The 72,089-nt window shown below is 42.5% G+C and overlaps 1 protein-coding gene and 1 long non-coding RNA gene across 2 annotated transcripts; one reads left to right on the plus strand and one right to left on the minus strand.

The window, feature by feature from the left end:
• Positions 1-21,873: 21,873 nt before the first annotated feature.
• On the minus strand, positions 21,874-44,772 carry LOC139170821 (uncharacterized). The gene is made up of 3 exons (XR_011559670.1): positions 44,638-44,772; positions 36,253-36,353; positions 21,874-21,971 (listed from the first exon to the last, which is right to left on the minus strand). It is a non-coding gene; the product is annotated as an uncharacterized lncRNA (long non-coding RNA).
• Positions 44,773-48,465: 3,693 nt separating this feature from the next.
• On the plus strand, positions 48,466-50,577 carry SOX3 (SRY-box transcription factor 3). Its single transcript, XM_070758339.1, has one exon. It carries the CDS (start codon positions 48,755-48,757, stop codon positions 49,778-49,780), a length of 1,026 nt encoding a protein of 341 aa, XP_070614440.1. The 5' UTR covers positions 48,466-48,754; the 3' UTR covers positions 49,781-50,577.
• The last annotated feature ends 21,512 nt before the right edge of the window (positions 50,578-72,089 follow it).

Below are 72,089 nucleotides of genomic sequence, written 5' to 3' on the forward strand. Positions count from 1 at the left end.
GGACATCAGGAGCCATTGCTTGCTCTATGGACAAGGTTGATGGGCACCTGGAAACATCTAGTTGAAGTTTAGGGAATGGGGGGATAATACTTTTGTTTTTAGCAGAATTTTCTATGAACCAAATTGATTCTGGGAGAACATTCTCTCTTTCTTTCTTTCTTTCTCTCTCTCTGTCTCTCTCTCTCTCCTTCCCTCTCTCCCTGTGTGTTTGTGAGTGTGTGTATGTATGTATGTCTCTGTATCTGTCTGTCTTTCTATCTCTCTGTCTCTCTCCCTCCCTCTCTCTGTCTCTAAGTATGTATATGTATGTGTGTATGTGTGTTTGTGTGTGTATGTATCTATCTCTCTTTGTCTGCCTTTCTATTTCTCCCTCCCTTCCACCCTCCGTCTATATATCTCTCTATTTGTGTGTGTATCTTTCTCTCTATGTGGGTATCTCTAAGTCCCCAGAATTATTAACTTGACTTGAGCGGTGTATATGGTAATAATTTTTATTATCAACCTTGATTTTGATCATGCCAGCCCTGTGCCACTAGGGGGAGCTAGTAACACATCCAAATTTTGCGCCAAACCTTTTCAAGTTCTCGTGGTCCCTCTTACTTTTAAAATACAGAACCCAACTTTTGTTGCTTCTACTGTTGCTCTTTGAAAAAGCTTGTTTCAACGTGTTTGGAGGTTTAAAAAAAAAAAAAACTTAGCAGAGGTCCAAAACTGTTCTAAGGATCCCTCCAAAATAAAATCGAACAGAACCTTGTAATGTTCTAATGGTCGGATGGGTTCCAAAGTTCCTTTGTTTTGGTGAAATGCAGTAAGCAACAGGAAAACTGGATTTGGGGTGGCCTTGGGAACCTCAAATCATCTAAATGTTGGTGGTCTGCTCGCAATTCTCATTATCTTTGACCATTAGTGGCAACTGCTGGCTACCAACATTTAACAAATGAGGTGATAAGCTCTCTGCTTTGTCGCTCTTTCACAAAACCCTGAAGATTTGATTTTTACCTATAGACATGGAAACTCCAGTGGGACATATCCCATCAAATGATCTGTTTCATTCTTGTTATCAGGGTTTTGTTGTTGTTGGGTTTTTTGGGGGGGGGGGTATTGCTTTTTTGCCATTTTTAAAATTAAATTTTATTCATTTTACAATCTTTTCTCTAAAAACAACAATACAAGGATACTTTGAGCAATTCTGCATTCCATTTCCTCTATACCGAATCACATCTTTCTTTATACAAAATCTCGTACAGTATTTCCGTTCTCTCTATATAAAATCGCACTGCATATATTTATTATCTCCATAATCACATTTACTTAAACTTTTCTATTTAGATATTTACAAGTTATATTCCATTATTAACTATCACCTTTCTTTTTCCTATTCTCAGTCCACTGGTACTAGGAGGAGCTCTGGTGTGAATTCTATTGATGTTTGGGTTATTTCCTGTAGCCATTTGTGTATTCTATTCCAAAATCTTTTTGTTTCAAGGCACAAAGTCATTTTTCATTTTTATATTGCGTTTTCATCTACGTAAGCCCTCAGGAGTCAATGAGAGTTGGGAAGATCATGTACATTTCCACGGAGGGAGGGAAAGTGAAGAAATTATGAAAAATGGGTGACTCCAGCACACCTCTGCCAGGACTTTGATATTAAGCATCCAATGTCAAAAATGCAAGTTACTATTATTATTATTATTATTTATTGGATTTATATGCCGCCCCTCTCCGAAAACTCGGGGCGGCTAACAACAATCATAAACAGTGCACAATAATAATCCAATACTAAAAGCGAATTAAAACCCCTTAATATAAAAAACCAAACATACATACAAACATACCATGCATACAATTGTGAAGGCCTAGGGGGAAAAGGAATCTCAATTCCCCCCATGCCTGGCGGCAGAGGTGGGTTTTAAGTAGCTTTCGAAAGGCAAGGAGGGTGGGGGCAATTCTAATCTCTGCGGGGAGTTGGTTCCAGAGGGTCGGGGCTGCCACAGAGAAGGCTCTTCCCCTGGGTCCCGCCAAGCGGCAAGTACACAATGATGGCTGCATTGGTGTCCTTAAATCTAGTCACTGGACAAATTCAAGTTGAATCAGTAGCCATGATTAAACTGTTATTCTGATTAGTTTATTATGCACCACTGGACTGAGTCAATCTAGTGATGAGCAATGAACAAAATTGAACGGGTCCAAAGACGGGCTACAAGAATGGTGGAAGGTCTTAAGCATAAAACATATCAGTAAAGACTTAATGAACTCAATCTGTATAGTCTGGAGGACAGAAGGAAAAGGGGGGACATGATTGAAACATTTAAATATGTCAAAGGGTTAAATAAGGTTCAGGAGGGAAGTGTTTTTAATAGGAAAGTGAACACAAGAACAAGGGGACCCAATCTGAAGTTAGTTGGGGGAAAGATCAAAAGCAACGTGAGGAAATATTATTTCACTGAAAGAGTAGTAGATCCTTGGAACAAACTTCTAGCAGACGTGGTTGGTAAATCCACAGTAACTGAATTTAAACATGCCTGGGATAAACATTGATCCATCCTAAGATAAAATACAGGAAATAGTATAAGGGCAGACTAGATGGACCATGAGGTCTTTTTCTGCCATCAGTCTTCTATGTTTCTATGAACCAAACAGAATAATATTTTAATTGTGGCTACTGATCCCACTTTTTCTGCAATCCAAGACACAAATTTCTTTCTCTTATCAGGTAGCCAAACCTGATATAGTCCTACCTGATCATTTTAAAAAGAATTCAAAGCATCATAAGCCAGGATAGCATAGCTTTTAATGCTCATCTGGCAAATTGTTTATTCTTTGATTATGTTTAAGAATCCACTAAAAGGGGTTTGAGTGAATGGACTGTGCCCTCATTTTAATGATGTAATTCAAACAGTAAGCCGTAATGGGATGGTTTTGACTTTGATCGTCCATTGGGTGGATCTATACCCTTGATGGAACAGAGTCTTCCATGGTTGTCCATGGGTTTTGGGGGGGGGGGGGAAGTCCACCTAGCAGCCATCACAATGGTCAATTGGTCAACAGAAGCTTAAGATGGCAAGGATGAAGGAGGAGAAGGAAGAGAAGGAGAAGCAAAAGGAGGAATAGGAGCAGGAGGAGATGAATAGAGAAAGAAGAAAAATTGGTGGAGAAGGAGAAGGTGAATGAAGGAGGAGGAGAAGGAAGAGAAGGAGATGAATAGAGAACGAAGAAAAATGGGTGGAGAAGAAGATGAGTGGGGGAGCAGAAGGAGAAGGAAGAGAAGGAGAGGAAGGGGAAGGTGTAGGAGAAGGAGAAGGATGGAGAAGGACAAGGATAGAGAAGGAGAAGGAGAAAGATGGAGAAGAGGAAATGAGGAGGGGAAGGAAGAGGAGATTAGAAGGAAAGAAAAATGGGTGGAGAAGAAGATGAGTGGAGGAGCAGGAGGAGAAGGAGAAGGAAGAGAAGGAGATGAATAGAAAAAGAAGAAAAATGGGTGGAAAAGGAGAAGATGAGTGAAGGAGCAAAGGAGAAGAGAAGGAGGGGAAGGTGAAGGAGGAGAGAAGAGAAGAGGAAATGGGTGGAGAAGGAGACAATGAGTGGAGGAGGAGGAGGAGGAGGAGGAGAAGAAGATCAGGACATCCAACTGACAACGTTCAAGAACTTGTGTCCTTTGAGAAGAGACAGATGGGTCCATCGCCATGCAGATGCCTCCAAGATACGGCCAGCATAGCAATCCGAAGGACCACACCGAGACGCTTCTCCTTGACTGGATTTTTATTTTCCGCTCGCAACTGTTGTTGTTCTTCCCACAATAGGGGTCGGCAGGTCAGCGTTGCGTTTCCTCCTTAATATATTAGTCAATAAATCTGAACGGATTTTTAATTTTGCGAACGGGAAAAAGGCAGCGCGGGTTGCAGAGACGCCGCGAAGCGACTTTGTCTGCCCGATTAGCATGCACGCCGGCGGCACCCGCCCATTCATAGAAAATGTTACATTTCCATAAAGTGGAGTGTGTAATTTGTCAGTGGGCTGCAAGGGGAGCGATGCGCCAAAAAAAAAGAAAAAGGAAGATGATATTCTCAGAAAATGAGGCGCCATTCAAGACCCGTGTCTCTCGCGCCGCCATCGTTCTTAGAGGATCTTCCAGGCCATTGAAAAGGGAACACCTGTCTTAGGAGGGTTGCCAAGTAATCTTGTTTTCATTTTGTCTTTCATAGAGGCTTCGTATTCCACCTGGAATTGGTGGGAGGGGGGAGAGAAATTGGCATCAGCTTGGCCCCCCTCAAAGGGAAAACAACTCAGAGAAGCAGAGGACATCCCGTTCCTCTGTCAGGTGCCCATTGAAGGTTTGTTTTGGATGGGCCAGGCACGTTGACCCTGGATGGAGGGATCTGAAACAGAATAGAATAGAAACATAGAAGACTGACGGCAGAAAAAGACCTCATGGTCCACCTAGTCTGCCCTTATACTATTTCCTGGATTTTATCTTACAATGGATATATGTTTATCCCAGGCATGTTTAAATTCAGTGACTGTGGATTTACCAACCACGTCTGCTGGAAGTTTGTTCCAAGGATCTACTACTCTTTCAGTAAAATAATATTTTCTCATGTTGCCTTTGATCTTTCCCCCAACTAACTTCAGATTGTGTCCCCTTGTTCTTGTGTTCACTTTCCTATTAAAAACACTTCCCTCCTGAACGTTATTTAACCCTTTAACACATTTAAATGTTTCGATCATGTCCCCCCTTTTCCTTCTGTCCTCCAGACTATACAGATTGAGTTCATGAAGTGTTTCCTGATACGTTTTATGCTTAAGACCTTCCACCATTCTTGTAGCCCGTCTTTGGACCCGTTCAATTTTGTCAATATCTTTTTGTAGGTGAGGTCTCCAGAACTGGACACAGTATTCCAAATGTGGTCTCACCAGCGCTCTATATAAGGGGATCACAATCTCCCCCTTCCCGCTTGTTATACCTCTAGCTATGCAGCCAAGCATCCTACTTGCTTTTCCTACTGCCCGACCACACTGCTCACCCATTTTGAGACTGTCAGAAATCAATAGAATAGAATAGAATATAGAATTCTTTATTGGCCAAGTGTGATTGGACACACAAGGAATTTGTCTTTGGTGCAGATGCTCTCAGTGTACATTTTATTTATTTATTTTATTTATTTATTTATTTTGTCCAATACACAATACATATTGAAGAGGATAGACATGAAGTATTATATATAAAGAAAAGATATAAAAGTAGAGGAGAAGATATATGAAAGGAAGAAAAGATATATGATATATGAGATAAGGAGAGACAATTGGACAGGGGACGAAAGGCAGGCTAGGGCACTTATGTACGTCCCTTACTGACCTCTTAGGAACCTGGAGAGGTCAATCGTGGATAGTCTAAGGGAGAAGTGTTGGGGGTTAGGGGTTGACACTACTGAGTCAGGTAATGAGTTCCACGCTTCGACAACTCGGTTGCTGAAGTCATATTTTTTACAGTCAAGCTTGGAGCGATTAATATTAAGTTTGAATGTGTTGCGTGCTCTTGTGTTGTTGCGGTTGAAGCTGAAGTAGTCGCCGACAGGCAGGATGTTGCAGCATATGATTTTGTGGGCAATACTTAGATCGTGTATTAGGCGTCGTAGTTCTAAGTTTTCTAGACCTAGGATTGATAGTCTGCTTTCGTAGAGCATTCTGTTTCGAGTGGAGGAGTGAAGGGCTCTTCTGGTGAAGTATCTTTGGACGAAAGATACATGAAAGAAAAAGATGCAGACAACCCAATGGATGTTAGTTGTTGGCATGTTGAGGAGGTCTTCTTTAGGAGTGCCCAGGTGACCTTAGGAAAACCACTTCTCCTTCCACTCCTGGACTACTTCTGAGCACTATGGGAGGTCATCCCTTCTTGAAGAAGATACTCAACAGTTGGATTGAGCATTGTAAAGACCAACGGCCTAGAAATTAGCTTTGTATGAACCAAAAGCCTAGAAACATCCCAAAATAGACATACCTAGTACCCTAGAACTGGGTATATCTAGTTTTAATGAAAAGAAGGACCAGGGGGGTCACGATAGCAGTGTTCTAATATCTCAGAGGTTGCCACAAAGAAGAAGGAGTCAAGCTATTCGCCAAAGGGTCTGAAGTCAGGACAGAACAAGAAGCAATGAGTGGAAACTAATCAAGGATAGAAGAACCTAGAACTAAGGAGAAATTTCCTTACACTGAGAAAAATTGATTAGTGGGATGACTTCCCTCCAGAAGTTGTGAATGCTCCAACACTGGAAGTAAAGATGTTGGATGGCTATTCCTCTGAAATGGAACAGAGACTTCTGCAGGGGTCGGACTAGAAGACCTCCAAGGTCCTCATCAACTCTTCTGTTATTCAGTTGTTCCTAATTTTCTCAACCCCTCCCTCCAGAGGCACCTAGATCTGGGATCAGTTGACTGGGATCCATTGATAAGATGTATGGGTCTGCAATTTTCAAGGAGCTAAGGAGTCAGTGAAAGATTTCCATCTAGAAGTTTGATTGGATTAGCAGGAGAGGAGAGGAGTTGAAGGTCAAGGCATTCCAAGGTTGCAGAAACCTAATCAAGAAAAATACTCCTTGTGTAAAGGAAGGGATCTTTGGAGTTCTAAACTTTATTATAAGGAAGCACTGGTAAATATGTTATCTGGTTCGTATTATCTGCTGCCATTTTGCACATCGTTCCAGAGTGAGACCTCAACAGGCTAATGCACAACCCACAAAGCCTTAATTTAAAGAAAATATAATATTTATTGAAGATAAATAGGGGTGGGGATACATAAAGCAAAAGGACTATGCGAATATTGGTACAAATGTATATGAATTTATAATATTTATTTATTATGATTGATTGATTGATTGATTGATTGATTGATTGATTGATTGATTGATTGGATTTATATGCCGCCCCTCTCCAAAGACTCGGGCCGGCTAACAGCAATCATAAAACAGTGTACAATAATAATCCAATACTAAAAACGAATTAAAAACATCTTAATATAAAAACCAAACATACATGCACACATACCATGCATAAAATTGTAAAGGCCTAGGGGGAAAGAGTATCTCAATTCCCCCATGCCTGGCGGCAGAGGTGGGTTTTAAGCAGCTTACGAAAGGCAATGAAGGTGGGGGCAACTCTAATCTCTGGGGGGAGCTGGTTCCAGAGGGCCGGGGCCACCACAGAGAAGGCCCTTCCCCTGGGTCCCGCCAAGCGACATTGTTTAGTTGACGGGACCCGGAGAAGACCCACTGTGTGGGACCTAACTGGTCGCTGGGATTCGTGCAGCAGAAGGCGGTCCCTGAGATAATCTGATGTTGTAAGTAGTGTCAATTTATCTGTTGATCCAATTACTCTACAACTTATGTGATCCTTACTATCGGTATAAACTAAAGTTTTGAGTTTCTAAACTTGAGTTAGAGTTTAAATTTTGTCATTTTGAAATTGTTAATCCTTTTATCAATGATTCATAATGTTATATATATTTATATATATATATATTTATAGGTTCATGGGATAGTTGTTTGACTGAAGGGTAGGAGGATCGTGATGGAGTTTTATGTTGCCTTTTCTCCAGCCAAATTTACCATTTATTCCACGCTCACAAAGCCTTTCTGAAGGTTTTCAAAAATGAAGTTGCACCAAACTTCTTACTGCAGAGAATGCTCTTTGTAGCAAGGGAGACCCATTATATCCCCAAAGGAAGATGCCAAAGAAAGACAGAGAAAAAAGACATTTTTAAAAAAAAAAAATTGAAGGGAGTTAAAAAGAAGAAATGAGCTATAGAAAATGAATGTGTTGCTTCAGACATCTACAATTCCTCTCACTTCATCTTTCCTCCCAAACCTTTGTTAGAAAAAGCAAACCCTTGTCTGGGATATAAATTATAATTTAATAATGAAATACAGCCAGGGGCGATGACTACTGAATCCTTAAGGTTTTTAAAGAGTCTCTCTATATGAAACTACCCATAAAATTATATATTTTCTGACCAATCTGCCTGACACTTTTTTATGTATGGTAGTAGAACCTACCATATATATATATACTGTATCTGCTTGATAAAACCAGGAATGGGTTTTTCTTATTGATATAAATCTATAAATACCTGCTTCACTGGGATGGATTTTTACATTTTCTTTTGGTTTATCGCAGGAGGAAAACTTATGGTGAGATGGGTGGGAAAGAAAGGGAAAGAGGAAAGAAAGGGAGAGAGGGGGGAAGAAAGAAAGACAGACAGGAAAGAAAGGAAAAGAGAGGAAAGGAAAGAGAGGGAGAAAGATAACATTTGTCAAGAATAATGTGGTACAACACTTAATGATTGTCATAGTGGACAAATAAGCAATGAGGAAACAATCCATATTAATTTTAAAAAATCCTAAGGATACAAGCAACAAGTTACAGTCATAGTCATAACTGAGAGGAAATGGACGATAGGAATAATGAGAAAGACAGAAAGAGAGGGGGAGAGGGGGAGGAAGGAAGGGAGAGAGAAAAAGAAAGGGAGGGAGGAAGAAAGAAAGAGAGGGGGAGGAAGGGAGGGAGGAAATAAAGAGAGGAGAGAGGTAAAAAGAGGAAGGGAGGAAGAGAGGGGGAGGGAGGAAAGAAGGAAAGAGGAGAGGTAAAAAGAGAGAAAGGAAAGAAAGAGAAAGAAAGAAAGAGGGGGGAGGGAGGAAATAAGGAAAGAGGACAGAGGTAAAAAGAGAGGAAGGAAGGAAGAGAGGGGGAGGGAAGAGAGAAAGAGAGAGGGGAGAGGGAGGAAAGAAGGAAAGAGGAGAGGTAAAAAGAGAGAGGAAGGAAAGAAAGAAAAAGAAAGAAAGAAAGAAAGAGGGGGAGGGAGGGAGGAAAGAAGGAAAGAGAGGAGAGGTAAAAAGAGAGGAAGGAAGAGAGAGAGGGGGGAGGGAGGAAAGAAGGAAAGAGAAAGAAAGAGGGGGGACGGAGGAGGAAAGAAAAAGAGAGGAAAGGTAAAAAGAGAGAGAGGAAGGAAAGAGAAAGAAGGAAAGAGAGGAGAGGTAAAAAGAGAGGAAGGAAGGAAGGAAGGAAGGCAAACTAAACTCTCCCTCTCTATCAATTATCTTAACAGGTGGCAGGATCCCATCACCCATTGGCCTTAAAAAGATAATTAATATCAGGTATGGCTATCAACATTTCCTAGGATGATTAGGAAATTCCCTGTCTAAATTGGGGAAAGGAGGGGGAAACGCCCAAGAGCAGAGAGACAAGTTTAATTCTGCATGGTGCCAATGGGCAGGGAAGAGAGATTGTTAATAAGATACCCCCCAGACCCCTTTTGGGGCTATCACACCTCTCCTCCCACTCAAATCTATCATCATTATCACCACCAACAGCTCCTGCATTGCAAAAGATATGCAAATGGCCCTAATCAAGGGTGGCTTCCTGATTTAATCAAAATACCACCATCTAATTCTGATTTGGTTTTTGGGGAGCTATCTGGAGAATTCTGGGAGTTCAAGTCCCCACATTCTCTCTGTTGACTCAGTGCTACAATCTCAAATAAGAAGATAGATAGATAGATAGATAGATAGATAGATAGATAGATAGATAGATAGATAGATAGATAAAAAACACAAACACACACACATATGTACACACTGCTCAAAAAAAAATAAAGGGAACACTCTGTACAAAGTTGAATGTGCACAACAACATGTGAAATTGATTGTCCATCAGTGTTGCTTCCTAAGTGGACAGTTTGATTTCATAGAAGTTTGATTTACTTGGTTTATATATATATATATAATAACAACAGAGTTGGAAGGGACCTTGGAGGTCTTCTAGTCCAACCCCTTGCTTAAGCAGGAAACCCTACACTACTTCAGACAGATGGTTATCCAACATCTGCTTAAAAACTTCCAGTGTTGGAGCAGTCACAACTTCTGGGGGCAAGCTGTTCCATTGATTAATTGTTCTAACTGTCAGGAAATATCTCCTTAGTTCTAAGTTGCTTCTCTCCTTGTTTAGTTTCCAACCATAGCTTCTTGTTCTACCCTCAAGAGCTTTGGAGAATAGGTTGACTCCTTCTCCTTTGTGGCAACCCCTGAGATATTGGAAGACTGTTGTCTTGTCTTCCCTGGTCTTTCTCCTCATCAAACAAGCCATGCCCAGTTCCTGCAATCGTTCTTCATATGTTTTAGCCTCCAGTCCCCTAATGATCTTTGTCGCTCTTCTCTGCACTTTTTCTAGAGTCTCAACACCTTTTTTGCATCGTGGTGACCAAAACTGAATGCCATATTCCAAGTGTGGCCTTACCCAGCCCTTCTAAAGTGATATTAACACTTCACGTGATCTTGATTCTATTCCTCTGTTAATGCAGCCAAGAACTGTGTTGGCTTTTTTATATATCATTTTTTCTGCAGAATTTCTCTGCAAAACTCAGGGCTAATTCTAACTCCCCTTGGAGACCCCGAGCCACGATTTTCTATCTGCAAAGGGCTACAACTAAGCAGTTCTTGATGGTTCTTGGCATTAATTTTCCTCTCTGTGTTTTTTTTTAAAAAGTACTTGGATCTTCAAAACCCAGTTAGTAGTTAGAATAGAATAGAACAAAATCTCTTAATCTCTTCTAGATTGACAGTGGAAAAAGACCTCCTGGTCCACCCTTCTACTATTTCCTGTATTTTATCTTAGGATGGATATATTTTTGTTCCAGGCATGTTTACATTCATGGATTTACCAACCACGTCTGCTAGAGGTTAGTTCCAAGCATCTACTACTCTTTCATTCAAATAATATTTTCTCACGTTGCTTCTGATTTCCCCCCCCAACTCATCTCAGATTGTGTCCCCTTGTTCTTGTGTTCACTTTCCTATTAAAAACACACTTCCCTCCTGAACCTTATTTAACCCTTTAACATATTTAAATCTTCAAAACCCAGTTGGTACTTGGAATAGAATAGAATAAAATCTCTTCATCTCTTCTGGGAAGCTTCTGTGGTTAACTGTACGGATCCTGACATCCAAGTTGTGAAACTGGCTGTGATTTATACCATTTAAGGAACATACCAAAACAATTAATAATACCGTGTTTCCCCGAAAGTAAGACAGTGTCTTACTTTCTTTTTACCCCCAAAAGCCCCACTACGTCCTACTTTCGGGGTATGTCTTACATTGGAAAAAAATTGAAAGGGTCGCGTTCCCGAAGGCATCTCCCCAGAGTCCAGAAGGGCAGCCGCGGGACAGGAGCCTCGTGAGCCCTTTTCCAAGTTCAACCTCAGGGCTCCAAGCGGCGTGCACGCGTGGAGCCACAGATGCGTGTCGGGGAAGCGTGTGTCTGGAGGGGAGGAGCCGCTCTGCGCAGTTGGGCAGCCCCACCTGCCTGCCGGAAAGGAGGCGGACGAAGGAGAGCGCAGCTGGTCGGCCTCGCTGGCCGCTTGCAGCCGAGCCTCGGCAGGACTCGGTTGCTGGGATGAGCGCCTTCGCTACAAGCCGCCGCCCGCTTGGCTCGCTTCGGACCAGCGCCGTCCTTCGCTTTGCCAAGCCGGGGAAGAGGCGGTGGCGCCGCGGCGAGGCGAAGGCGAGGGGCGCGCGGGGATCTTGGAAGCGATGTCATCGGGCTCCCCCCGGCAATACCCCCGTGTTTCCCCGAAAGTAAGACATATGTCTTACTTTTGGGGTACGGCTTATATTAGCCAACCCCCCTGAAACCTCCGATACGTCTTACAATCGGGGAAACAGGGTAATACTAACTGGTAGTTCACCTATACACTTTTCTTATTTTCATTGGGAAAAAAATTATACGCACACAGACAAACTGACTTTTAATTTAATTAGGGATTTTAGATTGCTTTGTAATTTAAATTAATTGGATTGATTTTATTGCAATTCACTGGGTTTTTAAAATATGTTATAAGCCGTCCCGAGTCTTCTAGCTAGAGGTATAACAAGCAGGAAGAGGGAGATTATGATCCTGCTATATAGAGCGCTGGTGAGACCCCATTTGGAATAATACTGTGTTCAGTTCTGGAGACCTCACCTACAAAAAGATATTGACAAAATTGAACGGGTCCAAAGACGGGCTACAAGAATGGTGGAAGGTCTTAAGCATAAAACGTATCAGGAAAGACTTCATGAACACAATCTGTACAGTCTGGAGGACAGAAGCGAAAGGGGGGACATGATCGAAACATTTAAATATGTTAAAGGGTTAAATAAGGTCCAGGAGGGAAGTGTTTTTAATAGGAAAGTGAACACAAGAGCAAGGGGACACAATCTGAAGTTAGTTGGGGGAAAGATCAAAAGCAACATGAGAAAATATTATTTTACTGAAAGAGTAGTAGATCCTTGGAACAAACTTCGAGCAGACGTGGTAGATAAATCCACAGTAACTGAATTTAAACATGCCAGGGATAAACATATATCCATCCTAAGATAAAATACAGAAAATAGTATAAGGGCAGACTAGATGGACCAGGAGGTCTTTTTCTGCCGTCAGACATCTATGTTTCTATGTTTCTATGTTTCAGAGAGGGGCGGCATAGAAATCCAATTAATAAATTAATAATCAATAAATAAATGTCCCACGCATAGATCAGAATACAGACCTAAACGCAGAGTTCAAAAATATATTTTCTCTCCCTGGGTCGCCTTGCCAAGTGAAGAACAATTATAAAAGGCCTGCTAATATGGTCTTTTAAGCCTAAACAGCTTTAATACCATTTCCTTATCTTCGATCGATTTTATTATGGACGTCTAATTATATAGAAATGTGAGAATCGCAATGTTAGACACATTTAACCTTCTCTGATCTCCCAGCATCCTCTGCACCGAGAGGCTGAAGGAGAGGCCAGGGCTGACGGACTGATAACCGAATGAGTGATTATCCGCCGTGTTAATGGACAATGATATAGGGAATTCTTCCATATGTACGGAATATTAATGAGGAGCTGCACACGCTAAGATAAGACTTTGAGAAGTTCTTAGGAGCAGTTGCAAGCTCGTTGGGGAGAAAATAATGCAGTTGGGTGAGGTGCCCAGAATTACACAATCTCTATTTGGGAAAGGTTGGAGAGGGTTATTTTTTGTTGCCTGGGGTGGACAATGCAAATCTGAAAGGACCACACAACTCTCTTTTGGCTAGAATAGAGTAGAGTAGAATAGAATAGAATTTATTGGCCAAGTGTGATTGGACACACAAGGAATTTGTCTTGGTGCAGATGCTCTCAGCGTACATAAAATAAAATATACGTTTGTCAAGAATCATGTGGTAGAACACTTAATTATTGTCATAGGGGTCAAATAAGCAATGAAGAAGCAATATTAATAAAAATCGTAGGATATAAGCAACAAGTTACAGTCAACATGGGAGGAAATGGGTGATAGGAATGATGAGAAAAACTAGTAGAATAGAAGTGCAGATTTAGTAGAAAGTCTGACAGTGTTGAGGGAATTATTTGTTTAGCAGAGTGATGGCGTTCAGAAAAAAACTGTTCTTGTGTGTAGTTGTCTTGGTGTGCATTGCTCTGTAGTGACATTTTGAGGGTAGGAGTTGAAACAGTTTATGTCTAGGATGCGAGGGGTCAGTCAATATTTTCCCCGCCCTCTTTTTGACTCGTGCGGTTTACAGGTATAAGAACAGTATAAGAAAAAGTTCCATCTTATCACCTCGAGGTTCGATTACTGCAACGCTCTCTACATGGGGCTAACTTTGAAAAGTGTTCGGAAACTTCAGAACGTGCAGAATGCGGCCGCGAGAGCCATCGTGGGGCTTTCCAGATTCGCCCAAGTTTCCTCAACACTCCGCGGCCTGCACTGGCTGCCGATCAGTTTCTGGTCACAATTCAAAGTGTTGGTTATGACCTTCAAAGCCCTACATGGCATTGGACCAGAATACCTCCGGAACTGCCTTCTACCGCACGAATCCCAGCGGCCGATAAGGTCCCACAGAGTTGGCCTTCTCCGGGTCCCGTCGACCAAACAATGTCGCTTGGCGGGCCCCAGGGGAAGAGCCTTCTCTGTGGCAGCCCCGGCCCTCTGGAATCAACTCCCCCCCCCCGGAGATTAGAACGGCCCCCACCCTCCTTGTCTTTCGCAAATTACTCAAGACCCACCTTTATTGCCAGGCATGGGGGAACTAAGACGTCTCCCCCAGGCTGTTATATTTTATGTTTGGTATGTATGTGCTGTAGGGTTTTATATATCTTTTTTATTATTAGATTTGTTCAATTGTTCTATTGCCTTTTTAATTACTGTTGTGAGCCGCCCCGAGTCGTCGGAGAGGGGCAGCATACAAATCTAATAAATAATAATAATAATAATAATAATTATTATTATTATTATTATTATTATTATTATTATTATTACAAAAAGGCCAAAGAACAGATAGAAGCATAGAGTTGACTTGCTAGAAAGGACCAGATTGTCAGTCACATAACTTTTCTCATCATTTTGACTTGGGCTGCTCAGAAGTGTAAGCTTAGGGGAAAAATAATAACTATGGAAATGTTTGTCATAAACACATCCATGCATGCACACCTCCCCAACCACACACACACAAACACACACACATACACACAAACACAAGGATGGAAAAACAATTGCTGAGATTTGTTAACCAAAAAGGGATGTGATCAACAAATCAAGAAGTAGCTAATTGACTTGAAGGCATACTTAGCTCTAGTATATTTGCAAAGCACCTGTTAATGGGCCAATTGGAATTTCACACACACAGAAACACACACACACACACACACACACACACACACACTCACTCCTTCCAGATTTGCCCATCCAATAACACCTAATTACTAACAATGGGTTTCTTGAGTTTCCAAGCAGAGGCAAAATATCCTCTGTTAAAATACAACAACAACTAATGAGGTGTTAGCTATCATACTGTTATACTTTTATTCCATAGGGAGATCTATTTAGTTCCTAGCCCTCTTTCTGGGTCATTTTTTCAAAGCAGTTTGCAGGAAAAACCCAGTCACCAAAGTACACTGCTCAAAAAAAATCAAGGGCCCCCTTAAAAAACAGAATAGAACTCCAAGTAAATCAAACTTCTGTGAAATCAAACTGTCCACTTAGGAAGCAACACCGATTGACCATCAATTTCACCTGCTGTTCTGCAAATGGAATAGTGGTGCAAATGAAATATTCAATGAGAATGATTCATTCATGCAGATCTAGGGTGTGTTATTTGAGTGTTCTCTTTATTTTTTTGAGCAGTATATATGTTAATGAATAAGTGATATAAAAACAAGAAGGTATATCAATACGATACGGTGTTAAATGAATACCTTACTATTTATGTTTTGTTATGTTATGTAATGATTATGTCATGTGTTTTTTTTATGTCTGATTTGAATATAGGCATATTTTTATTTAAATGTTGTTTCTAGAACTGTTTAGATCAGTATAGAAACTGGTTTTAATGTGAGCTGTTGAAATTAAAACAAAAGACAGCTTACTTTTTAAAAAATGCCTTAGGGTAGATGCACAAGCAAGCAGATGATGGGAATCTCAAATATTTCGATTTCATTGGCTCACTTCACATGTCCTACAAAGTGAAGAATTAAAAAGGGGGGGAGGAGCAATTGGTTGGGGACCCTGCAAGCAGAATTCATTTCAAATCAGAAGAAATATACGTTTTTTTCAGGTATATATTTTTTTTTTTCCCCATAGAAACTTTTCCAATATACAGTATTACAAAATACCTTCTATTTCTGTTACAATAAAAACAGTATCTCATTAGTTAGACATGTAGAATCCCCAAAATAAATTTCTAATTCCAAATTATTTATTTTCGGTACATATCAGACTCTCAAACCTCAACCTCTAGTTTTGTCATCTCTAGATAACCAATTTTCTTCTAATTAAATTCAACATTAACGTCCTTTGACAATGTCAATTCATTATGCTTATCATCTTGCAAATCTATATAAGTCATCTTCTATTTCTTCTACTTTTTTTTATTTAAAAACATATAACCTTCTCCTAATTAATAAAAATAAAAAAATATAAAAAAGACAAATCCACACACCTACTATTAAATAAAAAACAACTACTGTTACCAATCCAAATTTTCAAACCCCACCTTCTTATATATTTATATATTAAAAAATAACTTCTGACATTAAATCCAATTTCTGTTATAAATTCATATTGACTTTTCTATATTCTCTATATTCTATATTCTCTGATAGAAAGACAGAAGTCTGACCGCAGAAAAAGGCCTCATGGTCCATCTAGTCTGCCCTTATACTATTTCCTGTATTTTATCTTAGGATGGATCTATGTTTATCCCAGGCATGTTTAAATTCAGTTACTGTGGATTTATCTACCACGTCTGCTGGAAGTTTGTTCCAAGGATCTACTACTCTTTCAGTAAAATAATATTTTCTCATGTTGCTTTTGATCTTTCCCCCAACTAACCTCAGATTGTGTCCCCTTGTTCTTGTGTTCACTTTCCTATTAAAAACACTTCCCTCCTGGACCTTATTTAACCCTTTAACATATTTAAATGTTTCGATCATGTCCCCCCTTTTCCTTCTGTCCTCCAGACTATACAGATTGTTACATAATATTCCACAAAAAGTATTATACCATTTAAAAGCTGCCCTGAGTCTTCGGAGAGGGGCGGCATACAAATCTAATAAATTATTATTATTATTATTATTATTATTATTATTATTATTATTATTATTATTAATCAATTAGTATTGATTGGGGAAGTTTTGTTGGGTTTAAAGACTTAACAGTCGCAATAGAGCCATTGCTCACCGATCCTCATTTCCAGAAAATGTGGCTATATAAAACTTCACATTAAAAAAAATAACCTACAAATGTTAACTTGGTAACTTGCATCATTTTTGACAGCTTCACAACCTGCAGTCATTTCAGAGAGGAAGTGTGAAGTGTTGCCACTGAATTCAGACAAAGCCAACCTGATGGGCCTGTTAGGCTTTAAATCTCTCCTGTCTCCTTCTGGCTGATGGGCAAATCAAACTCATGATCTTTCGCACTCACCTCCCATATAAACCTTGCTGTAAATAAGTCAGCCCTTTTTTAAAAAAGAAAAAAAAGTTTTATTAAGGTTGCATTAAGGACTGACAGTCTCAAATTTGTGACAGTCTCCAAATGAGTAGAGAAAGTGAGTAGAATGCTTGGCTGCATAGCTAGAGGTATTACAAGCAGGAAGAGGGTGATCCCGCTGTGTAGAGCGCTGGGGAGACCCCCTTTGGAATAATACTGTGTCCAGTTCTGGAGACCTCACCTACAAAAAGAGATGGATCGAATTGAACAGTTCCAAAGACGGGGGACAAAAATGGTGGAAGGTCTTGAGCATAAAACCTATCAGGAAAGACTTCATGAACTCAATCTGTATCATCTGGAGGATAGAAGGAAATGGGGGGACTCAATACGTTGTAAACCACTTCAAGTCCTTGGAGAGGTGTGGTATATAAATGCAATAAAAAAGACAGAAAGAAAGAAAGAAAGAAAGAGAAAGGAGGGAGGGAGGGAGGCAAGGAGGGAGGTCACAGTAGCCTTAAACAAAGGGGATTGAATGGATGACCTTCCCTAGATAGCAGCAATTATTTCTCTCTCTTTGCACAATGAGAATATATCTGCTGAACTAAAACTCCGCATTGGCAACAGGCAAGGCGTCGGGCCAGTAAAACACTCTGTTATCTCCATTCAGTTGTCCAGACTCCATCCTGCAAGAGATTGAAGGGAGGGGGGTGTCAAAGAGGATGATGATTGACTGGATCAAGGGTAGGCAAAGTTGGCTCTTCTATGACTTATGGACTTCAACTCCCAGAATTCCTGAGCCTGAATTCCTGAGTTGAAGTCCACAAGTCATAGAAGAGCCAACTTTGCCTCCCCTTGGACTGGATGATCGTCAGGTTCTTTCTTCAAACTGGTCTTCTTTTAAAAAAAATGCAGCAGGAGAGAGAGAGAGAAGGGGAGAGAGAGAAGGAGAGAGAGGAGAGAGAAAGAGAGAAGGAGAGAGAGGAGAGAGAGAAAGAGAGAGAAAGAGAGAGGGAAGGAGAGACAGGAGAAAGAGAAGGAGAGAGAGAGAAAGAGAAAGAAAGAAGGAGAGAGAAGGAGAGAGGGAGAAGGAGAGAAGGAGAGAGAGAGAGAAGGAGAGAGAAGGAGAAAGGGAGAGAAGGAGAGAGAGAGAAAAAGAGAGAGAGAGAGGAGAGAGAAAGAGAGAGAAGGAAAGAGAGAGAAAGAGAGAAGGAGAGAGAGGAGAGAAAGAGAGAGGAGAGAAAGAGAGAGAGAAGGAGACTTCTGGCTCCTCCCAAGCCAGATGAGACCGCCACTAGCTTCCAACCCTCTCCTCCTTTTGAAATGTTAAAAGTTGAGAAACACAATTAAACTTGGAGGAGCATTAACATTTATATAAAATATAAACCCTGTTGCTTATCCTGAAATGCCAAACAAATTACGATGGGGAACATTATATAAAGAGAGAGAGAGAGAGAGAACGCGCAAAGCCGAAAGGGAAGAAGCGTGCCTACTTATCAGGGGTAATATTTGAAATTATTGCTGTTACTACAACTCTAAATTGCGTAAGATGCCTTAAATACGGGGCCCCGAACATTTACATACTGATTTCATGAGCAAAGCAAAAGGTATTTTGCCAGTAACAGCGAAGGACTCAGCAATTTTATTGTCTGAATAATCCTGGTTCGCTCTGATATGAAAATTCAATTATTTTAGAACTGGCCCACTCATTAAATTTTGACAAGGAGGACAGGCACAGGGGGAGTTTGGGGGCTTCGGAGGGGGGAAGAAAACGGGGTGCTCTCCTCTGCTCTCGAGAAGAATTCGAAAATGCAGGATTTTTATAGGACAAGATTATCTGTAAGGTGCTCTTCAGACCCCCTCCTCTCCCCCCCTCTCTCTGAAATGCATTGTAATAAGCAACATGGGTAAGTTTACAGATATCCAACCTCATTTGTGGTTCTTTTTAAAAAATCCACATTAAAACACACGCGCACACAATCTCCAACCTTCTTACAGGAGCTTTTTCCCCCCTTATTTCCTTTCCTTTTTCTTTTTTAACTTGTATGGGGTGGGACATAGATTACTATGTATTTTTAACCATCTTGGTAAAGACTTAAGGCCAGTAGGAAAAGCAAGTAGGATGCTTGGCTGCATAGCTAGAGGTATAACAAGCAGGAAGAGGAAGATTGTGAACCCCGCTTTATAGAGCGCTGGTGAGACCCCATTTGGAATACTGTGTTCAGTTCTGGAGACCTCACCTACAAAAAGATATTGACAAAATTGAAGGGGTCCAAAGACGGGCTACAAGAATGGTGGAAGGTCTTAAGCATAAAATGTATCATGAAAGACTCCATGGACTCCATCTGTCTAGTCTGGAGGACAGAAGGAAAAGGGGGGACATGATCGAAACATTTAAATATGTTAAAGGGTTAAATAAGGTCCAGGAAGATCAAAAGCAACGTGAGAAAATATTATTTCACTGAAAGAGTAGTAGATCCTTGGAACAAACTTCCAGCAGACGTGGTTGGTAAATCCACAGTAACTGAATGTAAACATGCCTGGGATAAACATAGATCCATTGTAAGATAAAATACAGGAAATAGTATAAGGGCAGACTAGATGGACCATGAGGTCTTTTTCTGCCATCAGTCTTCTATGTTTCTATGTTTCTAAGACTGTTTCCTCTAGGAACTCCTTCAGCCCTGTGCTTAATAGAGTTTCTTTCACATTGAGATGGACAAGGCATTCAAAATAACTTTGCATTTGCAAAAATCACCTGGAGCTAAATCCATTTTGGGGGGAGGGGGGGTAGAAATTCCCAAATTCCAACTGTTTCATGCGGAAAAAACTTTGCATTTGCCAAATACCTGGAGCTAAATCCATCCTTTTTCTCTCTCTCTCTCTCTCTTTGGTAGAAATTCCAATTTCTAGCAGTTGAAATTCGGAATTTCAATTGTTTTATTTCAAGTGTGTCCCAGCAGGGGAAGCATTACAGAGATGGGTTCAAACCAGTTCTTAGAACCAGTATAGCAGCGGGAAGCTCCGCCCACTGACTTGGGACACTTCCTCTCATGCGCAGGAGTGTTGCACGAGCCTGCACACCAACCGGTGGCAAACTAATTTAGAACCCACGGCTGAACTATTAGCCTTATACATTGTTCATGAACAAGTTCTCCAGGTCCTGTCGGCCAGACAATGTCAACTGGCGGGGCCTAGGGGAAGAGCCTTCTCTGTGGTGACCCCGCCCCTCTGGAAAGAACTCCCTGCAGAGATACGTACTGCCCCCTCCCTCCTGGTCTTTCATAAATCTTTGAAGTTCTACCTCTGCAGATTAGATTAGATTAGATTTATTGGATTTATATGCCGCCCCTCTCCGCAGACTCGGGGCGGCTCACAACAGTGGCAAAAACAGTACATAGTGACAAATCCAATGCCCACCAATCCAATTACAATTTTAAATTAAGAAATTCATAAAACAATCCCAATATATATAAAAAACAAGCACACAATCAATCAAACACCAAAACAACATGGGCAAAGGGGAGATGTTTTAGTTCCCCCATGCCTGACGGCAGAGGTGGGTCTAAAGGAGTTTACGAAAGGCAAGGAGGGTGGGGGCAATCCAAATCTCAGGGGGGAGCTGGTTCCAGAGGGTCGGAGCCACCACAGAGAAGGCTCTACCCCTGGGTCTTGCCAGACAACATTGTTTAGTCGACGGGACCCGAAGAAGGCCAACTCTGTGGGACGAACATGGAGACCGTGAGATACAAGACTGTCCTCGGTCGATATGAATGAATGAATCGTGTCAATGTGGGTGACTGCATAAGGGGTTCTAGATTTTTTACTAATTTGCATATGTCTTTTAAATAATTAGATTTCTCATGCATGTTATGTTTATTTAAAATGTTGTACGCCGTCCTGAGTCTCTTTGAGAAGGGCGGCATGGAAATCTAGTAAAGAAATAAATTATTTCTGAGATTAGAAAAGTTGAATTTTTCTACCCGTGCAACACTGCACCAAATTATCCTTTGAGAGATTTGGGAATTATCCTTCCCAATCTTTCTGGGTCTGTCTCATAAGCCAGCCTTAAAACAACCCTGTTGGGAATATTTGACTTGGAGAGTGAATTAAAAAGCATTCAAAATGGACCATCCTTGAGAACTACTGTATTTTACTTCTTATATAAGTTGCATCGGGGGTTTTCCATTCCTTTGAGATATTAAAACTTGAACTATATTAGAGTAGAATAGAATAGAATAGAATAGAATTCTTTCTTGGCCAAGTGTGATTGGACACACAAGGAATTTGTCTTTGGTGCAGATGCTCTCAGTGTACAGAAAAGAAAAGATAGAATAGAATAGAATGGAATGGAATGGAATAGAATAGGATTCTTTCTTGGCCAAGTGTGGTTGGACACACAAGGAATTTGTCTTTGGTGGAGATGCTCCCTGGGTACAGAAAATAAAAGATAGAATAGAATGGAATGGAATGGAATGGAATGGAATAGAATTCTTTATTGGTCAAGTGTGATTGGACACACAAGGAATTTGTCTTTGGTGCAGATGCTCTCAGTGTACAGAAAAGAAAAGATAGAATAGAATAGAATGGAATGGAATGGAATAGAATAGAATAGAATTCTTTCTTGGCCAAGTGTGATTGGACACACAAGGAATTTGTCTTTGGTGGAGATGCTCTCAGGGTACATAAAGGAAAAGGATACAGTTGTCAAGAATCATGGGGTACAACACTTAAGGATTGTCACAGGGGTCAAATAAGCAATGAAGAAACAATCAATATTAATAAAAATTTTAGACCGAAGTAATTATACATCTTTTCCGCCATCTTCCCATTCTGACCATTCAAAAACTTCTTATTTTTCCCCTCTTACCTGTCTATAATGAGGCAAAACCATCAGTTAGTGTAGGTGGCAAATAGTTTGGCTATTCTCCAATGTCCAGGTGTTTATGAGTACAAAGAATACCACATGTAAATCTACCAAGAAATGGAAAAAATAAGTATGGTTTACTGCAGTGATATTCTAGTAATTCAGAATCTAGAAATTGACTGGATATTCTTTGTTATTCACAAAATAAATACAGGGAAACCCACCCCCCTACCCCAAAATGGATCGAAGCTTGGTGGGCCTACATTATTCCACATAAGAATTTCAATGTAATTTCCAAAGGTGAAGATGTTCAAAGGAACTTTTGGGGGAAACATACATTAAAGTTTTATTCCTTGAGATTTGAGAGGGAGGGGGGCTTCGGGAAAGAATTATCAGTAATCTCCATTTATTGAAAATAATTGGTTTATCCTTCTTTTTCCTCCTTCCCTCCCTCTCTTTCTCCCTTTCTTTTAAATTTAATTAACGATTGTGAAGGTCATATGCTTTCTAGATCTCTGATCTACCTGAGGTGTCATTCCTTCAGAAAATAGTCTTTGCTTTACCTTGATAGAGGAAAAAAAATTCCTTACCATTAGTATTTATATATATATATGTCTAAATTCAGTTACTGTGAATTTACCAACTACATCTGCTGGAAGTTTGTTCCAAGGATCTACTACTCTTTCAGTCAAATCATATTTTCTCACGTTGCTTTTGATCTTTCCCCCAACTAACCTCAGATTGTGCTCCCTTGTTCTTGTGTTCACTTTTCTATTAAAAACACTTCCCTCCTGAACCTTATTTAACCCCTTATCATATTTAAATGTTTCGATCATGCCCCCCCCCTTTTCCTTCTGATATATAAGTGCACTGGAGTGCCTTTCGTCCCCTGCCCAATTGTCTTTCCTTTCTCTCACTTATCATATATATTTTCTTTCTTTCGTATATCCTCTCCTCTAAGTTCACTTTACTCTTATATATATTACTACATGTCTATTTTTCTTCCTATGTATTTGTGTATTGGACAAATGAATAAAATAAAATAAAATTGTTGTGAGCCACCCTGAGTCTTCGGAGAGGGGCGGCATATGAATCTAATAAATTATTGAATTTATTATTATTATTATTATTATTATTATTATTATTATTATTATCATCATCATCAGCCTAAATCACTGCAGGCTGAAAATGAGTTTTTTTCTACTGGTTCTGCATACCTGACTGTACCCCGAAGAGCCCATCACTGCCCCTAATCCTTCTTTTTATCAAACAAATTAACCCAATTCCAGCAACTTACTCTTTGGGATAATAAGTTTTAGGTAGGCACACTTTACTCCTGTGCTACTTTCTACGGGCTGGAAAGAAAGTGCATTATTTGGATAATGCAATTCAGCCAAGTCCTTAATGGTAATCATTTCTGGAGACCTCACCTACAAAAAGATATTGATAAAATTGAACGGGTCCACAAAGAGGGGCTACAAAAATGGTGGAAGGTCTTAAGCATAAAATGTATCAGGAAAGACTTCATGAACTCCATCTGTAGAGTCTGGAGGACCGAAGGGAACATGATCAAAACATTTCAATATGTTAAAGGATTAAAGAAGGTTCAGGAGGGAAGTGTTTTTAATAGGAAAGTGAACCCAAGAACAAGGGGGCACAATCTAAGGTTAGTTGGGGGAAAGATCAGAAGCAACGTGAGAAAATATTATTTTACTGAAAGAGTAGTAGATCCTTGGAACAAACTTCCAGCAGATGTGGTTGGTAAATCCACAGTCACTGAATTTAAACCTGCCTGGGATAAATATAGATAAAATACAAGAAATAGTTTAAGGGCAGACTAGAAGGACCATGAGGTCTTTTTCTGCCATCAATGTTCTATGTATCCATGTTTCTATTTTCACTACAGTTTTTTTTACTTGTCACCTGTTGTGTTTGTTACTGTCTGCTGTCAATCTTCTATATTTCTATGTAACCAAGTTTCTATTGGGACGTCCGGACTAGGGAACGGCATTCATATCGTGGCTTTGCAAAGAGCAGGCAATTAGGTAACTGAAACTTTTTAAAAAGTAACTTTAAAAAACAGCCATTGAAACCAAGTAATGTCCCTGGACCTTCTCCAGCCGATGTGGGGACTTGGCAGCCCATTTCGAGACAGGAATTACCGACAAGGTGTGCGTTAGTCATATCTGCAAAGCAGAGATCTGTCATTTTTCGGTCATTACGCACAAATGCTGCGGGATTGAATATCTCTTTCCCACAAATTCAGAGGTTCCGAGCGAAGAGAGAGGGACGGTGTAACGTTACCCGCTCAATTGTGTTTCTCCTTCGCCATTCACAATCCTCCTTTGGCAAAAGTCAGGCTTGTGCATCTGCCAAGAAGCATCTCTCACAAAGCCATGGGGGGAATTCTCCGTTTTGCACCAGCGTCTCTCCACCCCGCCGCCTCCTTCGAGCAGATTTCAGGTTTAATTGGCTAAATGATAGGAAGCCTTTGGAGAGCCCCATTGGATTAAAACCCTTAGAAAAACTCTCCCTCTCTCTCTCTCTCTGTGTTATTATTTTTACTAAGTATGCACTTCTAGTTCTACTAGTTTTTCTCATCATTCCTATCATCATTTTCCTCCCACTTAGGACTGTGTGACTGTAACTTGTTGCTTGTCTCCTAAGATTTTTATTAATATTGATTATTTCTTCATTGCTTAGTTGACCCCTATGGCAACCATTAAGTGTTGTAGCACATGATTATTGACAAATGTCTCTTTTTCTTTCATGGACATTTAGAACATATGCGCCAAGACAAATTCCTTGTGTGTCTAATCACACTTGGCCAATAAAATTCTATTCTATTCTATTCTATTCTATACTTTTTACTAAATCTGCACTTCTATTCTACTAGTTTTTCTCATCATTCCTATCATCCTTTTCCTCCCACTTAGGACTGCATGACTGTAACTTATTGCTTGTATCCTAAGATTTTTATTAATATTGAGTGTTTCTTCATTGCTTATTTGACCCCTATGACAATCATTAAGTGTTGTACCACGTGATTCTTGACAAATGCATCTTTTTCTTTTATGTACACTGAGAGCATCTGCACCAAAGACAAATTCCTTGTGTGTGCATTAATATTTGGCCAATAAAGAATTCTATTCTATTCTATTCTATTTTACTCTACTCTACTCTTGACAAATGTCTCTTTTTCTTTTATGTTCACTGAGAGCATCTGCACCAAAGACAAATTCCTTGTGTGTCCAATCACACTTGGCCAAAATAGAATTCTATTCTATTCTATTCTACTCCACTCTACTCTATTCTTGACAAATGTCTCTTTTTCTTTTATGTACACTGAGAACATCTGCACCAAAGACAAATTCCTTGTGTGTCCAATCACACTTGGCCAATAAAGAATTCTGTTCTATTCTATCTATTCTATTATTATTTCCCAACACACAAGAAATACCTTCACTCTGTCTCCTGTTCGTCCCATATCTCCCACAAGGTATTCTTTTTTTTAGAATTAGAATAAAATTCTTTATTGGCCAAATGTGATTGGACACACACAGGAAATTTGTCTTCGGTGCATAGGCTCTTGGTGTACATAAAGAAAAAATAAAATTTCTATCCCATGCATGATTTTATACCCTTCGATCAAGTCACCTCTTAAACGCCGTCTTTCAAGGCTGAAGAGACCAAGGCGTTGCAACCTGGTTTTATAAGGGAGGGGCTCCATTTCCTTGATTGTTCTTGTTGCCCTTTTTTGCACCTTTCCCAGTTCCATTCTATCCTTCTTGAGGTGCGATGACCAGAACTGTACACAGTCCTCCAAGTGTGGAACTTGGCGTCCAACGACTTCTATTTGCTTGGAAAACAGCAACATGCAAACAATGGTTGGCTGGTTTACATTTCTTGGAATGGGGCCGTTTTTAACACTCATGTTAACAGTTGACCCGAGAATGTAGATTCTTCCTCTTCCCCCTGTTTTTCTTTTTCTGTCCTGATCAGATATTTATAATACGCAGAATATCAACAATAGCTTTCATGAGCACATTGTCAACTTTTGTATGAAGCAATCTCCCTCTTCAATGATGTGATTCTGGAATTGCCGCGTCGTTTCTTTCTTTCGCTCCTTTTATGCCCGATCTGGAGTCTTGTCTGAATGTCACAAAATGATAACAGGACAAGTTTTCAATTGTTCATTATGGCTTTTCAGCTGCCTGATTCATTGCTCCTTGGGTCTTTCAGGGAGGGAGGGATGGAGGTTGGGGAAGACTGCACACCATCATCAGGTAAGTTACGACGTGTATATTTTATTTTATTTTATTTTATTTTATTTATTTTATTTATTTTATTTATTTTATTTATTTTATTTATTTTATTTATTTTATTTATTTTATTTATTTTATTTATTTTATTTATTTTATTTATTTTATTTATTTTATTTATTTTATTTATTTTATTTATTTATTTTATTTATTTTATTTATTTTATTTATTTTATTTATTTTATTTATTTTATTTATTTTATTTATTTTATTTATTTTATTTATTTTATTTATTTTATTTATTTTATTTATTTTATTTATTTTATTTATTTTATTTATTTTATTTATTTTATTTATTTTATTTATTTTATTTATTTTATTTATTTTATTTATTTTATTTATTTTATCAAGGTGGTGCCGTGGATATTGCCTATCTGGACTTCAGCAAAGCCTTTGATACGGTTCCACATAAAGAGCTGATAGATAAATTAGTGAAGATTGGACTTAATCCCTGGATAGTTCAGTGGATTTCAAGCTGGCTGAAGCATAGACATCAGAGAGTTATTGTTAATGGCGAGTATTCTGAGCAGAGACAGGTTACAAGCGGTGTGCCACAAGGGTCTGTTCTGGGTCCTATTCTTTTTAATATGTTTGTGAGTGACATAGGGGAAGGTTTGGTAGGGAAGGTTTGCCTATTTGCCGATGACTCTAAAGTGTGCAATAGGGTTGATATTCCTGGAGGGGTCTGTAATATGGTAAATGATTTAGCGTTACTAGATAAATGGTCAAAGCAATGGAAACTGCAGTTTAATGTTTCCAAATGTAAAATAATGCACTTGGGGAAAAGGAATCCTAAATCTGAGTATTGCATTGGCAGTTCTGTGTTAGCAAAAACTTCAGAAGAGAAGGATTTAGGGGTAGTGATTTCTGACAGTCTCAAAATGGGTGAGCAGTGTGGTCGGGCAGTAGGAAAGGCAAGTAGGATGCTTGGCTGCATAGCTAGAGGTATAACAAGCAGGAAGAGGGAGATTGTGATCCCCTTATATAGAGCGCTGGTGAGATCACATTTGGAGTACTGTGTTCAGTTCTGGAGACCTCACCTACAAAAAGATATTGACAAAATTGAACGGGTCCAAAGACGGGCTACAAGAATGGTGGAAGGTCTGAAGTATAAAACGTATCAGGAAAGACTTAATGAACTCAATCTGTATAGTCTGGAGGACAGAAGGAAAAGGGGGGACATGATCGAAACATTTAAATATGTTAAAGGGTTAAATAGGGTTCAGGAGGGAAGTGTTTTTAACAGGAAAGTGAACACAAGAACAAGGGGACACAATCTGAAGTTAGTTGGGGGAAAGATCAAAGGCAACATGAGAAAGTATTATTTTACTGAAAGAGTAGTAGATCCTTGGAACAAACTTCCAGCAGACGTGGTTGGTAAATCCACAGTAACCGAATTTAAACATGCCTGGGATAAACATATATCCATTGTAAGATAAAATACAGGAAATAGTAAAAGGGCAGACTAGATGGACCATGGGGTCTTTTTCTGCCGTCAGTCTTCTATGTTTCTATGTTTCTTCTATTTATTTTATTTATTTTATTTATTTTATTTATTTATTTTATTTATTTTATTTATTTTATTTATTTTATTTATTTTATTTATTTTATTTATTTTATTTATTTTATTTATTTTATTTATTTTATTTATTTTATTTATTTTATTTATTTTATTTATTTTATTTTATTTTATTTTTTTATTTATTTAGTCCAATACACAATGAGGGTTTCAGTGGGTATATATCTATATATATACACATAGTAAAATACATGATGAAGGTTATAGAGGAGATACTCATAGTAAAATATATAAAACAATGCCGCTTGGCGGGACCCAGGGGAAGAGCCTTCTCTGTGGCAGCCCCGGCCCTCTGGAACCAACTCCCCCCAGAGATTAGAATTGCCCCCACCCTCCTTGCCTTTCGTAAGCTCCTTAAAACCCACCTCTGCCGCCAGGCATGGGGGAATTGAGATGCTCTTTCTCCCTGGGCCTTTACAATTCTATGCATGGTATGTCTGTATGTATGTTTGGTTTTTTATATTAATGGGTTTTTTAATCATTTTTAGTATTTATTGGATTATTATTGTACATTGTTTTATTACTGTTGTTAGCCGCTCCGAGTCTCCGGAGAGGGGCGGCATACAAATCCAATAAATAAATAAATAAATAAATATCTAAGAAATAATAGAAAAGAAGATATAGTAATAGAACATATCAATGAAATAATAGAAGAAGAGATATAGGAATAGAAGAAAGGTATAGGAGATATAGGAGAGCAATAGGACATGGGTTCCAAACAGATGAGCTGTATTCGAGGATGGGTCTGGCAAAAGTTTTGTAAGCTCTGGTAACTAGTGTGAGATTTCCAGAGCAGAAGCTACGTACGATTAGGTTTACAACTCTTGAAGCCTTCTTGGCTATATTGTTGCAGTGGGCTTTGGCACTTAAATCTTTTGTTATTAGTATACCAAGGTCTTTATGTTTATGTTTATGTTGCAGAATGCAAGTCAACATCGTTCTGTAGCTGCCAACCTGGTGGCAGGCCTAATGATGGTTTTGAAGGCCATGCATGGACCCCAACAGCATTTTAAGGTGATAGAAATCTGTCGAACTTACCCAAGACTCACCTGAGTGTCAATTTCTCTCTGCAATTGGAAATAAAGCACCTCTAAGCAAAAGAATACATTTTGGACAAAGAGGCGAATGTAACGTTTGGAAAAGTGAAATTTGCTTCTCTTAGGAGTTGGCAACAGAAAGTCCTTGAGTTACTACTGCAATTGGGACATTGTCAAACAAGATGGATGCTAAGAGGAGTCATACCAGTTTTTTGGGCCGCTTTGCCAAAGTTGTTAAACAAATCATTGTGCTTTTTAAGCAATTGGTAGGAAGAGGAAGGGGCATGAGGAAGAGGGGGGAGAGGAGAGACAAAGGAGGAGGAAGAGGAAGGAGGAGGAAATCCAATAAATAAAGAGAAGGAGGAGAAGAGGAGGAAGAAGAAGAGGAGAAAGAGGAGAAAGAAGTAGAAGAAGAAGGAAGAGGAGAAGAAGAAGAAGAAGAAGAAGAAGAAGAAGAAGAAGAAGAAGAAGAAGGGGAGGAGGAGGAGGAGGAGGAGGGGAGGAGGAGGAGAAGAAGAAGAAGAAGAAGAAGAAGAAAAAGAAGAAGAGAAGAGGAAAAGAATAAGAAGAGGAGGAGGAAGAGGAGGAGGAGGAGGAGAAGAGAAAAGGAGGAGGAGAAGAGAAAAATAAAAGAAGAAGAAGAAGAAGAAGAAGAAGAAGAAGAGGAGGGGAGGAGGAGGAGGGGAGGAGGAGAAGAAGAAGAAGAGAAAAAAGAAGAAGAGAAGAGGAAAAGAATAAGAAGAGGAGGAGGAAGAAGAGGACGAGGAGAAGAGAAAAATAAAAGAAGAAGAAGAAGAAGAAGAAGAAGAAGAAGAAGAAGAAGAAGAAGAAGAAGAAGAAGAAGAAGAAGAAGAAGAAGAAGAAATAACAGAAGGAGAAGGAGGAGGACAATGACTGTGGCGGGCCCTGGTGCTCCATAACCTTGTCTGTTTTCTTGCAGAACTTTCATGACCAACTGTTTAACATCACCAGTGCTACATGGAGCATCCTTTCCAGGTTTCCACGCTTACCTTTTTCTAACAGGCCCTCAAAAGTATCTCAGATACTTTTCCAGGAGCTACAATTGCTCAGTTGTTGTTGTTTTTTAATCTGACTGTAAAAATCACAACAATTTTCCAGGCAGACCACCCTAAAATGAGATTCCCACCTATTGCTAAATCGTATTTCCTCTACAGCCGTTGAAGGTTACCATTTGTGAGCTCAACCCTTCCTGCCTGGAAAGATTGTCCGTTCCTCTGGCTGGAGAAAAAATCTGGACCTTCCAGGCTTTTATTTTCCCCCCCTCTCCCCTTTCAAAAACCAGGAAACCAACTTTAATTAAACCATCAGTAACTGGACTTAATTATCCTCGACAGTATTTAATTAATGTTTTCATAGACCCTTTCACGCAATTAAGGCTCCTTTAATAAGACCTTCTGTGACATTAAGACGTAGGACCTTTATCTCCCTTATCAAGCCACCGTTGACAATTCAGATTTGTCATTTTTAATTTTTTTTTTGCTAAAAGGGGTCCCTTTGAGCTCAATAGAAGCCATGAGCGGAAAAAAAATTAATCTGCAAATGTTTGTTTCTCCCCCACCTTTCTCAAAGCCTAATAAGTCGAGCCATTTAATTAGCAGCGGGAGAGGACAACTGTTATTCTCCTTTGCTCCTAATTATCAATAAAAAAGAGAATATTCCCTACGAAACAGAAGATTATGTCTACATGTACGAGAGTAACAAAAGGTGATTGCTAACAATCCTTGATTAATCCTGGCAAGGGATTTGGTCTTGAAGAACGGGGAGAGAGGGAGTCAACCCATCCTATTCATAATATTCCGGAGGTCTTCTGGAGAGTAAAACCAAGCTTTTGTTTCTTCCCTAAATGAATTAAGGACTTCTTAAAACAGAGGCCAGAAAGCCAATTGCCAAGAATCTCCTTGTTAGAATAGAATAGAATTTTTTTTTATTGGCCAAGTGTGATTGGACACACAAGGAATTTGTCTTGGTGCAGATGCTCTCAGCGTACATAAAATAAGATATACATTTGTCAAGAATCATGGGGTATGACACTTAATGATTGTCATAGAGGTCAGACAAGCAATGAAGAAGCAATATTAATAAAAATCTTAAGGATACAAGCAATAAGTTACAGTCATAAGTGGGAGGAGATGGGTGATAGGAATAATGAGGAAAAAAACCTAGTAGTAATAGTAGTGCAGACTTAATAAACAGTGGTGAGGGAATTATTTGTTTAGCAGAGTGATGGCGTTTGGGGGAAAAACTGTTCTTGTGTCTATTTTATTTTTATTTTTTTATTCAGTAAGTAAGGGGCATACATAAGCGCACTAGAGTGCCTTCCGCCCCCTGTCCTATAGTCTCTCCTATATATCGTATTTCTTCTCTACTATATCCTCTATAACTTTCATTGTGTATTATTGTGTATTGGACAAAATAAATAAATAAAATAAATAAATAAATGGCGTTCGGGGCGGAACTGTTCTGGTGTCTAGTTGTCTTGGTGTGCAGTGCTTTGTAGTGACGTTTTGAGGGTAGGAGTCGAATCAGTTTATGTCCAGGATGCGAGGGGTCAGTAAATATTACCACTGCCCTCTTTTTGACTAGTGCAGGTCCTCAATGGAAGGCAGGTTGGGAGCCATTGTTTTTTCTGCAGTTCTGATTCTCCTCTGAAGTCTGTGTCAGTCTTGTTGGGTTGCAGAACCAAACCAGACAGTTGTAGAGGTGCATTTGACAGACTCAATGATTCCTCTGTAGAACTGGATCAGCAGCTCCTTGGGAAGTTTGAGCTTCCTGATTTTGTGGAGAAAGAACATTCTTGTTTTTGATGTTAGGTGACCATTTTAGATCTCAAGATACGATAGAACCCAGAAATTTGAAGGTCTCTACTGTTGATACTGTATTGTCCAGTATTGTGAGAGGTGGAAGGGTGGAAGGGTTTCTCCTAAAGTCTACCACCATTTCTACAGTTTTGAGTTTTGAAGAGTCCATCTGAAGCTCTGCTCTCCCCTTCCAGATACCCAAAAGGGCTTTCACAACTGTCCAGCAGCATCTTTCCAGCCAGGTTTGAAGCATCAAGCTAGAATGACTCTCACCCAACTCCCTTCCCAGCTTTCAGTCTCGTTGCCCTGTTGTCCAATTGGACAAGATTAAAGAGCTTACGAAGAAGTCCCCATTGATGGATTCGCTAGTTAGCCTCCTAAATGCTGGCTTAATGAGGAGGCTGTCACTTTTGATCTGGGGAAAACCTTCTGCCTATTTTTGGCAGATGTTTTGAGAAGCTATTAATTGAAGCTGCTGGAAGGCCCCAGCACTGAGTTGATGGGAAGTTTGGAGTTGGTGGGAATTTCTCTCTTCTCTGATTAATTGTGCTCACAGACAGGAAATTTAGAATAGAATAGAATAGAATACAATAGAATGGAAGGGAAGGGAAGAGAAGAGAGAAGAGAAGAGAAGGGAGAAGAGAGGAGAGGAGAGGAAAGAAGGGAGAAGAGAAGAGAAGGGAGAAGAGAAGAGAAGGGAGAAGAGAGGAGAGGAGAGAAAATGGAGAAGAGAAGGGAGAAGAGAGGAGAAGGGAGAAGAGAGGAGAAGAGAAAGGATAGTGGAGGAGAGGAGAGGAGAGGAGAGAAAAGGGAGAAGAGAAGGGAGAAGAGAGGAGAAGAGAAAGGATAGTGGAGGAGAGGAGAGGAGAGGAGAAGAGAGGAGAGGAGAGAAAAGGGAGAAGAGAAGGGAGAAGAGAGGAGAAGGGAGAAGAGAGGAGAGGAGAAGAGAAAGGATAGTGGAGGAGAGGAGGGGAGAGGAGAGCATTTTATTGGCCAAGTCTGACTGTGCAAACAAGGAATTTGTCTTTGGTGCATATGCTCTTAGTGTTCATCAACTATCATAAGATACAACACTTAATGATAGTCTGGGTAAAAATAACCAATCCAATCATATTAGGAACCAGTCAATATAAATTGTAAGGATACAGGCAAAAAAAGTTAGGGTCATACAGTCTTAAGTGGGAGGAGATGAGTGATGGGAACAATGAAATCAGGAAACAATCAATATTAATATAAATCGTAAGGATACAAGCAACAAGTTACAGTCATAAGTGGAAGGACATAAATGATAGGAATGGTGAGAAAACTATTAGTAATAGTAATGCAGACTTTGTGAATTATTTGACAGTGTTGAGGGAATTATTTGTTTAGCAGAGTGATGGTGTTTGGGAAAAAACTGTTCTTGTGTCTAGTTGTCTTGGTGTGCAGGGCTCTGTAGCGACGTTTTGAGGGTGGGAGTTGAAGCAGTTTGTGTTCAGGATGCGAGGGGTCCGTAGATATGATCGCAGCCTTCTTTTTGACTCATGCAGTACACAGGTTGGTAGCAATTGAGTTTTTCCTTCTTAGATTTATCCTTAGGTTGTTTCTCTCCTTGAGTAGTTTCCATCCATTGTTTCTGGTCTTGCTTTCTGGTGGTTTGGAAAATAAGTTGACCCCCCTCTTCTTTGCAGCAGCCCCTCAAATACTGGAATACTGCCCTCCAAGAACTTTCTCCCCTCCCCCTCCCTCCCTCTCCTGTTCCACCCCTGTTTTTTTACTCATCAACAACAACAACAACAACAACAACAACAACAACAATAATAATAATAATAATAATAGATTTGAATGCATCCTTTTATGGTAGGTGACTGGCCAAGAGAGCTCCGTCAAAATATGGAGTATTAAGCTGATATTATTGATTGATTTGGTTTGGTTTGGTTTGGTTTGGTTTGGTTTGGTTTGGTTTGGTTTGGTTTGATTTGATTTCCGCCCCTCTCCGGAGACTCGGAGCGGCTCACAATAAAAACAACAATATGACCAATCCAATATATTAAAAGACATCTAAAACCCATTATTAAAACCATGCAGCACAATCATACCATACATACATAAGTCCAGGAGTAACTTAATTTCCCCATGCCTGACGACATAGGTGGGTCTTCAATAGCTTACAAAAGGCATCATCATCATCATCATCATCAGAAGGAGAAGGGGAAGAGGAAGAGGAAGAAGAAGAGGAGGAGGAAGAAGAAGAAGAAGAAGAAGAAGAAGAAGAAGAAGAAGAAGAAGAAGAAGAAGAAGAAGAAGAAGAAGAAAACAAAGTTGGAAGGGACCTTGGAGGTCTTCTAGTTCAACTCCCTGCTTAGGCAGGAAACCCTACACTACTTCAGACAGATGGTTATCCAACATCTTCTTAAAAACTTCCAGAGTTGGAGCAGTCACAACCTCTGGAGGCAACTTCTGTTCCACTGATTAACTGTTCTGACTGTCAGGAAATTTCTCCTTAGTTCTAAGTTGCTTCTCTCCTTGTTTAGTTTCCACCCATTGCTTCTTGTCAGTGCTTTGGATAAGAGGGTTGACTCCAGGGGTGGGCTACTGCCTCGATGGGGAGCTCCACCCCAGAGCACCCAATTTTCACTGAAAGAGGTTGGAAAAAAATGCAGGATGTCCTGCATAAGCGATGGCCATAGTGTGGTAGTAAAAATTTGGTAGCCCTTCACTGGTTGACTCCTTCTTCTTTGTGGCCACCCCTGAGATATTGGAAGACAGCTCTCATGTCTCCTCTGGTCCTTCTTTTCATTAAACTAGTCATGCCCAGTTTTTGCAACCGTTCTTCATATGTTGTAGACTCACAGTGTTTCCCAAACTTGGCAACTTTAAGACTTGTGGGACTTCAATTCCCAGAATTCTCCAGCCAGCATAAAAACTCTGGGAGTTGAAGTCCACAACTCTTAAAGTTGCCAAGTTTGGGAACCACTGTGTAGGCATGTGGTTGAGTCACTTGGTGGGTCATGTGATGGGGACTTAAGCTTAATGAGAACATTGGCCAGTCAAGGAGTTTAAGTTCAGCTGGGACCTTCTGAAGTTGAGTCATCTCAGGAACACCCCCAGGGGACAATTACCTGCCCATAGATAAAGATCAGTTACATGGTGGCAAGATAAACCAAAGCCTCCACAAAGTCTCTTGTTAAGGGGGCTCTTGAACTTTCCTTGGCCAAAGGAAAATGAGGAATTTTGAGAAGAAAGGAGGGAGCTTGGATGACTTTTGATAGGAGGGAGAGAGGGAGGGAGAAGGAAGGAGATGGAGGGAGAAGGAGGGGGAGAGAGAGGGAAAGAGGGAGTAAAGGGGACAGATAGAGGGGAAGAAAGAGAAGGTGGGAGAGGGAGGGAAAGAAGGATGGAGGGAGAGAGGGAGAGCAGGTAAGAGGGAAAGAGAAAGGAGGGAAAAGGATGGGAGAAAGATGGAAAAAGGGATAGAAGGGGAGGGAAATAGAGAGAGAGGGAGAAAGAGAAGGTGGAAAAAGGAGGGAAAGTAGGAGGGAGGGAGGGAAACGGAGGGAGAGAGAGGGAAAGAAGAGGGAGGGAGAGCAGGAAAGAGGGAAACAGAAAGGAGGGAGAAGGAGGGGAGAGAGATGGAAAAGGGGATAGAAGGGGAGGAAATGGGGAGAAGGTGGAAAAAGGAGGGAATGAAGGATGGAGGGAGGGAAATGGAGGGAGAGGGAAAGAAGAGGGAGGTAGGGAGAGCAGGAAAGAGGGAAACAGAAAGGAGGGAGAAGGAGGGGAGAGAGATGGAAAAGGGGATAGAAGGGGAGGAAATGGGGAGAAGGTGGAAAAAGGAGGGAATGAAGGATGGAGGGAGGGAAATGGAGGGAGAGGGAAAGAAGAGGGAGGGAGGAAGAGCAGGAAAGAGGGAAACAGAAAGGAGGGAGAAGGAGGGGAGAGAGATGGAAAAGGGGATAGAAGGGGAGGAAATGGGGAGAAGGTGGAAAAAGGAGGGAATGAAGGATGGAGGGAGGGAAATGGAGGGAGAGGGAAAGAAGAGGGAGGGAGAGAGGGAGAGCAGGAAAGAGGGAAACAGAAAGGAGGGAGAAGGAGGGGAGAGAGATGGAAAAGGGGATAGAAGGGGAGGAAATGGGGAGAAGGTGGAAAAAGGAGGGAATGAAGGATGGAGGGAGGGAAATGGAGGGAGAGGGAAAGAAGAGGGAGGGAGAGAGGGAGAGCAGGAAAGAGGGAAACAGAAAGGAGGGAGAAGGAGGGGAGAGAGATGGAAAGAGGGATAGAAGGGGAGGGAAATAGAGAGGGAGAAAGAGAAGGTGGAAGAAGGAAGGAAAGAAGGAGAGAGGGGAAAGGAGGGAGAGACAGAAGGAGGGAGGAAGAGCAGGAAAGAGGGAAACAGAAAGGAGGGAGAAGGAGGGGGAGAGAGATGGAAAGAGGGAGAGAAGGAGTGAGAGATAGAGAAAGGGGGAGGGGGATAGAAAGAGAGAGAGAGAGGGACACAGAGGGAGAAGGAAGGTGATAGACAGGGAAAAAGGGAGAGAGAGGGAGAAGGAGGGAGAGAAAGAAAGAAGGAGATGGGATGGAGAGAAATAGGGAGAAGGAAGGAGGGAGATAGATAGCTAGAGAGAGAGATAGATACTGTTTTCTTTATCCAACCTGTCGATGATGCTGGTCATAAAAGCAGAATCTCCAGAGAAGCCACCGATTCGGGCACGAAGAGCGACCCAGCGAGAACGGAAGGGGATGAAAGAGCTGAACTGTTGGCAAGAAGTTGATCAAGAGTGACAATTCTCACAGTGCTTAACCAAACAGCGAAGACAAGGAGCAGCAGAGACGGGCGGGCTCGGTTTGCGGGCAATGCAAACAAGCTGTCTTACCAGGACATGTCACTGTGTCAACTTACGAGCGGCCGAGGGACGGAGAATGAGAAGGCCGATCCCAGCCGACTTTCCAGGAAGATTTAATTCTTTCCCACCCTTCTTCCAACCAGGAGCTCAAAACCAAGGACCTGACTGTGGCCAGACCAAAAGCTGGCTTGTTTTTGTAACCTCTAGAGCAGTGTTTCCCAACCTTGGCCACTTGAAGATATCTGGACTTCAACTCCCAGAATTCCCCAGCCAGCAAATGCTGGCTGGAGGATTCTGGGAGTTGAAGTCCAGATATCTTCAAGTGGCCAAGGTTGGGAAACACTGCTCTAGAGGAAGAAGCAACGCACAAATTTAGGTCCTGAGCAATGTGCTGGGTTCACAAATGCTAAGCCATGATTTCTTCTAGTCTCTTCTTAAAGACTTCCACTGTTTTGGCATTCACAACTTCTGGGGGCAAGCTGTTCCATGGATTAATTGTTCAGACTGTCATGGAATTTCTCCTTAGTTCTAGGTTGCTTCTCTCCTTGTTTAGTTTCTACCCATTGCTTCTTGTTCTACCCTCAGGTGCTTTGGAGAGTAGTTTGACTCCCTTTTCTTTGTGGTGGCCCCACAAATACTAGAATTGGGGACTTCTATCACGTCAACCCTTGAAAATGTTGGATAACCATTTCTCTGAAGTAGTGTAGGGTTTCCTGCCTGAGCAGGGGGTTGGATGGAAGACCTCCAAGGTCTAACTCTGTTCTGTTCTGTTCGGTTCGGTTTGGTTCTGCTTTGCTCTATTCTATTCTTTCTTCATTCCATCATTCTGCTCCTATTCTACTCTACTCTACTCTACTCCACTCTACTCTTTCTTCATTCCATTGTTTTGCTCCTGTTCTGTTCTGTTCTGTTCTATTCCTTCATTCCATTGTTCTCCTCCTATTCTATTCTTTTCTATAATCTACTTTACTCTACTCTACTCTACTCTACTGTTTCTTCATTCCATTGTTCTCTTCTGTTCTGTTCTATTCTATTCTATTCTACTCTATAATCTACTTTACTCTACGCTACTTTAGTCTTTCTTCATTCCATTGTTCTGTTCTGTTCTATTCGAGTCTATGGAGAGGGGCGGCATAATACAAATCTAATAAATAAATAAATAAATAAATAAACATTATACTTCTAATTCTATTCTATTAACATGGCTGTTAAGTGAATCTGGCCTCCAGCTGGGGTTGATGGGAGATGCAGTCCCCTGGCTGCCCTAGGAAGCTAATTGGTCTTTTGTTCCTCTCCAAATGCAGCTAGTTAGTCCTTTGTTAAAGCGGAGGCAAGTCTTAGTTCCTTGACTAGTCCTATATGCCTTTTTTTCCCTTCTGGGTCCCAGTTTATAACCTCAATTTGTTTATTTTTCATTTACAGTGTTCCCTCGATTTTCACGGGTTCGAACTTCGCGAATAGACCATACCACGGTTTGTCAAAAAATATTAATTAAAAAATATTTCGCGGTTTTTTTCCTATACCACGGTTTTTCCCACCCGATGATGTCATATGTCATTGCCAAACTAATTTTTTTGCAAATAAATAACAAAAAAAATAATTATTGTTAATAAATAATTATGTTTATAAATATCAGGAACACTAAGTGTCTTATTCAATGGTGAGTACCAGTAATAATGGTGAGTAAATGGTTGTTAAGGGAATGGGAAATGGTAATTTAGGGGGTTAAAGTGTTAAGGGAAGGCTTGTGATACTGTCCATAGCCAAAAATGGTATATTTACTTCTGCATCTCTACTTCGCGGAAATTCAACTTTCGCGGGCGGTCTCGGAACACATCCCCCGCGGAAATCGAGGGAACACTGTATTTGTTTGTTTGTAAAAAAAAAAAAATTAGCTTCCCATCTTGCCAATCAATAAACCCTTCCAGAGACAACAACATTACACTTTCATTAATTACCGGTAACTGGACCAGTTTACCCGTCATATATCTGCCCCAACATGTTTTAGAATTATAAACTTAATTCCATGACTTTTTTTCTTTTCTTTTCTTTTCTAAGCAAATCTGGACAATGAATTTGGCCACTGCATTATTTTATTTTTTTTAAAAAGCCATTTGCTAGCCCAACTTAATTCTGCAACGTAACTCTGCAACTTAATTTTTCAAGAATTCTCTTTCACAGTTATTACCTTTTTCTCAACCCTTCCATAGAAACACCCATTTCTCAATGCGATGTTATTTCCAACATGTTATTCAACCAAATTGTGATTCTTAAAAGAAAAAAAAAATTCCTGAACTTCTATATCAAATACAAAGGAATAAAGAGAATATCTTCCCTGAATTTATAACTTCCAGGAAGGAGGAGGCTGAAATAATCAATTAGAGAAAGAAGAAGGTGAAAAATCTGGGATTCTCCTACTTCTTTTAAAAGGCAAATGCAATTTAAAAAAAAAAAAAATCTTGGCACACCTAAACAAAAGACTAATGGCTCATTTAAATTCGCACCTTTAAAACTCTGTATGCATGCAGCCATCAGCCTAACTGATTCCAAAATGCAAATGTTGTGTGTGCCATTAGCATTATGCAAGATTAAGTATCCAGAGGTATGTGGACACCCAGATGACTTTCCTGCAACACTTTTGACTGTAAATTTAGTTTAGGTTGAATCTCTCTTTGGTCATCTTCCATCTGTTATTCCTTGTCTGGACTTCAAGTGCTTTGGAGAATAGCTTGACCCCCTCTTCTCTGTGGCAGCCCCTCAAATTTGGGGACATTGCTATCAAGACAAATTAGAAACCAAGACCTTTGAAGAGAGATAGCTGGAACTGGGCATAAATAGCCTAGAGAAAAGAAGGGCCAGGGGGGACATGATAGCAGTTTACAGGTACTTGAGGGGTTACCACAGATTGGAGGGGGTCACACTATTTTCCAGGGAACCAGAGGGCCAGAGGAGGAACAAGGGTTGGAAGCTGACCAAGGAGAGATTCAACCTGGAAATAGGGAAGAACTTCCTGATGGTCAGAGCGATCAACCAGTGGAACGGCCTGCCTGCAAAGGTTGTGAGCTCTGCAACTTTGGACATTTTCAAGAGGAGATTGGACTTCCATTTGGCTGGGGTGTTGTAGGAATTCCTGCTTAAGCAGGGGGTTGGACTTGATGACCTGCAAGGTCCCTTTCAACTCAAATAGATAGATAGAGAGAGAGAGAGAAAGAGAGAGAGAGAGAGATAAAGAGATAGAGGTAGAAGATGGATGGATGGATAGAGAGAGAGAGAGAGAGAGAGATAGTTAGATAGATAACATCATTAGTGCTAGGAGGAAGTGGGGTGTAGAGGAGGAGGGGGCTGTGAGAATTTGGTGCTCTTTGAGCTTGGTACTTTTCTTGAAGACATTTCATTACCTAACTAGGTAACATCACCCATGCTGCTTATTCTAGAACTATTTCTATCTTTTCTCCCTCCCTCCCTCCCTTTCTCTCTGTCCCTTCCTCCATCTCATCCCCCCTCCTTTCCTCTTTCTCTCGCTCTCCCTCTGCTCCCTCTGTCTCTCTCTCCCTCTCTCTCTCCCTCCTCTCTCCCTCCCTCCCTTTCTCTCCCTCTCTCTCTCTTCCTCTCTCTCTCCCTCCTTCTCTCTCACACTCTCTCTCCATCTCTCTCTCTCTCCCTCCTCCTCTCTAAAGTGCCTGGGAAGGGCTTAGTCTATCCACCTTCTCTACTGGGTGAATCCCACCACCGCTCTCAAGTCATCCTGTCATTATCCGGCTATGACTTATTCAGCAAGTGCCCGTCATGCAGAACAGGGAGCCCTGATAAATGGTTTCTAAAACCTGGCTTTCGGAGAAAAAAACCCCAAACCCCTCTCGCTCAAAACAAACCCTGGCTTTGTTCGAGGCATGAACCCAGTTTGTTCCTGCGCTGTAGGGAAAGCCAAGATGCCTTCTTCCTCCACACCCTCATCTTCTCCTCTGGGGGGGGGGGATGATTTCATAGTGGGGGACAGAAGAGTCCAGGGCACAGAAGACCTAAGTCCGAAAGGGCTCCCATCTCGGGATATTCTTTTAAGGAGGCAACAGTTAATATGGGCTGGAGAGGGAAGGGGAGCTGTGTTTCCCCCTCTACCCCAAGTCTTCTGCCCAATGAATGGCTGTAATTGAAAAAGCAAGGCACTCCACACACAAATACACACACACACACAAACACAGAGAGAGAGTTTACAGAAAGAGATTTGTCAAGAGCCCAGCCCCCCCCCTCGCCCCCCCATTCTCACTTCCCTTACAGGCTAAGCTTCTATTGTGTGTCCTCCCTAGCTAATTTCTTCCCTGATCAAAAATGCCCCCCCCCCCCACTTCTCTGAAAATGTAGTAGTAAGAAGGAACTCATCCCAGCAAGCCTTCCATTCTGTAGCTTTCTTTTTTATTTATATAAACTGTTATATTTGCCTCTGCTCTTTGTGGTCTCTCAAAAGAAAGAAAGAGACAGAGGGAGGGAGGAAAAGAATGAAAAAGAAAGAAAGAGGGAGGGAGGGAGAGAAAGGGAAAAGAGGAATAAATAGAGAGAAAGAAAGAAAGATGGAAGAGACATGGAAGACAGGTAGGAAGGGAGAAGTAAAAAGAAGGAGGAAGGGAAGGCAGGCAGGAATGAAGGAAGGAAAAGAAAGAAAGAGAGAGGAAGGGTGGGAAGAAGAAAGGAAGGAAGGAAAGAAGAGAAGGAAGGACAGAAAGAAAGAAAGAAAGAAAGGATGGAAAAATATAGATGGGAGACAAGTAGGAAGGAAGAGAAGGAAGGAAGCAAGGAAAGGAAGAAGGAAGGAAGAAAAAGATAAATGGAAGGCAGGTAGGAAGGAAGGAAGGAACGAAGGAAAAAGAATAAATAAAACAAAATAGAAGAACAAAAAATAAAAACAGGGAGAACCCTCCCCATTCCTGGCCAAGGGAGAGGCTTTCCGGTGCCCCAACCAGACAAGCCAGAGCAAAGGGCTGACTTTGGAATGTGTGAAGGGAGAAAGGGGGCAGAATTTCTTCCCTCCAGGCGGGGAAGTCAACACTCAACCTGTCTTTGCAACCATCCACAGGAAACTCACCCAGGGGAGACAAGGAGAACGGGGTGGGTGGGTGGGGGTAACATTTCCCCAAGCAAAAAATTAGCAGCTTCAGAAAAAACCACCCCTGGGTTTCCTCTTGGAGACCAGGAGAAACTCAAATGCCTTTCCTTCACACACATCCTGGAGCCCTTAGAAGTTGCCAGGGGCTCCTTGGTCCTCCCTGAGCTGGGTTTTTTTCCCCTCCCATATGACTTTTTGTTAACCAGCTAGTCCCTGGGATCCCTTGTCATTATGACTAGCACGGATGAGGTTACTTAGGTGGGTGATGAAACATCTACAAGAAAACCACCAAGCTCAGATCCCACAGTCATTCATCACCTCTTCCTCCTCCTCCTCCACCACCACTTCTTCTTCTTCTCCTCCTCCTCCTCTCCTCCTCCTCTTCTTCTTCTCCTCCTCCTCTTCTTCTTCTTCTCCTCCTCCTCCTCCTCCTCTTCCTCCTCTATTCTAGCACTGATGATGTTACCCAGCTGGTTAATGAAAAGTCTACAAGAAAACCACCAAGCTCAGAGAATACCAAGACCCCAAAGTCATTCATTACCACCACCACCTCCTCCTCTTCCTCCTCTATTCTAGCACTGATGATGTTACCCAGCTGGTTAATGAAAAGTCTACAAGAAAACCACCAAGCTCAGAGACAGGGGTGGGCTACTACCTGGATGGGGGGAACGCAGTGAAGTAGGAAAAATGGAGCCCCACCCCAGAGCACCCAATTTGTACTGAAAGATCTTGAAAGAAAATGCATAAGAGAATTTAAATAATATATATTATATTATTTGTTTATTGTTATAGTCAATATTGTTTATTGTACTTAAATAAGTAATTAATTAATATTATGATTATAACTTATTATTATTTTTGTCTGAATGTGTTTTGTTTAGTCTTGTTTTGTTTTGTTTTTTGTCTATTTTCTTTTTGTTATGTTTTTGTAAATGTGTAAATATATATTTTAAACCAATAAAAAAATTTCAAAAAAGAAAAAAAAAGAAAATGCAGGGTGTCCTGCATAAGCCACGCCCACAACGTGGTAGTAAAAATTTTGGTAGCCCTTCACTGCTTAGAGACCACCAAGGATCCCATAATCATTCATCACCATTCATCACCACCACCACCATTCCTCTTCCTCCTCAATTCTAGTACTGATGATGTTACCCACTTGGGTAAGGAAACATCTACAAGAAGACCACCAACCTTAGACACCACCAAGGATCCGACAGTCATTCATCACCTCCTCCTCCTCCTTTAGCCCTGATGAGGTTACCTAGTTGGCTGATGAAACATCTGCAAGAAAATAGCTCAGAGACCTTCAAGGACACCTCATTTCAATCCCGAGTTACAAATATTCTCCTTTATTGGTACTTAAATGTTCTATCCCTGCCTAGAAATGAATCTCTTATCAATAAGGTGGACAACTTTGGAGTTCTCTTCCTGAAATGAGAAGCTCATTTCCTCCTATTCAAATAGACTTTTAGCTTTGTTGGCCAATGGGTCCTTGTTTGGGACAATGCCAAGAGGGACCTGGGCTTTGTTGTTCCTTGAAGATGTTTCATCTTGTCACCCAAGAAGCTTCTTGCATTCTTCTTCTTCAGTCACAATCTCCATAGAGATTCTCTAGTCTCTTGCTTGAGCAGGAAGCTGGACTAGATGTTCTCCAAGGTCCCTTCCAGCTCTATTCTGATTGATTGACTGATTGATTGACAGATTAGTGTCACTCCCATATTTAAAAATAGACCTCCAATAACTCATCACCTCCTTTCTTTTTCTTTCATTAATTTTTATTTTACAGAAATATTAATTTGATTATTAATATTACAAAAAGACAATATATTAATAAAGTTTTATTAATTTTCTAATATTACATTTAATTCGGGCTTAACAAAACACCCTGTTTTGGTTGTTCTGTTTGCTTAACAATACAAATGATATTCCTAATCTTTCCCCCCACTTTCCCCCCCCCAGCCATTGCTCAAATAAATTCCATGTTTTGTAACATTCTGTCCTCTTCTTTCTGTTTAATCTTCAATGTAAGTCTGTCTGTTTCTGCAATGTCTACTTCATCATCTCTTCATCTGATGCTATTTCTTCATTTTTCTAACCCTTCCCCTACTTTCAATCCACTTGCACATCAAGGAGCTAATTCTCCCATCAAGTCAGTCCCTAAGCTGCTATCTTTCTAGCTGCAGGTATTTTGTTGCTATCTCTTGATTATTCGTCCCGCCCAGCCATCAACCTTTCTGTTAGCCTTTGTCAAACAGATTGAACTTTGCCTGGGGCCTATGGAAAAGAGATGTCTTCAGCCTGGTCCTTTGAAATTCCCTGTTTCATTTCACTTTGGGGGTCCTTCTCTTTGGAAAAGAGAACTTAAAGAACTTCCATACTTTTTTTTTTTTAAAGGAAGCAACTAGGGGTAGTCCCCGATTTACAATGGGTCACTTAAATACTATTTAAGCTTCAATGGTACTGAAAAAAAACCAAGAGTTTATGACAGCAATGAAATCCACTTGGTACCTTTCCTATCAGTTTGGAAGTACACACCTTGTGTGTGCTTTTACACCCTCTTCGAATGCGCAGAGGGTTAAAAAAAGAAAATTGGATAAAATTTTGCTGGGCCCGGAACAAAAAAATAATATCCAAAAATAATATCTCTGGGAGCGCCTTCTGCCGCATGAATCCCAGTGACCAGTTAGGTCCCACAGAGTGGGCCTTCTCCGAGTCCCGTCAACTAAACAATGTCATTTGGCGGGACCCAGGGGAAGAGCCTTCTCTGTGGTGGCCCCGGCCCTCTGGAACCAACTCCCCGGAGAGATTAGAATTGCCCCCACCCTCATTGCCTTTCCTAAGCTCCTTAAAACACACCTCTGCCCTCAGGCATGGGGGAACTGAGATATTCTTTCCCCCTCTATACTTTATGCATGGTATGTTTGTATGTATGTAAGTTTGGTTTTATAATAAGGGTTTTTTAGTTGTTTTAGTATTGTATTGTTACATGCTGTTTTTTATCACTGTTGTTAGCCGCCCCGAGTCTACGGAGAGGAGCGGCATACAAATCCAATAAATAAATAAATAAAATAAATAATATCCAAATTATATATTTACCTGAATTTACTTGAAAATGAGGAGTTACTTCTTTCGTTCTAAAGTTACTTCTTTAGTTACTTCTGAAAGAGTCGTAGATGCTTGGAACAAACTTCCAGAAGACGTGGTTGGTCAATCCACAGGAGCTGAATGTAAACATGCCTGGGATAAGCATATATCCATCCTGAGATAAAATACAGGAAATAGTATAAGGGAAGACTAGATGGACCATGAGACCTTTTTCTGCCGTCAGACTTCTATGTTTCTATTTTCTATTAGTCCAAAGGTGGTTTGCGTTTTTGTTTTTTAAAAAAGGAGGCAACTGGACTTCCTTGGTTTTTCTTTGAAGGCATTTCACTTCTCAACCAGGAAGCTTCTTCGGATCTAACGGGATGGTGGGGAATGGAAGGGTTTATATTCTTTGCTGGTCATTTGCATTCTTCCATGAGAAGCCAAATGTCCTCAAACTAGAACAAGAAAGTCCAGTTGCCTCTTGATAAAGCACCTTTGGGACAACCCAAAGTACAAAGTATGTACTATACTGAGAGCATCTACACCAAAGACAAATTCCTTGTGTATCCAATCACACTTGGCCAATAAAACTCTGTTCTGTTCTATTCTACCCTATTCCATTCCAGTTTAATATTCTATTCTATTCTACTCTATTCTATTCCAATTTAATATTCTATTCTATTCCTATTCTATTGCATTCCATTCTATTCCAATTTAATATTCTATTCCTATTCCATTCCATTCCATTCCAATTTAATATTTTCTTCTCTTCTCTTCTATTCCAATTTAATATTCTATTCTATTCTATTCCTATTCTATTGCATTCCATTCTATTCCAATTTAATATTCTATTCCTATTCTATTCCATTCCATTCCAATTTAATATTTTCTTCTCTTCTCTTCTATTCCAATTTAATATTCTATTCTACTCTATTTTTTTCCAATTCAACATTCTCTTCTCTTCTAATTCTAATTAATTATATTCTATCCCATGATCTGGGGGGCTAAGAATCTCCATAGACATGGAGCAGGGAAAGATTTGTTCCTCTTCCAATTACACTCATCCTATTTTCTTCTCTCCCCCCCCCCCCCCCAAACTATTTTTAAGTGTCCTGGATCTTTGCCGGGAGAAATTCCCAGTCTCCACAAAAACATCCAAGCGGGAAGCAGAATGGGTGCTACCTGTAACCGACCCCGTTGCAAAGGAGCGACACGCGTCTTGGGCCGGGTCACATCCCCACGTGTTTACATCCCCACGTGTTTCTTAACCGCGACGCACCGGCCCTTGGGCTCCTACAACCAACTTCTCTGTTGTTCCTTTCCTCTCCCGTTCCTCTCCGACATAACCTCATTATTTTATTTTGGTGAAATTCGCAAGCTACCATTTCCGCTCAATCAATTCTTTTCCGGCGAACTTTATATAAACGCGAAGGGATAAATTATATCTTTGCCAGATTCAACTCTTCCTTTCCTTTCCATTTGCGCCCTTTTCCCTTAGTTTACGGGGTGGGAAAGGTCGTGAGAACGCCTCCGTTGTCCACTACAAACGCCGTTTGGGTTTTTTGTTTTGTTTTTTAATCCTGGGCTTGTTTGGGGGGGGGGAAAGAAAAGGAGACACTCGGGCAAAATTCACAAGACCCGGGAATACGGGAGGGGAACGTGTGAATCAGATCCCAGAGATGCGGGGTGGACTTTCTCTCAAGTGAAAGGGAACCTGGGTCACCCAATCGACCCCCTCCTCTCTTTCCTCCCCCCCCCTCGGGAAAGAGGGGAGGGCCGTTTGGAAGGCGCACAATCGAAAAGCTTTGCACCATACGCTACTCCCCCCCCGCCGCCCCCTCCCTCAGAGGGGACCCTGCGCCTTTAAGGCCGGCGCGCTCAGCCAGCGAAATCCAGCCAGCTTCGCAGGTGTGTGCGCGCGAGGGGAGGGGGGGAGAGGGCGAAGAAATGGGGAGGCCCCCTTGATTGACAACTCCCACAAAAGTTTCCTTTCTCCGGCGCTGAGAACCGCTGGGTTGGTTGCCATGCGAACGGATTCCGCCCCCCCCCCCCCAATTTAAAAAAAAACCCAACCCCCATCTCCATCCACAGGCAGCCAAACTGGGGCGAGCTGGGAGGGGAGGGGGCGATTCAGAAGGCAGGCAGCAGTGAGGGCGACGTGGGGGAGCCCCGAACTCCGGCGTGCTTGGCTGGAGCTCCCCCCCTCCTCTCAATAGTCCCTCTGTTGCCTTCCAGAGTTGGGAGAGAAAGCGGCCTTGGCTTCATTGAGGCTTGGCTTATTCCGGGTGGGGGATTGGGAGAGAGAGGGGGGGCAGCCGAGCGGCTTTTTTTCCCACGCGCTTTTTGGGGCAACCTGGCAGATCGAATAAATTTTTTTCTCTATTTTTTTTTAAAGGAAGCCCCGGCGAGGCTTTGGGGGTCGCTGTTCCCGTCCCCTTCCTTACACACGCAGAGCTCTCCCGCCCCCCTCCGTTACACACCTAATTCTACCACACGCATCCCCCACCCACCCGCAATTTTTTTAAAAAAATCCGCCTTAACTATTTGCTATGCTAGGCAGAGAGAGAGAGAGTTTGCAACCCACTTGGGAGCGAATGCCTTTTCCTCTCTCCCATTCCGTGACCCCCCCCCCGTCCAACTCGCACCCCTTTTCAAAGTGTTGCCCTTCACATGTACACACAATACACAGACACGTGTCAGCAAAAGATGCATTCTATCCCTTGAACGAATTTTGCCGACTTTCCTGGTCCATAGAAGGGCCGTTTTGGCAGTCCAGCGAAAATTGTAACGTCCCGCTTAACTATAGAATAGAATAGAATTTTATTGGCCGTGTGATTGGACACAAAAGGAATTTGTCTTTAGTGCAGATGCTCTGAGTACATAAAAGAAAAAGTTACATTTGTCGAGCATCATGTGGTACAACACTTAATGATTGTCACAGGGGTCAAATAAGCAATGAAGAAACAACCAATATTAATAAAAATCTCAAGCAACTCGAGCGAAAATTGCAATATCCCGGCTAAAGTTCTTGGTTCCAATAAAAGGGGTCGTTTTCTGTTTCTTATTCCTCTCTTTCTTTCTTTCTCTCTCTCTCTCTCTCACACACACACACACAAACGCACCCCAGAAAAAGTCTGGAAACTCGACAAAGGGTCCTTTGGTTTTCCGATTTTGGGTGTCCCGCGAGAGAAAAGTTGGGTGTCTCTTTTAAAAATGGGAGATAAGGCAACAACAGCGTTCCCGAGAATATTTTGAGGCGGGCAGGTGAAAAGTTTTATTCCAAGCTTTCCCCCCCTCCCCCTCCAATGGTCGGAACCGAAATTCAGAGGAAAAAATGAGCCAGTTCAAACTTGGAAAACGTTGGTAGGAAATCAGGATAATCCCTGCCCCACCCGTTCTCCCCCCCCCAAAAAAAGCTATTATTATTATTATTATTATTATTATTATTATTATTATTATTATTATTATTCAAAATTGGGCCGCTTTTTGGTTGAAGCCCGAATTTCTATACTTCTATACTATACTTCTATACTATAAACTCGGGAAAGACGGTAGGTCCCGGTCCACTTACACGCGGGACTCCACGTCTGCAAACTGCGGGCGGGCATTTCGCCCCTCCCGCTCTACCAACCCCACCCGGGGACCCTCTGCCGCCCACCCACCCGTTCTCTGCCGCTGCGTTTTGGAGCGGGGGGCGGAGGCGAGAGCGCGTCGGAGGCATCAGGCGGCTTTCCTCAAAGTTTGCAGTTTTGGCCCGGGGTGGGGGTGGGAGCCTGGTCCTGCGTCAAAGAGGAGGGGGTGCTGCGCTTTGATTGGTCGCCACCTCCTCGTTTATAGGCCGTCAATCAAAGGGCCGGGCGAGAAGGCCGTTGCTGGGCTTGTTTGGGGGAGGGGGCGGCTGGCTAGCTGGCTGGAACGGAGTCAGTGCGCCGTCGGAAGAGCCAGCGAGAGTCGCCGCGACCGGCCTGCCTGCCTTGCGCGCCTCCTGGGGTTGCCGAGAAAGCAGAAAAGGGGGAGCGGATCGCCTCCAGATTTGCCTTTAACCCCCCTCCGGACTTTTTCTCTCGTGGACTCGGCTTTCTCCCCTCCGGCCGCCACGCTGGCGCATCTGCTACCCGCCCCGGCGATGTACAACCTGTTGGAGAGCGAACTCAAGGCGCCCCAGAGCAACCCCGGTGGAGGCGCGGCTGGTAACGGGGGTCCCGGGAGCGCCGGGAAAGGAGGGCCAGGAGGAGGCGGAGGTGGGACGAACGCGGCCGTCGCGGACCAAGACCGGGTCAAACGTCCCATGAACGCCTTCATGGTGTGGTCGCGGGGCCAGCGTCGCAAAATGGCCCAGGAGAACCCCAAGATGCACAACTCGGAGATCTCCAAGCGCCTTGGCGCGGACTGGAAGCTGTTGAGCGACGGCGAGAAGCGCCCCTTCATCGACGAGGCCAAACGCTTGCGCGCCGTCCACATGAAGGAATACCCGGATTACAAGTACCGGCCCCGTCGCAAGACCAAGACGCTGCTCAAGAAGGACAAGTACGCGCTTCCGGGGAACCTCTTGGCCCCCAACGGGGGTCCCGGCGGTGGCGGGGGCTGCGGGGCGGTGGCGGGCGGCGGGGTGGGCAGCCCCGTGGGCGTCGGGCAGCGCCTGGACTCGTACGCCCACGTCAACGGCTGGCCCAACGGCGCCTACGCGGCCGCCTCGCTGATGCCCGAGCAGCTGGGCTACGGGCAGCACCCAGCCATGGGCAACGCGCAGCTCCAGTCGCTCCACCGTTACGACCTCCAGTACAGCCCCATCATGTCGGCCGCCCAGCCTTACATGACCGCCGCCGCTTCCACCTACAGCATGGCCGCCGCCGCCGCCGCCTACGGCCAGCAGCCGTCGGGCCACGCCATGAGCCTGGGGACTATGACCTCGGTGGTCAAAGCCGAGCCCAGCTCGCCGCCGCCGCCGGCCCTCGCCTCGCACTCCCAGCGGGCCTGCCTGGGGGATCTCCGCGACATGATCAGCATGTACCTGCCTCCCGGAGGAGACGCCGCTGCCGCCGCCGCCGACCCGTCGAGCCTGCAGAGTGGACGCCTCCACGGGGTCCACCAGCACTATCACAACGCCGGCGGGGCGGCCGTCAACGGCACCGTCCCACTGACTCATATCTGAAAAGGAACCCCCCCACACCTTCCTTCCACGCTCAGCTGGCCACCGGGCTCGCTTTGGCCGCCCCGTCGGATCTCCGGAGAGGCGGCTGCGCCTGGTCTTAACTTCCCACCTTCGAAGGGAGCCGCCTTCCACCGCCGCCGTTGTTGCCCCCTTCCGAGGCGACCCCGTCCCGACCCCACTTTGCTCCCCCCTTCCCATTTCGCCAGAGCCCCGTCGGGCAAAAGAACTATCACCCCCCTCCCCTGTCTCGGTTGTTTTTAACGAACGCGTAATAAAGAGGAGTCTCTGGCTCTCCAAAAGCACAATAGACTGTTTAAAGAGAAAACAAACTTTTTACGAAAAACCGCTGTGAAATGAATTCTGCTTCTCGCCCCCCCCTTTCCCGCCCCCCTCCCCTTTGTTTTCCAGCACTCCACAGGAGGTTTTTACTATTTTTTTTCTCGGAGTGGGGAGGGCGGGGGGGGACGACGACGAGAGGAAAGGCTGGTTTGGAGGAGAGCGCGCGCGCTTTACGCAGCAAGATTATTTTTTTTCCTCTCTCGTTTATGAGACTCCGGTTTCCGACGATCTTGAGAAAGGAAAAAGACACTAAAACAAGCGAGACTTTTATCCAGAGGGAAGGTCGATTCGCCTCCCTCGTGAAATGTTTACACGTTTTTGTTTTTAATTTCCTCGGGTGGAGTCTCCTTTCCTTCCCCGTGTTTCCAACTCCTCCCCACTTGCAACCCTTCCAAATAATGTCTGGATTCTTAATTTTTTTAAAAAAAAAATATCTATAATAAAAAAAGTAATCTGTACGGTTTCTTTCGTTTTCCTAATCCGGGGAGGGGGAGGAATACCTTGATCCATGTCAGGGGTTTCAGATTGTTTGCTTTTATTTTTAAATAATGTGTTTTTAATTGATTTTTCCCATTGGTTTTTAAAGATGGAGCGGAAAGCTATTTGGAGCGAGGGGGTCTGTTTGAGGAGGGGGCGAGGGGGCCTCTCTGCTGCTCTAAGGTAGGGCCTCGGGCCAGCGGGCTTTACTTCGGAGTAAAGACTACCCCGGAGGAATATTGGGGGGATCCGGACGGCCCCCTCTGGATGGCGCGATCACCCGAGGCGGCCGGGCCAACATCCGGACTTTTGCAAGACTTTTGGGGTGAGAAAAATCGATGTATTTCGGATATAGAAAACGCCCAACCACAAATAAGTGGGTTTTTTTTAGCTGGGAATGGCTCTGGAGAGAATATTTTATTTCACCAGACAAGAAAAAAAAAATCCCGCTAATCTCTAATTCTGACTCGCCCAATTTAACACTTGTGGTTATTTTTCTGTATTTTTAATACCCCCACCTGTCCGCTAGCTCCCTCCCTCCCGCGCTCAGTTCGGTGGGTGAGCGAAATAAAATCTTTTTATTTCGCTCTCGCGCCCTGGTAGGTTCGGCTAGGCTTTTCTCCTGGCCTTTCTCTCCCCCCAGGCGGGAGGGAGGATTTGAAAAGAGGCCAATAAATATTTTACAACAGGCCCTGCAGAAGCGTGTTTGGCGGGTGGGGCTTTGTCCTTTCTTTGACGCCTTTGGGCCTCTTTTTTTTTTAAAAAAAAAAATCCCAATTCGTGGGGAGGTTGGATGAAAGTCTCTGCGCTGGAGGAGGTCTGGAGTTGGAAGGTTTGTGGGAGGGAGAGAAAAAGTCCCTGAGGCGTTTGTGGTTGGGTTCCCAAATAAACCTGGCTGGGTTTAAACCTGGCTGGGTTTAATCTCTTAATTTTTTTTTGGGGGGGGGGTTGTCTTCCTTCTGTAATCGTGGTTTGTTCCTCTCTTTTTTTCACCGTATACCTTTGAACGACAGACCTGCGGGTAGGGTGAGATGGAACCTTTAAAAAGTCTTGTAAACCAAGAAATGCGCGCACACACCGACTGCGTTGGGCGATTTTATTATTATTTTAAAGGGGCGTCGCCACTACTGATTTGAGTGTCTGCCGAGGATCGCTTCTCCCTCCGACCCGCGTGGGGCCAACTCCGGGTCAAAGACTGCCAACCTCCCCTTCCGTGGGGAATAATCACCCCGACCAAATTCCGCCTCCCGGGGCCAAGTTTTTGCGCTCCGTTAGGAAGGAGATCTCACCTCGCAAAATCCGCCTCGCCCCCGAACCTAAACCGGACCGCTGGGTCACAATTCCCTCTCGGTCCCCTGCGTGTTTTGGAAATCCACTCGGGAGTTGGAGGTAAGCGGGGGGGGGGGAGGCTTCTGCCGTGAGCCAAATCCAGGTTCCGGGCGCGCCAAGATCCAAAGTCCTCTCCTTTGGGGCTAGGCGCGATCCAGAACCCCTGCCTGTCCGTTCCCTTCTGTCTCCATCCAGGACTTAGGATCCCAAGTGGTTCTGACCTTTTTATTTTATTTTTTTAAAGAAAACCCTCTCCAATATTGGTATTTTTCTCCTTCTCTTTCCAAGGATGCGCAAGGATATTGTAGCAAGCGGTTTTCTTAACTAACTCACAAACAACTCTGCGCAGGAGCAATGTGAAGCCCAGGGATCCTTAGGAGAAAGTCCTTTTTAAATCCCACCCTCCGTCCTTAAATGAAACCCGCAGCGCTCTTAACCCGTTTCCAAACAGCATTTTGATTTAACAATCTTTGTCTCTTTATTTCTCTCGGTTGATGGGAAGGCGCCTTGCCCCAAACTCTCCCTTTTTCTTTCTTTCTTAAAAATACCAAAACCACAACTTTAGGATTCTGGCCGAGGCCGAATGAAAAATCGGTGCAAAATCAGGATTATCCCAGGGCGGGGTTGGGGAAGGTTGGGATGTCAAATCGCTCCTTGTTTATGTTTACCGGGGTGTAATTTTTAAGGAAAGTTGGAGAGAGTTTTTCCTCGCTTTTAATTAAAGAGTTTCGGCTCTTAAAAAGCTGGAGGCGAGGTTCTTTCATTGGGAACGAAGTCTCGCGGGGGGGGGTTGGTTTGTCTAGCTCCCCCCCCAATTTCCTCTGTCCCCCCCCTCCGGGAAAAAAGAATTTCACTTCCTAACTTAAAAAGTGACTTTCGAAACTTAAAAGGAAGTTTTTCCCCACTATCCGACTGATACTTTGCAAACTTTTGTCGTTTGTTTTGTGCGTACACACTTGTTGCTTTTTGTGTGTGTGTGTGTGAAGCGGCTGAGTGTCTTTTTCCAACAACGGGATTTATTATTTCGTTTTTATTTATCCCGTTTGTCCTCGTAGGGGGGGCGAGGAAAAAAAACCAAACTTATTCTAAGGCCAAAGGAGCGTTTGGAAAGAAAAAGTCGCTTCAAGAATAGGCAAAAAATGAATTCGATTTTAAGATATTTAGTCTCGGTGAATTCCTCCTTTCTTCTTTGTCTCTCCCTTCCTATCTTTCTTCTTCTTTTTTTCCTTTCTTCTTTCTCTCCCTTCTTTCCTTCCTTGTTTCCCCCCTTTCCTCCTTTTTTCTTTCTCGCTCTCCCTTTCTTCTTTTTTCTTTCTTTCTCTTCCTTTCCTCCTTTCTTCTTTCTCTCCCTTCCTTCCTTCCTATCTTTCTTTCCTTTCCTTTCTCTTCTTTCTTTCTTTCCTTCCTTCCTTCCACATTATGTCCAGAGGAAAGGCCACTTATGCGGTTGATTTTCTCAAACTTTGCACTGAATTAAAGTCTTTCAAACGTTTTATCTCCTAGCTGAAATGTCTTCCCCCCCCCCTCTGTTTATTCTTTTTCTTCCTTCAGGTCCCCCCCCCCCCTTTTTTTCCCTTAGGAAAAATTGAGGAGAGATTCCAGGATTGGGGTATGCAAAATATAACTTTTCTCCATAAGACATATTCATCCAAATCCTGATTTCTGGATGTTATGAACTAACGGTTCCTGTCTTCTTAGTCCGTCATGGGTGTAGGTCATCCTAGTTGGAAAACTATCTTCTTATGTTACTCAATGCAAGGCCTGAAAGCTCTTTGGACTTTTGGTGTGCGTTGTAAGCCCAAGGACTAGGATTCTTAAATCTCAGTTTATAATTCAGGGAGGCCATGACAGTTTAACCAATGGTGATTTATCCAACAAACTGCAGATAAGCAAGCAATGGTTTTGGGCAAAGAACAGAAAGAGTCCATGTCCATGTGTCTATCCAGCTAACCTTGGCTGGTGCCCCAAAAGTCTAAGCAAGATCTCGTCTGTTAAATGTTTGGATGGGAGGCCACCAAGAGATCTGAATACAGTTAGCTACAATGGGAAGTTGGGTAAATAACCTTGGGAAAGAGTAGCAAGCTACAATTGTCCTGTTGCTAAGAAAACAACATGGATGTGGTATTCCCAGGAGTCCAGATTCCACATTTGAGAATTTTTTTTGGGGGGGAGCAGGGGAAGGATGTTTTGGGGTGTTATTTTAAGAAATTTTCCAATTATCCTTCCTACTTTTTCCAGTTTAGGATTAATTCCTCTCCTGTTAGATTGTCTTTTTCATGCTTTCTCTCTAAAGCAACCGATTCTCAATCTTGCCCCCTGGAAGAGGTGTGGATATCTGGAATACTGTACTGTGTCCAGTTCTGGAGACTTCACCTACAAAAAGATATTGACAAAATTGAACAGGTCCAAAGACGGGCTACAAGAATGGTGGAAGGTCTTAAGCATAAAACTTATCAGGAAAGACTTCATGAACTCCATCTGTATAGTCTGGAGGACAGAAGGAAAAGGGGGGACATGATCAAAACATTTAAATATGTTAAAGGGTTAAATAAGGTTCAGGAGGGAAGTGTTTTTAATAGGAAAGTGAACACAAGAACAAGGGGGCACAATCTGAAGTTAGTTGGGGGAAAGATCAGAAGCAACACGAGAAAATATTATTTTACTGAAAGAGTAGTAGATGCTTGGAACAAACTTCCAGCAGACGTGGTTGGTCAATCCACAGGAACTGAATGTAAACATGCCTGGGATAAACATAGATCCATCCTAAGATAAAATACAGGAAATAGTATAAGGGCAGACTAGATGGACCAGGAGGTCTTTTTCTGCCGTCAATCTTCTATGTTTCTATGTAAATCCCAGACTGGCTGGTCAACTCTGAGAGTTGTCAGGGTTAGGTTTGAGCCTGGTCATTCTCATCCCGTCCCTCATAGCGTCCAGCCACTGGCATGTCACATCCACTGCTTCACTGAACTGACGTGGGTTGGAGATAGACAGTTGGTTATCATCATCATATTGCTGATACTTCATCCCAAACATTGGAGGACCTCACCCAGTGGTTTCATGTAGATATTAAATAGGAGGGGAGATGGGACTGAGCCCTGAGATACCCGACAAACAAGGGGTCTGGGGCGGTCAACCTCTGTCCTCCTGCCAACATCGACCTGAATGACCAGAGTGTTAGGAGGAAAACCGTTGCAACACGGTGCCTCCCAATCCCAACTCCATTAGTTGTTGTTGTTATTTATTGGATTTATATGCCGCCCCTCTCCGAAGACTCGGGGTGGCTAACAGCAATCATAAAACAGCGTACAATAATAATCCAATACTAAAAATGATTAAAAACCCATTAATATAAAAAACCAAACATACATGCAGACATACCATGCATAAAATTGTAAAGGCCTAGGGGGAAAGGGAATCTCAATTCCCCCATGCCTGCCGGCAGAGGTGGGTTTTAAGGAGCTTGCGAAAGGCTAGGAGGGTGGGGGCAACTCTGATATCCGGGGGGAGTTGGTTCCAAAGGGTTGGGGCCGCCACAGAGAAGGCTCTTCCCCTGGGTCCCGCCAAATGACATTGTTTAGTTGACGGGACCCGGAGAAGGCCAACTCTGTGGGACCTAACTGGTCGCTGGGATTCGTGCAGCAGAAGGCGGTCCCTGGGATAATCTGGTCCGGTGCCATGAAGGGCTTTATAGGTCATAACCAACACTTTGAATTGTGACCGGAAATTGATCGGCAACCAATGCAGACTGCGGAGTGTTGATGTAACATGGGCATATTTGGGGAAGCCCATGATTGCTCTCGCAGCTGCATTCTGCACGTTGTCCCAGAAGGATACCATGGTCCATGGTATCGAAAGAGAGGTCAAGTAGCACCAATATACAGGAATGACCCCTAGCTCTGGGCTCTCCAGAGATCATCCATCAGCGTGACCAAAGCTGTTCCCATGCTATAGCCTGGTCTGAAGCCAGATTGACTGAGAAAGACTAAGAAGATTTTTTTAAAAGAATCTCTTCTCTATGCGGGAAGGCTGGACTACATATCCCATCCAGTCTTGCCAGCAGTATACAATGTAAAGTCTGGGTAAGATGGCCAGGGTAGTCCAAATTATCTGGAGAATTTGGGGAAAGGTGTCCAGAATAATTACAGGATCTTTCCTTTTGATTTTAGTGACTCACCTACAATTTTTTTCTCAAAAAGAAAAAAAAAACACCTAATATGGTGGAAAGATTGTTGGTTGCAAAATCATGGTTTACAGTGTGACTCATATAAATCAGCAAACCATGGATTAGCAAATTGGTCTATTAGCATATTGTCCAGAAAAACGGGAGGAGGTGGGCAAAGGAGGCTTTGTTGCATTTTATTTTAAATCAGAAGTAGTGATGGTTTGTTTCGGGAACTTTGCCTTTTCATCATCATCAGACATTTCAAAAATTTGGGATTGAAGCTTTATTTCATCAACACAGGAGAGGGGGAAAAAACAGCCACAGGAGCTACGCAAAACAAACTGGCGGGTTTTGACACCCCCTTTTTTTCCTCTTTCGCTCCCAGGGACAATGGACAAAGTTTCATTCAAAACACTCACACGCTTGGGGAATTGATCCAGCTCAGTTCACAGGCTTTTCAGGATATAAATTTTAAAAGTTCTTAAAATAATTGAAAAAGTTGCCTATATGGAATAACTTTCATGTGTCGATGTGGAAGGAGGTTCCCTTGATGGGTTAATCCCCAGTTTAATTAATTTACAACCCATGGGGCTAACCACTCTCAAAACTGGTCCTTGGGATGATTTGGGTGAGATTGTGTAATTTGGGTTGTCTCAACTGACAATCTTTCTTTCTTTCTTTCTTTCTTTCACTCTCTTTTTCTTTCTTTCTTCCTTTCCTTCTCTCTCTCTTTTTCTTTCTTTCTTCCTTCCTTTCTTTCCTTCTTTCTTTCTTTCTTTCTCTCTCTCCCGTTCTTTCTTTCCTTCTTTCTTTCTCTTTCTTTTTCTTTCTTTCTTCCTTTCTTTCCTTCCTTCCTTCTTTCTTTCTTTCTCTCTCTCTTTTTCTTTCTTCCTTTCTTCCTTTCTTTCCTTCTTTCTTTCTTTCTTTCACTCTCTTTTTCTTTCTTCCTTTCCTTCTCTCTCTTTTTCTTTCTTTCCTTCTTTCTTTCTTTCTCTCTTTCTTTCTTTCTCTCTTCCTTTCTTCCTTTCCTTCTTTCCTTCTTTCTTTCTCTCTCTTTTTCTTTCTTTCTTCCTTCCTTCCTTTCCTTCCTTCCTTCCTTCTTTCTTTCTTTTTTCTTTCTTTCTTTCTTTCTCTTTTCCTTCCTTCCTTCCTTCCTTCCTTCCTTTCTTTCTTTCTATGTTTATTTTTTTGTGCCGCCCTTCTCCTTAGACTCAGGGCGGCTTACAACATGTTAGCAACAGCACTTTTTTAACAGAGACAGCCTATTGCCCCTTTTGGTTGTCTCAACTCACAATCTTCCCTAATATTTATCTAACAATCCTGATAAAATTTAGACCCCTTGATTAGTTTAAAATGGCCATTAGTAGAATGTAGATTAAATTCTGAAGGGGATCTGTCTCTAGGTGGGGTGAAAAAGTCGTGATAAGGGCAAAAGCCTTCTAAGAGCAAAAAATAAACACACAATTCCCTAGGTGCCGCTTGATCTAATTGACTAGTGATTCTAGAGACAGGAAAGGACACTGATGGGATTATATTCGCAACTCTCTCCTACCCCACTGACTTTTTTGAAATGCATCCAAGGGACATTCAACCTGTTGAGCTAGTCCTTCCAATGTCAAACTTTTTTTCCAGGAGGGAGAGAACCCATCTAGGCTAAAACATATGAAGAATGGTTGCAGGAACTGGACATGGCTAGTTTAATGAAGAGAAGGACCAGGGGAGACAGGATAGCAGCCTTCCAGTATCTCAGGGGTTGCCACAAAGAAGAAGGAGTCAACCTATTCTCCAAAGCACCTGATGGTAGAACAAGAATCAATGGGTGGAAACTAAACAAGGAGAGAAGCAACCTAGAACTAAGGAGAAATGTCCTGACAGTTAAAACAATTAATTAGTGGAACTGCCTGCCTCCAGAACATCTGGATGCTCCAACACTGGAAGTTTTAAAGAAGATGTTGGATAACCATCTGTCTGAAGTAGTGTAGGGTTTCCTTCCTAAGCAGGGGGTTGGACTAGAAGACCTCCAAGGTCCATTCCAACTCTGTTGTTGTTGTTGTTGTTGTTATTGTTGTTGTTGTTATTATTATTATTATTATTATTATTATTATTATTATTATTACCATCATATTCTTTTGTGACTTGACTCTAGAAATGTCTGATTAACTCTTGTTCTCTCTGTCTCTCTTGGTATTTTTACTTTTACTTGACACCTGAGCCAGGACAAGAATCAATGGGTGGAAACTAATCAAGGAGAGAAGCAACTTAGAACTAAGGAGAAATTTCCTGACAGTCAGAACAGTTTATCAGTGGAACTGCCTGCCTCCAGAAGTTGCGGATGCTCCAACACTGGAAGTTTTTAAGCAGATGTTGGATAACCATCTGTCTGAAGTAGTGTAGGGTTTCCTGCCTAAGCCAGGGGTTGGACTAGAAGACCTCCAAGGTCCCTTCCAACTCTGTTGTTGTTGTTGTTGTTGTTGTTGTTGTTGTTCTTCTTCTTCTTCTTCTTCTTCTTCTTCTTCTTCTTCTTCTTCTTCTTCTTCTTCTTCTCTTCTACTTCTTCTTTTCCCTTCTTCTTCTTCTTCTTCCTCTTCTTCCTCTTCTTCTACTCTATTCTATGAGGCCGGTGGAGACCCTGATCCCCCCCTTCATTATTCCTGATGTTCCTCAAGACCAGAATAAATTGTGCCGCTGCTGCTGCAGCAAAAAAGTCTTGAGTGCCATGTCATGTGGAGGTTTTTCTAAAGCGCCGAGCATCATCTTTTGTTTCCTGAGCTGCTTAGCATATGCTCTGGAAAGCCCCCGGAGAGGCAGAAGTTGAATAGTATCTTTCTGATGATTACGAGGAGCCACCTGGATGTTCCCATTTAAGCCGGTGTGGGACCGTCCCTTTCAGAAATTGCCGCTCACAGCCTGCGGTCTCGGCTGCGCATTATTCTCTCTCGCTTAAGTGGGAAGGACTTCGCTTGGGAAAGGAACAAGGCTAGCGAGGGCCAGCCAGCTGTTTTGGGGCCTCCTGTTCATTGTCCAGGTTACTGGGACAGATGTGAAAAATGTAGGCTCGGTGCAGCCAGTGTTCGTTCATTTATCAGATTTTTCCCTGCCACCTTCCCAGCCAGACAGATTCTAGATTTTTTTTTTCATGCCAAGAAGGTTTGTAAAACAATAGAAACAGAAACATAGAAGACTGACTCATGATTCAGTTCAGTTCTGCAGACCTCACCTACAAAAAGATATTGACAAAATTGAACAGGTCCAAAGACGGGCTACAAGAATGGTGGAAGGTCTTAAGCATAAAACGTATCAGGAAAGACTTCATGAACTCAATCTGTATAGTCTGGAGGACAGAAGGAAAAGGGGGGACATGATCGAAACATTTAAATATGTCAAAGGGTTAAATAAGGTCCAGGAGAGAAGTGTTTTTAATAGGAAAGTGAACACAAGAACAAGGGGACACAATCTGAAGTTAGTTGGGGGAAAGATCAAAAGCAACGTGAGAAAATATTATTTTACGGAAAAAGTAGTAGATCCTTGGAACAAACTTCCAGCAGACGTGGTAGATAAATCCACAGTAACTGAATTTAAACATGCCTGGGATAAACATATATTCATTGTAAGATAAAATACAGAAAATAGTATAAGGGCAGACTAGATGGACCGTGAGGTCTTTTTCTGCCGTCAGACTTCTATGTTTCTATGTTTCTATGATCCATCTAGTCTGCCCTTATACTATTTTTTGCATTTTATCTTAGGATGGATCTATGTTTATCCCAGGAATGTTTACATTCAGTTGCTGTGGATTTATCTACCACGTCTGCTGGAAGTTTGTTCCAAGCACCTACTACTCTTTCAGTAAAATAATATTTTCTCACGTTGCTTTTGATCTTTCCCCCAACTAACTTCAGATTGTGTCCCCTTGTTCTTATGTTCACTTTCCTATTAAAAACACTTCCCTCCTGGGGGAAGCTGTTTTTGACCTCCCCAGGCATTGAATTCTGGATGTGGGCACTCGCGCATGAGCGATAGAGTGCGCACACACTCTTTCGGCACCTGAGCAAAAAAAAAAGTTCGCCATCACTGCTCTAGAGTGATGGTTAGAAGAAGCAACAAAGCCTTGCTTTGCAAATCTGGACAATATTTCAGTAGGAGGAGGATGAGGCGGCTTTGCCCTGGCCAACGGATTGGGTTTGTTTGTTCAACTGTGAGCCTTTCTGCTCTAGCAACTGTGATTGTAATGCTGCGAGAGCTGTCACAGGCTATACCTCCACTCTGTTATATTTGTTGAATCAGCGGAGGCCTGCAAAATTCCTCTGGGCTGGCCCTTTCACCATTCAATGACCATGTAATTGGGCCCGCGGTTCACTCAACCCTTCCTTTCTGCAGGAAAGCAGAATTTCCATCCAATTGGGGGGCTGTTCTACCTCCCGACTGGTGAGTTTCTGCAGCAAGAACAGAACCCGAAATAGCTTTTCCAGATCTCTCCTCTTCTCTTCCATCATCCCTTACTCCTTTTTTTTTTTCATGGACCCAAAGATTTGCTACCTTGGCGTAAAAATGATGTGAATCGCAGTGGTCATGCAAAATGACCTTTGTGATCACATGGCAAGCAACTGTGTTCTCTTCACCGACAATGTCATACTTTTCAACATTTTGCAACTCCAAATCTCAACCAAAAAATACTCTGTGCTACACATTGGCCAAAAGAATCTGAACACCAAATACAAGCTGAATAAACAAGACCTTACAAATAACCCTCACTCCATAAAAGACCTTGGAACACTCACATCAAATGACCTAAGTGCCAAAGCCCACTGCAACAACAACACCAAAAAGGCTTGAAGAGTTGTTAACCTAATCCTACGTAGCTTCTGCTCTGGTAATCTCACACTACTAACCAGAGCATACAAAACATTCGCCAGACCAATCCTTGAATACAGCTCATCTGTCTGGAACCTCCACCACATTTTGCACATAAACACTCTAGAAGATGTCCAGAGATACTAAACTAAAACTCAAAGAGAGCACCAAGGACCCCACAGACTTCCTCCTCCTTCTCCTCCTCCTCCTCCTCTTCTTCCTCCTCCTCCTCCTCCTCCTCCTCCTCTCCCCCACAGACCCCATTTCCTTTTCCGAGGGTCGCCCAGAAAGTAATGCACCCCATTTTTTTTCTTCAACAATTAATTATTGAACACAATGAAACTTACACACAAGAAAGAAGGATGTGCCTTCTACACTCCCTATTTTTCCACGTAATCTCCATCCCATTCTATGGCCTTCCTCCAGCGAGACACAAGGGCGTGGATGCCCCGTTGGTACCACTCCCCTTTATAAGTCCTTAAAGGATGTCTTAAAAGGATCGGTTTTCTTCTATCGATGAAGCTGTTTGATGCTTTTCAATTCAAGTGATATTATATATAATTATAATCTATAATTCCAAGAGAAATCATGCAAGGGTCAGACCTATGGAATTTCCCACCTAAAGAGATTTAGGGTTTCCCCCAATCTGCTAATGTAGGGGATTACAATACCCATAATCCTCAGAGGGCATGCCCCAGGCTTTGCAAGTCAGCTTCTCTGGAGTTTCAAGCCTGAGGGAGGAGAGGTTTTGATGGAAACCCATCAAGTTTTGGTTGACTTCAAGGGCGGGTTTGAGAAATTTCTAGGAATACCTTTGAGGATCATGGTAATCCAGGTACTAATACTTCCTTTAAGGCAAAATCTAAACTGATCTGCAATTGAATGGGTGAAAGTCCCTCGCTAGGAAAATTTGCATTTCAGGCCACTCCCAGTAATAACAATCCAGCAAATTTCTAAGTCCAAGGCTTTCTTGGTGGACTTTCTTGGTTATGACCTATGAAGCCCTTCATGGCATTGGACCAGAACACCTTGGGGACCGCCTTCTGCCGCACGAATCCCAGCGACCAGTTAGGTCCCACAGAATTGGTCTTCTCCGGGTCCCGTCGATGAAACAATATCATCTGGCGGGTCCCAGGGGAAGAGCCTTCTCTGTGGCGGCCCCGACCCTCTGGAATCAACTCCCCCTGGAGATCAGGACTGCCCCCACCCTCCCTGCCTTTCGCAAACTCTTTAAAACCCACCTCTGCAGTCAGGCATTGGGGAATTGATTCCCCTGGGCCGTTCCATTTTATGCATGGTTTGTCTGGGATGTATGACTGTTTTTATATTAAGGGTTTTAAACTGTTTTTTAATCATTGGATTTGTACTGTGTTTTGTTGCTGTGAGCTGCTTTGAGTCTTCAGAGAGGGGCGGCATACAAATCTAATTAATTAATTGATTGATTGATTGATTGATTGATTGATTGATTAATTAATTAATCTGAACATATTTATACGCTAAAGCAGGTTTGAAACCCAGTAGGTTCTGACCAGTTCTGCAGAATTTTGGAGTACAGTAGTTTGGAAAAACAGCAAATACCAGCTGTGGCTGGTCCAAGAATGGGGAGAGAATGGGGGTTTTGCATCCTTCTCTTGGAGCAGGGAGGGAATGGAGAATTTGCAATATCTTTCCCCCAGGAGTGGGGAGGAAATGGGGATTTTGCATCATCCTTCCCCTGCCACGCCCACCACGCCACGCCCCACCACACACCACGCCCACAGAAACGGTAGTTTTAAAAAATCGTATTTCCCCACTGTCCTGAAAGACTTAGAAACATAGAAACATAGAAGACTGACGGCAGAAAAAGACCTTGTCTGCCCTTATACTATTTCCTGTATTTCATCTTACAATGGATCTATGTTTATCCCAAGCATGTTTAAATTCAGTTCCTGTGGATTTACCAACCAGGTCTGCTGGAAGTTTGTTCCAAGAATCTACTACTCTTTCGGTGAAATAATATTTTCTCATATTGCTTTTGATCTTTCCCCCAACTAACTTCAGATTGTGTCCCCTTGTTCTTGTGTTCACTTTCCTACTAAAAACACTTCCCTCCTGGACCTTATTTAACCCTTTGACATATTTAAATGTTTCTATCGTGTCCCCCCTTTTCCTTCTGTCCTCCAGACCAGTGATTTTCAACCTTTTTTGAGCCGCGGCACATTTTTTACATTTACGAAACCCTGGGGCACATTGAGCCGGGTGGGGTGGGGGGTTTCTAAAAAAAGTTTGGACAAAAAAATTATCTCTCTTCCTCCCCTTCGCTCTATTTCTTTCTCCCTCCCTCTTCCTCTCCCTTCCTTCCTCTTTCTTTCTCTCTCTCTCCATCCCTCTTTCTTTCTCTTCCTTCCTTCGTCTCTTTTTTGCTCTCTTTCTCTCTCCCTCCCTATGTCCCCTCTATGACTTTCTCTCTCTCTCCTTTCCTCCCTCTCTTTCTCTCTCTCTCTTGCTTTTTTCTCTCTCTTTTTCTCTCTCTTTTTCTCTCTCTTTCTCTCTCTCTCTCTTTCTTTCTCTTGTTCTTTCTCTCTTTCTTTCTAGTTCTTTTTCTCTCTCTCTCTCTTTCTCTCTCTTGCTTTCTCTCTCTCTTGCTTTCTTTCTCTCTGAGCTTCACGGCACACCTGACCATGTCTCGCGGCACACTGGTTCAAAAACACTGCTCCAGACTATACAGATTGGGTTCATGAAGTCTTTCCTGATACGTTTTATGCTTAAGACCTTCCACTTGCTTCCCTTGAGCTGAAAAGCAACTCCATAATTTTTTTCCCCTCCTGCAAAACAATCAACAAATATCCACATTTTCTCCTTCTCCTAATGAGAAGCGGCCCTTGAATCTTTTTTTATTTCAAGGTTGTGAAAAAGTAAGACAGTTTCTTTTCTCAATTGCAGCTGCGCCAAAGAGAAAAAAAGAAAGGGAGGGGGGTTTAAGAGATGAGAAACTTTCCCTCCGTGTATTACTCATTCTATCCTGTAAGGTGGGGACAATGCTCAGGTAATGAAATTCAATGGAGGTGATTGCAGGGGCTCCTGGAGGAGAATGTAGCTTTTGTGATGATCTGGGAATGCGCATCTTCCCTCCTTCTCCTTAGACAGAAGCATTTCCATATGGAAAAACAAAGTGGTTTCTCTTCCAGCACCTGCCTTTGAGTCTTGGGGTGGAAAAGGAGAGCAGAGGAATAATAATAATAATAATAATAATAATAATAATAATAATAATAATAATAATAATTTATTAGATTTGTATGCCAACCCTCTCCGGAGACTCGGAGCGGCTCACAAGAGGATCTGAAAGCTTTCCAACCTGGAGAAGAAGGCTCCGATGTATAGAGTGCTGGTGAGACCCCATTTGGAATAATACTGTGTCCAGTTCTAGAGACCTTGCCTACAAAAAGAGATGGATAAAATTGAACTGGTCCAAAGACGGGCTACAAGAATGGTGGAAGCTCTTAAGCATAAAACATATCAGGAAAGACTTCATGGACTCCATCTCTATAGTCTGGAGAACAGAAGGAAAAGGGGGGACATGATCGAAACATTTAAATATGTTAAAGGGTTAAATAAGGTTCAGGAGGGAAGTGTTTTTAATAGGAAATTGAACACAAGAACAAGGGGACACAATCTGAAGCTAGTTGGGGGAAAGATCAAAAGCAACATGAGAAAATATTATTTCACTGAAAGTAGTAGATCCTTGGAACAAACTTCCAGCAGACGTGGTTGGTAAATCCACAGTCACTGAATTTAAACATGCCTGGGATAAACATATATCCATTGTAAGATAAAATACAGGAAATTGTATAAGGGCAGACTAGATGGACCATGAGGTCTTTTTCTGCCGTCAGTCTTCTATGTTTCTATGTTTCTATATACATACACACACAGTATACAGTATATGAATGTACGTATGTGTCTATGTATAATATCAGTTTGACAACAGGTCAATTGAACGGGTCCAAGGTCTTCAGCATAAAACTTCTTCTTCTTCTTCTTCTTCTTCTTCTTCTTCTTCTTCTTCTTCTTCTTCTTCCTCCTCCTCCTCCTCCTCTTCCTATTATTATTATTATTATTATTATTATTATTATTATTATTATTATTATTATTATTAATTAGATTTGTATGCCGCCCCTCTCTGGAGACTCGGAGCAGCTCACAACAACAAACACAGTACAAATCCAATAGTTTAAAAAAAAAAACAATTTAAAACCCTTAACGTAAAACAGTCATACATCTCAGACAAACCATGCATAAAACGGAGCGGCCCGGGGGAATCAATTTCCCCATGTCTGATGGCAGAGGTGGGTTTTAAGGAGTTTGCGGAAGGCAGGTGGATGTGGGAAGTCCTGATCTCCGGGGGGGGAAGTTGATTCCAGAGGGTCGGGGCCACCACAGAGTAGGCTCTTCCCCTGGGTCCCGCCAAACGACATTGTATCGTCGACAGGACCCGGAGAACATCAACTCTGTGGGACCTAATTGGTCGCTGGGATTCTGGTCCGATGCCATGAAGGGCTTTATAGGTCATAGCCAACACTTTGAATTGTGACCGGAAACTGATCGGCAACCAAGGCAGACTGCGGAGTGTTGGTGTGACATGGGCATACCTGGGGAGACTTCATGAACTCAATCTGTATAGTCTGGAGGACAGAAGGGAAAGGGGGGGGGGACAGGATCGAAACATTTAAATATGTGAAAGGGTTGGGTTAAATCGTAACAAAGCAAGAGGAGGGAAGGAGGGAAGGGGAGAGAGGGAGGGGGAAGAGAGAGAGGAGAGAGGGAGAGGAAGAGAGAGTGGTGGGAGAGAGAGGAGGAGAAAGAGAGAGGGAGCGAGAGGGAGAGGGAAAATGAGAGGGTGAGAGAGAGAAAAAGAGAGAGGGAGGGAGAAAGGGGAGAGAGAGGGATAGAGAGGGAGAGGGAGGAGAGAGAGAGTAGAAGAAAGAGAGGGAGAGATAGAGAGAGGGGTGAGAGAGAGGGAGGGAGAGAGAGGGAGAGTGGGGAGAGAGGGAGAGGAGGAGAAAGAGAAAGGGAGAGATAGAGAGAGAGGGGAGAGAGAAAGAGAGACAGAGAGGGAGGGAAATCTTGGAAGAGAGCAGGACGAAAAGCGATAGGAAGTTTGAATCCAAGGCAAACTCCAGTGGCCAGTGGTAATAAATGCTTATGGAAAGTCTATTAAATCTTAATTCCCAACTCATTACTGCCCTGTGAGTAAATATTTCTCTCCCAGGGAATTTAATTGGCTGCCGTCCCGCATTTCCGGACAGGAGAGAATAATGTTCCCAAATCCACCTGTTCCGATAAACAGGGCTATCATTAGCCCCACCGAGTAGCTGATCACGACTCCCCTAGAGGATTCCCTCCCCCCTAAAAAAAAAACCTCTGCAAATTATACTAAATAACCATAATGCTTCAATTTACCAGTCTAAAGTTCACTCCCATTCATCCATAGTCAACAGTTTTAAAGTAAAAAAAAAAAACAACAGCCAGCAGGGAAAATAGGAACCTAATCAGATGCCATATAAACCGACTATGTGGTGAGTCTGTTTTTCCACCCACTCATCCCCTTCTCCCTTTTGTAAGAAACAAATGAATCAAAGGATGAGAAAAAAAGAATGAGAGAGAGAGAGAAAGGGAGGGAGAGAGAGAAGGAGAGAGAGATCTTTCTCGGTGCTGGCAGGGTCGAAGCCGAGAGGAGAATCTGGGATGCGTTTTCAGGGGGGGGGGGGAATTGAAGGGCCTACGAAATTGAGAGGCTGAGAGTGTTTGCATACAAATTGCAAGGGATGTAATAAACCCCCCTCGAGACCCCCCTCCACGAATCATGGGGTTCCTACGTTCTGTTCTCTTAAGTCCTCGGTTAATAGGGATTTGGAGCAGTGAAAACATCACAATAGCCAGTGCCAATCCAGGAAGCATAATCAGCACCAAACCAGCACCGAAAGAACCACCTAAGTCAGTGATGGCGAACCTATGGCACACGAGCCATTGCCCTAGCTCAGCTCCAATGTGCATGTGTGTGCCGGACAACTTATTTTTGGCTTGCACGGGAGGGTGTTTTTGGCTTCCAAAGAGCCTCCAAGTAGACAGGGAATGGCGTTTTTACCCTTCCCCGGCTCCAGGGAAGCCTATGGAGCCTGGGTTATGCCGGGCTCTCTGGTAGGAGCCTCCTGAAAATTCAAGGGTACAAATTTCACACACACATCCTGATTGTGGAGAAAAAGAAAGTATGGATCAACATCGCAATCCCAGGAGACAGCAGAATTGAGGAGACGCAGCTAGAGAAATTAGTGAAATACGAAGATCTAAAAATCAAGCAGCAACGTCTCTGGCATAAGCCCGTGAAAGTGGTCCCAGTGGTCCTTGGCACGCTGGGCGCAGTGCCAAAGGATCTCAGCGGACATTTGAAAACCATCGGAATTGACAAAATCTCCACCTGTCAATTGCAAAAGGCCGCTTGACTGGGATCGGCAAACATAATTTGCACCTACATCACGCAGTCCTAGGGGCTTGGGAAGCGCCTGACTGGGGATGAAATATGAAATCCAGCAGAGTGATCTTGTTTGCTGTTTTGTATTGACATATAATAATAATAATAATAATAATAATAATAATAATAATATACTCAATGTGTTTTGATGTGAACATTTTGTCCTGGTACTCAATGTTTGCTTGATACTCAAGCACAAGCTAGAACTTGTTGGTGTCCTTTGCTTTGTGATTCGCTCCGTTAAATCCTTGGGGGTGGGGGGGGGAATTGTTAGGTACTCAACATTTTTGGTACAAATCACACCTCCTGGAACCAATTACTACTAAGGTATCCCTCATTGCATTATAATGGATTTATTCAGTAGCCCACTTCAGGGTGTTGGGTGAAATGAAGTAGCAATTATTTCCCCAAATAATTAAATAGCTGACATCAATCAATCAAACGTTGTCGGGGTGTGTGTGTCAAAACGAACCAAGGGAAAATGTTGGCAAGATTTTTTCCCCTCCATTTGGCATTCTGCAAAATATTGCATTGACTTTTAGGAAGCGCAAGCCAGGAGATGGAAAAAGTAAAAATAAAATGTTAACCTACATAATATTTGCTCACCATTGTTCCTGTCTACCTAAAATTCTTTTCCCCTCCCAATCTGGACCGGGACTCACTGCTCACAGTCACTCATGCCCTCATCACCTCGAGGTTCGACTACTGTAATGCTCTCTACATGGGGCTACCTTTGAAAAGTGTTTGGAAACTCCAGATCGTGCAGAATGCAGCTGCGAGAGCAGTCATGGGCTTCCCTAAATATGCCCATGCCGATCAGTTTCCGGTCACAATTCAAAGTGTTGGTTATGACCTTTAAAGCCCTTCATGGCACTGGACCAGAATATCTCTGAGACCGCCTGCTGCCGCACGAATCCCAGCGATCGATTAGGTCCCACAGAGTGGGCCTTCTCCGGGCCCCGTCAACTAAACAGTGTCGGTTGGCGGGCCCCAGGGGAAGAGCCTTCTCTGTGGCGGCCCTGACCCTCTGGAACCAACTCCCCCCAGAGATTAGAACTGCCCCTACTCTCCTTGCCTTTCGTAAGCTCCTTAAGACCCACCTTTGTCGTCAGGCATGGGGGAACTGAGACATCTCCCCCCCGGCATATACAATTTATGAATGGTATGTCTGTATGTATGTTTGTTTAGAAAATGGGGTTTTTAAAATATTTTAAAACTGTAATTTAGATTTGTTGTAAATTGTTTCACTTTGTTGTGAGCCGCCCCGAGTCTGCGGAGAGGGGCGGCATACAAATCTAAATAATAAATAAATAAATAAACAAATCCATGGTAGGTTCCCACGATTTAAGTTGGTGCAATTAATTGGTGAGTGCACACTGATGGGTGTTTGGGAGAGGGGGTAGATCCCCCCTTCTGTCCCAATTTCCCCCCAAGCAAATCCTCTTAGCTTTAGGAGGTGGCTTCATCTGGGCCCAGCAAATCCCTGTCACCCTTCTGCCGGGGATTGGATCAATGCAGAGTGGTGGTCTTTGATGGACTTTCAGCCCCTGTGAAGAATGAGCATATCTATTCAGGACCACTGAACTGCATTTCCATTGGGGGGGTGGGGCCCCACCCTAGCTTTTGTCCCCCTCCATCTCCGCTCCTCCTCCTTTGGTCACTCTGCTTTCATGCTTTGTTTAGCAAACACAAAAAACCCCCCCACATTCTGTTTTGTTGCCAGGGCTTTCTGCAAAACTTCACATAAAGCTCTGGTGAGGCCCAGAGAACCTGCCCATCACTTCAGGGTCAAAACCAGTCCAGAACGTCCCATCCTGGTCCACCCCTAGAACTTTCACCAGCATCTTAGCCCTGCTGAAGCCACTTAAGAAGATGCCTTCAGCCTGGAGACATCTATCCCAACATGACTTTGCTTCTCCCTCCTCAAACCCCCCCCCCCCCTTTCACAACTAACAGTCTTCAACAAACTAATTTGGGAACCAAGTTACCATAAGTCAACAGACTTATGTTCTGAAACTACCTGAGGAAAATTTCTACAATCGGGTCTTGAAAGTGGAATTGATTTAACCAGGTCGATAGAGGACAATTCCCACCTTCAGAGTTTGTTCTTATCTGCTTTACAGTCAAAGAAAAGAGGAAAAGCTGAAGTTTTGCACAAAGTAAAAGTAAGGATAGATCCCAAAACAAAACACAGAAACTAAGCCCCAACTCGACTCCTCTTCGTTGGCTTTTGAATTTCATTTCAGGACTGCAGTGCAGGAAAAAATAATAATAATCAAATGTCAGCTCAGCTTCATTATAGAGAGCTCAGGCTGAGATTCCCGGAGTCTTTCATCATTTCTAGTGTCTGTCAAAATTTTCATATTTTGGGACATGGTCTAAACTAGCCAAGGTTGGTAGAAGTGTTGCGATTGTTGGACTTAGAAACATAGAAACATAGAAGGCTGACGGCAGAAAAAGACCCCATGGTCCATCTAGTCTGCCCTTATACTATTTCCTGTATTTTATCTTAGGGTGAATATATGTTTATCCCAGGCATGTTTAAATTCAGTTACTGTGGATTTACCAACCACGTCTGCTGGAAGTTTGTTCCAAGGATCTACTACTCTTTCAGTGAAATAATATTTTCTCACGTTGCTTTTGATCTTTCCCCCAACTAACTTCAGATTGTGTCCCCTTGTTCTTGTGTTCACTTTCCTATTAAAAACACTTCCCTCCTGAACCTTATTTAACCCTTTAACATATTTAAATGTTTCGATCATGTCACCCCTTTTCCTTCTGTCCTCCAGACTATACAGATTGAGTTCATGGAGTCTTTCCTGATACGTTTTATGCTTAAGACCTTCCAACATTCTTGTAGCCCGTCTTTGGACTTGTTCAATTTTGTCAATATCTTTTTTTTTGTAGGTGAGGTCTCCAGAACTGAACACAGTATTCCAAATGTGGTCTCACCAGCGCTCTATATAAGGGGATCACAATCTCCCTCTTCCTGCTTGTTATACCTCTAGCTATGCAGCCAAGCATCCTGCTTGCTTTTCCTACCGCCTGACTGCACTGTTCACCCATTTTGAGACTGTCAGAAATCACTACCCCTAAATCCTTCTCTTCTGAAGTTTTTGCTAACACAGAACTGCCAATGCAATATAAAACATAAATGGTAAAATTACAAAAGTAACAGCCCAAAAACAATCAATTGCTGCCAACCTGCCTTCCATTGAGGACCTGTATAATGCACAAGTCAAAAAGAGGGCGGGGAAAATATTGACTGGCCCCTCGCATCCTGGACATAAACTGTTTCAACTCCTACCCTCAAAATGTCGCTACAGAGCACTGCACACCAAGACAACTAGACACAAGAACAGTCTTTTCCCCAAATGCCATCACTTCTGATAAACAAATAATTCCCTCAACACTGTCAAACTTTTTACTAAGTCTGCACTTCTATTTCTACTAGGTACTTCTAACCTTGGCAACTTTACCACTTGTGGACTTCAACTCCCAGAATCCCCCTGGCTGGGGAATTCTGGGAGTTGAAGTCCACAAGTCATAAAGTTCTCAAGGTCTTAGAAGATAGTGTCTTTGGAGAATTTCTAATTATATTTTGGCTGTACCATTTAATTGCCACCTTCTTTCTGCTCTTGTAGAAAAGGTAGAGGAACATATTTCATCTGACAAAGATTTAGATCTTCTGCAAGAGAAAAATCAGATGTGTCTCTTTCAAAAACGGATGGTGGTTTGTTATTTCGGTTGTTCTTTTTAGAAAAGAACAGGAAAACACCATGGAAACTGGTCTGATTTATTTATTTGTTTTTAGTGTACTAGGAAAGAGGCGACTGAGAGAATGCATGAACCCTGTTGGCTAAAGTTCTACCATGACTAGAGTATTATCCAATAATTCATACAGACAGAAGCAATTACCTGTTTATACTGAAGAGAGCCTGCTAATTAAGGGCTCACTTTTCCTACATTCATACTAGTAAATGACCACAAGAACATCTCGATGCTGCAATGGCTCTTAGCGACTGCCTGGTGTTGTGGATTTGCATCAAATAGATGAGAGATGGAATTATATGTTTGAATAGGAATTATGTATTTTTCTTCAGAGCAGAAAAAGAAGAAAGTGTTGCTTCTGACAGGACAATTGGCTTATGGCATATACTACCACAAGGTGTAAGATACCTTCCTTCCTTCCTTCCTTCCTTCCTTCCTTCGCTCCACTCCGCTCTGTTCCTTAAGTTCTTTCTTTCCTTCCTATCTCTTTTTCTTTCCGGGATTTTCTTCTTTCTTTCTTTCTTTCTTTCTTTCTTTCTTTCTTTCTTTCTTCTTCCTTTTGTTCTGTCTCTTTCTTATTTCTCTATTTCTCCTCCCTTCCTTCCACCCTTCCTTCCACCCATTCTTCCTTCCTTCCATCTATCTGTCCATCCTTTCCCACCGTTTCTTCTTCCTTCTTCCCTCCCCTTTCTTTCTTTCTTCTTTCTTCCTTTCTTTCTTTCTCTTTCTTTCTTTCTTTCTTTCTTCTTCCTTCCTTTTGTTCGTTCTGTCTCTCTCTTTCTTATTTCTCTATCTCTCCTCCCTTCCTTCCATCCATTCTTCCTTCCTTCCTTCCACCTATCCATCCATCCTTTCTCCCCCCCATTTTT

The sequence above is a fragment of the Erythrolamprus reginae genome, chromosome 8 (assembly GCF_031021105.1).
Source record: "Erythrolamprus reginae isolate rEryReg1 chromosome 8, rEryReg1.hap1, whole genome shotgun sequence".
NCBI lineage: Eukaryota > Metazoa > Chordata > Lepidosauria > Squamata > Dipsadidae > Erythrolamprus > Erythrolamprus reginae.

Bases quoted from the DNA above. Each gene is read 5' to 3' on its own strand.
- SOX3 (XM_070758339.1), top strand. From the start codon at position 48,755: ATGTACAACCTGTTGGAGAGCGAACTCAAGGCGCCCCAGAGCAACCCC.